This window comes from Hemitrygon akajei, chromosome 16 (assembly GCF_048418815.1).
Source record: "Hemitrygon akajei chromosome 16, sHemAka1.3, whole genome shotgun sequence".
Classification (NCBI taxonomy): domain Eukaryota; kingdom Metazoa; phylum Chordata; class Chondrichthyes; order Myliobatiformes; family Dasyatidae; genus Hemitrygon; species Hemitrygon akajei.
Genome location: NC_133139.1, coordinates 87,200,257 through 87,272,345, shown reverse-complemented (window position 1 = coordinate 87,272,345; position 72,089 = coordinate 87,200,257). Strand labels below are relative to the sequence as shown.

The 72,089-nt window shown below is 41.6% G+C and overlaps 1 protein-coding gene across 1 annotated transcript; it reads left to right on the top strand.

Annotated features, from left to right (window-relative positions):
• The first annotated feature begins 23,792 nt into the window (after positions 1-23,792).
• Positions 23,793-47,702, top strand: LOC140740261 (vascular cell adhesion protein 1-like). Its single transcript, XM_073069378.1, has 5 exons — positions 23,793-24,171; positions 30,274-30,552; positions 31,085-31,396; positions 38,869-39,159; positions 44,130-47,702. The coding sequence occupies exons 1-5, from the start codon at positions 24,123-24,125 to the stop codon at positions 44,273-44,275; spliced, it is 1,077 nt and encodes a 358-aa protein (XP_072925479.1). The 5' UTR covers positions 23,793-24,122; the 3' UTR covers positions 44,276-47,702.
• Positions 47,703-72,089: the final 24,387 nt, after the last annotated feature.

Sequence of the window (72,089 nt, the reverse complement as noted above, 5' to 3'; positions counted from 1 at the left end):
CAAACACCTCCTCTACTGTGACCTGTATAAGATCCATGAAGTTGATGATGCTTTGCCTCACTTCTATAAACTCTGTGTCCGTCTCATGAATAAATATAGATTTAAAAAAATGTATTTAGGACCTTCCCCATTACTTTTGGCAGTATTAGATTTGTAGGCCTCTGTTAGTCTTGATAGACCATGGATTTGCACCTTGGAAGAGGAAGCAACACCTTATATTCCATCTGGGTAGCCTCCAACCTGATGGCATGGACATCGATGTCTCGAACTTCAGGTAATTGCATACCCTCCTCTCTTTCCTTCAACATTCCCCATGCCCATTTCCCTCTCTCACCTTACCTGCCCACCACCTCCCTCTGGTGCTCCTCCCTCTTCCCCTTCTTCCATGACCTTCAGTCCTTTCCCATCAGATTCCCCCTTCTCCAGCCCTTTATCTCTTTCACCAATCAGCTCTTCAATTCACCCCTCCCCACCTCCCGGTTTCACCTATCACCTACCACCATATACTTCTTTCTCCCCTCCCTCCATCTTCTTACATTGACTTTTCATCTTTATTTTTCCACCCCACGCCCCTCTGCCTACCTGCCTGTCTTTTCAAAACAATGTGTATCCATGGATGTTAAGCTCCCAACTATAATCTTTCAGTCATGACTCAGTGATCCCCACAACGTCATAGCTGCCAATCTCTAGGTGTGCTACAAGATCATCCAGCTTGTTCCATATACTGTATGCATTCAAATGTAATACCTTCTGTCCTGTATTCGTCACCCTTTTTGATTTTGTCCTCCTACATGTTGGAATGGTGAGCAGTGCCACCATTCCAACGTGCTTCAAGGCCGCCACCATTGTCCCCATGCCGAAGAAGTCTTCAGTGTCCTGCCTAAATGACTACCGTCCCGTTGCACTTACATCCATCATCATGAAGTGTTTCGAGAGGCTCGTCATGAGGCATATCAAGACCCTGCTGCCCCCCCCCCACTGGACCCCCTGCAGTTTGCGTACCATCCCAACCACTCAACAGATGACGCCAATGCCTCCACCCTCCACCTGGCCCTAACCCACCTGGACAAAAAAGACACATACGTTCGGATGCTGTTCATAGACTTCAGTTCAGCATTCAACACAATCATCCCTCAGAAACTGATTGGAAAGCTGAGCCTACTGGGCCTGAACACCTCCCTCTGCAACTGGATCCTAGACTTCCTGACTGGGAGATCTCAGTCAGTCCGGATCGGGAGCAGCATCTCCAACACCATCACCCTGAGCACAGCCCCTCTCCCCAGGGTTGTGTGCTTAGTCCACCTCTGTTCACTCTGCTGACCCACGACCGTGCTGCAACACACAGCTCGAACTACATCATCAAGTTCGCCGATGACATGACCATGGTGGGTCTCATCAGCAAGAACGACGTGTCAGTTTACAGAGAGGAGGTGCAGCGGCTAACAGACTGGTGCAGAGCCAACAACCTGTCTCTTAATGTGAACAAAACAAAAGAGATGGTTGTTGACTTCAGGAGGGCACACAGCAACCACGCCCCGCTGAATATTGACAGCTCCTCGGTAGAGATCGTAAGGAGCACCAAATTTCTTGGTGTTCACCTGATGGAGAATCTCACCTTGTGTCTCAACACCAGCTCCATAGCAAAGAATGCCCAGCAGCGTCTCTACTTTCTGCGAAGGCTGAGGAAAGTCCATCTCCCACCCCCCCCATCCTCATCACATTCTACAGGGGTTGTATTGAGAGCATCCTGAGCAGCTGCGTCACTGCCTGGTTCGGAAATTGCACCATCTCGGATCGCAAGACCCTGCAGAGGATAGTAAGGTCAGCTGAGAAGATCATCGGGGTCTCTCTTCCTGCCATCATGGACATTTACACTACACGCTGCATCCGCAAAGGAGACAGCATTATGAAGGACCCCATGCACCCCTCATACAATCTCTTCTCCCTCCTGCCATCTGGGAAAAGGCTCCGAAGCATTTGGGCTCTCACGACCAGACTATGTAACAGTTTCTTCCCCCAAGCTATCAGACTCCTCAATACCCGAAGCCTGGACTGACACCTTGCCCTACTGTCCTGTTTATTATTTATTGTAATGCCTGCACTGTTTTTGTGCACTTTATGCAGTCCAGTGTGGGTCTGTAGTCTAGTGTAGCTGTGTTTTTTTATTACATAGTTCAGTCTAGTTTTTGTACTGTGTCATGTAACACCATGGTCCTGAAAAATGTTGTCTCATTTTTACTATGCAGTAAATATGTACCAGCAGTTATGGTCGAAATGACAATAAAAGTTGACTTGACTTGACTTGACTTTACATTGCAACTCATCTGACTGACTGCAATTTTGCCCTATCATCTGTCTGTCCTTTCCAACAGTCTCACTACCTACTGCCTCTGCTCGTAAACCAACAGCCCTGTCCATAGCCCATTCAGTCTGGTTCCCATCCCCCTGCCAAATTAGTTTAAACCCTCCCCAGCAACTCTAGAAAACCTGCCTGAAAGGCTATTGGTCCCCCTCAGGTTCAGGTGTAACGTCTCCCTTTTATACAGAGATCATACTTTCCCCAGAAGAGATCCCAATGATCCAGAAATCTGAAGTCCTTCTCCACAACCAGTTTCTCAGCCACTGAGAAACTGCCATATCATCCTATTCTTACCCTCACTGGTGCATGGCATGGAGAGCAATCTAGAGATTACTACCCTGGCAATCCTGCTTTTCAGCTGTCTACATAGCTCCCTAAACTCTCTCAGGACCTCCTGACTATGGTATTGGTGCCACTATGAACCAAGACTTCTCTCTGCTCATTCTCCCCCTTTAGAATGTGAACCTGATCTGAAATACCCCTGACCCTGGCACTTGGGAGGCAACATACCATCCGGGTGTCTCGATCATACCCACAAAATCTCCTGTCTCCTCCTCTAATGATGGAATCCCCATTCACTACTACAAAATACCAACAGCAAAATGAGTCCCATTCCTTCCTCCCAGCCACACACACACACACACATACAGTCCTTTAAGATCCACCTACTTGAAGGACCTCTTAAATGACCTCCTGTTTCATCTCTCACCTAATGTTCCTTTGTGTAAATAATTTCATTCAAATGCTGTGTGTGTTTGGTGTCCTGTCAGTCTTTGTGTTGGTTCTTAGCACGAATGGAAATGCTGGCAACAATTTTGTTATGCGGCTTCTCACTCCGACCAGAAACTAGCTCTCCACGCTTGGAGTTGGGCAAACCCGGACAAAAAGGATGAAAGTCTGAGGTGTAAAGGAATGACTGATGCACAAATAAACAAGCTGGGTCACGAGGTGTAAAGACAAAACACTGGAATGATGGTCCAAAATTATTCAATTCTTATTCCAGATTGCTGTATGTGCCTTATTAAAATGTGAGTTGCTACTCCCCAACTTTACGTTGCATTATGTAGGAACAAATTAAAAAATTGCTTCAGAGAGGGACTATGCTGAGGAATTGAAGGGGAATGTTACTGGAAGCTCAGGCCTGTATTGTTAAACTAAATCTATCTTTGGTTTTGAAAGGACAAATAATTATGAATAAGTGTTTTCGATATCTCCAGGAGTGGCCTGGAAGACGTGCGCCCAAAGGGTGTGGTCCTGCGGAGGACCTGAATCCTCGCCGGTGTCACCAGCTGAAGCATCATGGGAGTTCAGAATATTGAGATATCAGTGTACGCTGCTGTTGAAATAGGCGACACTGCAGCCTGTAACATCGAGACATCGAGTTGCTGGTCTCCTCTCTCGCTGTGGCAGGAGCGATATCTCTCTCCATTGTTAGTGAGAAAGAGAGCCTGTGGACGTTGAAGGGTTGGGATGAACAGTGTTTTTTTTGTTGATGGACGTCAGGTCATGGTCTCTACAGGGCTTTGCTGTTGCTTGCATGGAGGGGGTGGGGGGACTGATGTTTTTGTGACACCTGGGGACACACTTAATGTGACACACTAAATCATCACTGTGCAGCCAATTGGCTTTAGAAGTCACGTAATTAGTTAAATGGAGATCACCTGTGTGCAGTCAAGGTGTGTCAATTGATTGTAGTAAAAATACACCTGTATGGGGAAGGTCCAACTGCTAAGTGTCTATATGGGTATTCTTGGGATGCTGCATGAAAATCTCTGTTGGCCATTTATATTTGTTTAATTACATCTGTGCTTGATTCTGGCTATGTGGCTTATGTTCAAAGGTTCAAAGCTTCATCTTCAAATTTTAAAAGTTTGGATGCGATACAAGCACAGACGTTAAGACTGTGTTGGGGTGCAGGGGTGCTGTCCCCTGTTTCAGCTTTACTTGTTGAAATGGGACAATTACCCTTACAGTTGTTGACATACCGGATTAATCTGAGGGGGCAGAGAAATGATCACCCTGTTTGAAAAGCATATTGGAAGACTGTTGGGAACATCACAAGAAGAATGTTTTAGTTTTGGGTAGCTGGGTTCTTATCACACTAGGAATATGGGTTTGTTGGATTCTGCAATATGTCCCACTGTAGCTTTTTTGGTAACCCCACCTTGTTTTTTTTCCAATGACTTTAGTTGATTTTAGGTTGCGTGATTTAATGAAGTCCAATGATCCTGAAATGCCTGAGAGTCTGTTGGTTCATCAATCTGTCAAGGAAAATTATTGTGATATGCTAACCATTTTTACTGATGGATCAAAAGATAATTTAACAGGGAATGTCGGTGTGGGTGTTCTTGTGCCTGAATTACAGGTAACAATAAAGAACGTCTTGCTAACCATTTATCAGTATATACTGTAGTGCTAGCTACCTTCATTTTGGGCTTACAATGGGTGGAGGAAATCTGTCCCTGCAAAGGAAACGCTTCAGACTTTATTTCATATTCACATTATTGGTCTACATGTCTACATCTTATGGGTTTCTACATATAGAGGTGTTGAGGGGAATGAGCATTGATTATTTGGCCAAAAATGCTGTTAAAAGTTCGTCTGTGGATATAGACCTTCCACTTAGCAAATCAGAAGCTGAGGGTTGGTGGGGCTAAGAATTGGGGGATTATGGCAAGACCTGTGGGCATAAGAGGAGACACCTTTACAAAGTACATAAAATTGTTGTTATAAGGGGGTAAAACAAGAAGGGAAGGAATTATATTGACTTGACTTCTAATCAGCTATACTATGGTTAATTACTACTTTTACCTTGGAAAACATCACTCTGGAGTGTGTAGGTTTTGTCATCATTATGAAACAGTGGAACAATGTAAGGTTGAAAGAAAGCAAACGCAGGCTGCACTACAATCTTTGGGGTTGATAGTTTTCATTTTAAAACTTAAGTTATGGAAGTGACTTTAATTCACAATATTATTTTTCTTTATTTACTATCTACAGGGCTTTCTGGAGTAATTTAGTTTTCATTTGATAAAGAATTAGTAGGGGTTTTATTTCCCAACTCTCTACGCCACACTCCAGTCCAGTTGATGGTGTTAATGCACCTTTAAATTGGGAAGAAGAGGAAGAGGAAGAAGAATAATCGACTGCTGGAGATTTAGCATCCTGACAAAATCTACACTATGAGACAAAAGAACACTCCGAGCAAATCTGTGAAAAAGTTATAGAAAAGCACAAGTCAGAAGATGGATACAAGAAAATTTCCAAGTCACTGAATATCCCTTAGAGTACAGTTGTCAATCATCAAGAAATGGCAAGAATATAGCCAAATGTAAATCTGCCTAGAGCAGGTCATCCTCAAAAACTGAGTGACCATGCAAGGAAGAGACTAGTGGGGGAGGCCACCAAGAGCCCTCTGACAACTCTGCATAAGTTACAAGCTTCAGTGGCTGAGGTGGGAGAGACTGCATACAACAGTGGTCCGTGTGCTTCACCAATCCAATTGAGAATTTGAGGCTGGATGTGAAAAGGGCTGTTCACTCACGATCCCCATGCAATCTGACAGAGCTTGAGCAGTTTTGTAAAGAAGATTGGGGAAAAATTGCAGTGTCTTGATGTGCAAAGCTGGTAGAGACCTATCCACACAGACTCAAGGCTGTAATTGCTGCCAAAGGTGCATCTACTAAATCCTGACTTGAAGGGGGTGAATAATTAGCAAGCAATTATTTTCTGTTTAATAATTGTAATAAATTTATACCAGTTTGTAGAAATTAGTTTTCACTTTGACAAGAAGGAGTCTTTTTCTGTTGATGTGTCAAAAAGCCAAATTAACTCCACTGTGATTCAACGTTTATAGAATAAAAGATGCCGAATGAGGATGAATCCTTTTTATAGGCAGAGTACATTCACTGATATCAAATGGAACCATTGAGCAATGCAAAAGTACACAGCTGTAAGAACATGCACTTTATTAGTTACACATCTACACTTGCTCATTAATGCAGGTGTCTAGTCAGCCAATCATAAAAGCATGCAGACACAGTCAAGAGGTTCAGTTGTTGTTCAGACCAAACATCAAAATGCGGAAGAAATGTGACCTAAGTAACTTTGACCATGAAATGATTTTGGTGCTAGACAGGGTGGTGTGAGTATCTCAGAAACTGCTGATCTCTTGGGATTTACACACACAAGTCTTTAGAGTTTACAGAGAATGGTGTGGAAAAACAGAAAAAAAACAACACTAAGTGGTGTTTCTGTGGGTGAAAACATCTTATTAATGAGAGAACTCAGAGGAGAATGGTCAGACTGGTTCAAGCTGACAGGAAGGAGAGAGTAACTTAAAAAACCACAGGTTACAGCAGCGGTGTGCAGAAGGACATTGAACCTTGTAGCAGATGGGCTACAGCAGCAGCAGTCCATGACCATACAGTCATTAGGTACAGGAGGTACGTAATAACGTGGCCATCGAGTGCAGCCTGAACGGCTGAAGGCAAAGCCAGCAATAGATTAAAATTAGGGAAGTTCAAAAGGCAATGAATGGGAAGGGTTATTGTGGTATTGCAAGGCTGGAAAGAGTTACACATTTGGGCAAGAAATGCATCATTCAGAAAATTGGAGATTTTACACGCTGCTTCTGAACATGTACAAATCCCCTGTCAATTGCTGACAAGTGAGGGAAAATTATAGTGTTGTCAATGAGGATACTTATTCCAGTAACTTTTGAATTATAAAATGAGTCTCCAAGTGAACCAAGATCAAAGTTCTCTCCCAGGCTGTTGTTCCCTGGTATTGGGTACCTGGTCACATTCATTTGGCAATATTGACCTGACAGTCTCATCTGATTGGCCAACATTCTGTAACAGTCACTTTCTTACTCTGACACATGAAGTGTTTACCAGCTGGACAGAGAGAAAACTCAAAATCCCCTTGAAGTGCATAATCGCGGAGACTCCTTGATGCCTCTTGATTTGCTTGTGTCTCAAATTGGAAGAGTATTTGAGACAGACTGCAAATCTGGAATCAGCTGCACATGATGTACAGGCCTACGTACTGTAAGCGCAGAAAGTCCCAAACCGCCCACCCCATCAGTGGAAAAGTTGACACTTCCCACATTTGTGTCATTAGCCATAACCATATGCACAAAATGGAAGTAACCTTTAATTCCCATATGACGAAGAACATCTTCAGAAGTAGATGCATAGCTGATAACACTTCCAGTGACTGTAAGCGACCTCTTTCCCATTCCAATTGTTAGCAAGCTCCCAAAATGCCGTATGCCAGAATTAGGTCCACAGGACCCGTTACTTATTAACATGTTCCTATAGCTGAAAACAATTCTTTAAAAATTACTTGCTCCAATCATCTTTTAACACACACCAATAATGACTGAGGGGAGGCAACAAAGCAACAGGCTCCAAAACATATTAAACTGCAGAAGAAATAGTTCATGTGTCTCTATGGATGATAACTCAGACCACAACTTTGCCGTGAGGTTTGGGAGTTTGTGTGCCTCAATGACGTGGAGAGCTATGTCGGCTGGAGTCAGGGCTTTATGCTTTGGGCCTTGGTAGGGTCACTCACGCCAAACAGGTCAAAGTGTAGAGGACAGACTAAGAGTGGTCCACCAGTCCTCCAGGTTCCGGGTTTCAGCTCAGGGCTAACAACCCTGACTGGTCAAACCAAATTGTAATGGAAACAGCAATGAAGAATCCTTCTACATCTGAGTGTGATGGTATTCCTGAGTCTCCTTGCAGGATTTGTGTGCCTGACAGTAGTGAAAACCGAGAGGAAGCCACTGACACGATGAAGGAAGTCCTGAACATCGCCAGAGATGGAGGACCTTCACTGCTGCCCTAAACACCAGCGGCGTAACAGGCATCAGGTGGGGGGGTGGACGTCTCGCAGGGAAAAGAATTACTGGGTAAATCCATCATTTTTTTTCCCGCAGGATCAGCAATGACTGTTTTTAAGTTGATGCAAAATAGTTTCCTTTATTGCTCTTTTGTTTGGTTCTGATTTTTGATCATTTTCTGATTTTACTATCCACTCGGCACTTGCGGATTATGGTCAGGCCTTGCCTCCTGTAATTTGTATTTTTGTATTTTCTGAGCTTTTTGGTAGAAGTAATAAATAACAGCACCTGTTGCAAGGGTTGCTATGGCCACTGCTGATATACTTGCTGCCATTATTACTGAAGTTTTACTTGTGGAGAAAGTTGGAACAAAATTAATGGTAATGTATAATAGTCCATTTCAACAATAATGTGATTTTCATTACAAAAATGTTAATTTCATAGTGGATGAATGTTCTCTTCAATGCACTGCTAACAGAACAACACTTTGAAAGTTTAACTCCCTCCCTCCCTCTTTGTTCCCTCCATGATTCCCTTCTCCATTCATCCCTCCCCATTAATCTCCCTTCAGGCACCTATCCTTGCAAGTGGCTTAAGTCTGACACCTGCCCACACACCTTCTCGCTCACCTCCATTCAGGACCTCAAACAGTCCTTCTAGGTGAGGCAACACTTCACCTGCAAATCTGCTGGGTTGTCTATTGTGTCCGATGGTCCCTATGTGGCCTTTACAATGGTGAGACCCATCATAAATTTAGGGACCATTCTATCGAGAACCTCCGCTCCATCTGCCACAAACGGGGCTTCCTGGTGGCCAAACATTTCAATTCCAATTCTGATATATTGACCCATGGCCCCCTCTTGTTCCAAGATGAGACCACCCTCAAGGTGGAGGAGCAACAGCTTGTATTCCGTCTGGGTACCCGTCAATCTGATGGCATGAACATTGATTCCTCCTTCTGTTGAACAATTCCCCCCCTCCCTTTTATTCCCCACTCTAACCTTCTACTTCTCACCTGCCTATTACTTCCCCCTGGGTCTCTTTCTCCTATTGTCTGCTCTCCTCTGCTATCAGATTCTTTCTTCTCCAGCCCTTGACCTTTCAAACCTATCTCCTCCTTCTTTCTCAATCCTGAAGAAGGGTCTCAGCCCAAAGCATTGACTGTTAACTCTTTTCCATAGATGCTGTGTGACCTGCTGAGTTCCTCCAGGTCTGGGTAAAAGCTAAGCTTATGGATTGACCCTCACTAAGTGCGTGTTCTTGGTCTTCTGCTGTTGTAGCCCATCCTCCTTAAGGTACAGCGTGTTGTGCATTCAGAGATGCCGTTCTACACACCACTGTTGTAATGAGTGATTATTTGAGATACTGTCACATTCCTGTCAGCTTGAACCAATCATTCTCCTCTGACCTCTCTCATTAACAAAGCTTGGGGCCTCAAAATGTGGCATTGATAATTAAGGACCTTCACCACCCAGGGCATTACCACCATAATTTATCTATATATCTATATCTATCTATAAATAGATATATATATATATATACATATACACACACACACACACACACACACACACACACACACACACACACACACACACTTACTAGAGTTCATAGTTTTCTTTTTCTCTCGATTTTCATACATTGCATTGTACTGCTGCCACAAAATTAAAAATGTCACGACGTATGCCGGTGATATTAATTCAATTCAGATTCACTGCCTCTACAGTAAAGACTGATTGACTCTGAAAATGTGCAACACTTCCTTGATCTTAGGGGCCATCTTTTAAGGCAGAAGTCAATAACTGAACTTATTGTCTTCAATATGCCTCTCTGCTTTTGGTTAATTGAAGAAAAGTGTGTTTGAAGATGGAGGTCCAATTTAATATCAGAGAAATGTATACAGTATATATTCTGAAATTATTTTTTCTTTGCAAACATCCACAAAAACAGAGAAGTGTGCCAAAGAATGAATGACAGTTAAACGTGAGAACCCCGAAGTCCTCCCTCCTGCACGTAATCAGCAGCGAGCAACTATCTCCCCTCCCCTCACCAGCAAAAAAAGTGCAACAGTACCATCACCGAGTCCAAGCGTGAGCTAAGCAATAGCAAAGACACAGGCCAAAGTTACCCCAAAGGCTTTGCATTTCATCTGAAATTCAACAAACCACAGGTTCTCTCTCTCCCTGGCAAGGGAGAGGGAGGTGTCCCCCATTTTCACAGCGAGTGGGAGACATAACAACAACCCGCTGGTTTACGATGTTAAAAGTCGGTTTCATCGCTTTTTTCAAGCTCTGTGTCGGAAAATTGCAAAACCTTAGGTCTTCGGACCCACAGCGAAAGATTTTCTGGCCTCCCTGACGACACACGAGTCTCCTGCTGTGACACCGCCCCTCGATCCACCCATCTCCAGAGCCCCAAGATCTTAGGCTTCCGAACACAATCAAAATTCTCAGGCCAAACCCTTGGCATGTCGAATAACCGCCAGTCGTGGAACCCCAAGAACGGGTCCCATTCCTGCAAAGAACTGAAGTCAGCGTGTAACTCCAGGTCAGGGTCTTCAAAAGAACCTTGAAAGGGAAAAATAAAGATATTAAAGTTGGAAATAGAGCTGTTTCCAAAGATGCAAGCACAGGAGTTGTCTCTTGCAAATTTCTACAGAAGTACCCCGAGAGCATTCCAACTGGATTTATCACCATGTGGTATGGAGGGGTTACTGCGTGGAATTGGGGGAAGCTGCAGAAAGTTGCCATCTCCATCATGGGGACTAGTCTCACCACCATCAAGGGCATCTTTATTAGCGATCTCGCAAAAAAGTGGCATCCATTATTAAGGACCTGCATCACCCAGGACGTGCCCTCTTCTCATTGCTGCCATCAACGAGGAGGTTCAGGAGCCTGAAAACACGCACTCAACATTTCAGGAACAGCTTCTTCACGTCTGCCACTGGGTTTCTGAATGGCCAATGAATCCATGTACACTACCACACTCTTTTTGCACTATTTTAATTGATATATATTTCTTATTGTAATTTATAGTGTTTTGGTTATGTTGCAGGCATTGTTGTTGGAGAGTAACTACATAGCTGGCCATGAACGCCAAAAGGATGACTGGGGAAGTGAGGGTGTGAAGTGTAGCGAGATGTCATTGTCAGTAAAATTATTTTTGATCTGTAGTTTGCTATGTGTCAAATTCTGAGTCATCTTGTCTGAACTAGTTTGGTATTTGTTACTCATCAGGAACAGGTCCCATTATAAGAAATGATGGCATGTTTAGGAAATCCAGTAAAGCTGTGAACCAGGGCATTATGCACAAATAATGCAATATCTAGGTATTTTCATTTCCTGAAGTTTATAAGAATCAAAATTAGAATCAGAGGGAGATAAGTAAAGTAACTTAATCCAATGAATAAAATTGGGCCCAAAATTAAATTTTTCTAAGGTTTTAAATAGGTAATTCCATTCAACCCGATCAAAAGCCTTCTCCGCATCCAGAGAAATCGCACATTCCGATATTTCCTTGGATGGAGAATGCAGAACATTTAACAGTTGCTGTATATTAAAATGGGAATATCGATTGTAATAAATCCTGTCTGATCATCAGATATTATAGAAGGTATAATATTTTTGAGTCTACAGGCCAAAACTTTAAATAGGATCTAAGCATCAATGTTAAGTAAAGAGATTGGTCTATATGAAGAGCATTCAGTGGGATTTTTATTCTTTTTAAGAATAAGCAAAATGGAAGCTTCATAAAAACACTGTGGCAACCTACCCACCTTGAAGGAATCAGCAAGGGTAGAACATAAATAAGGTATAAGCAATGAAGAAAAAGCCTTATAAAATTCTCCTGGTTTTTATAGGTCCTGGAGATTTCCCAGAATGCAATGAACGTACAGCCTCAGTGATTTCCTCCTGAGAAATAGGTTGATCCAATTGCTTTCAATTATCAACCGAAAGTCCAGTAATATTTAATTGGTCTAAAAATTGCTCATTGCAGTATTATCTTTAACAAAATCAGAACTATACAATTTAGAATAAAATTCTCTAAAAGTGTCATTTATTTCAAAATGGTCAGTTGTCATATCACCATTGGTTTTGCAAATTTCTTTAATTTGCCATTTAACTATAGAGTTCTCCAACTGATTAACCAATAGTTTACCAGTTTTTTCTCCATGTATATAGAATTGGCTTCTATCTTAAAAGTTGGCTTTCAATTGGATACATTATAAGAAGATCATATTTAGTTTTATTTTCAACACGTCTTTTGTATAGTTCAGGGTCTGGTGCCAAAGCTAATTGTTTTAATTGATGGTCTAATGGTCTAATTGTTTTAATTGATTAACTAAATCAGTTCTCTCTTTATTAGCTTTTTTTCTTAATATATGCAATATAGGAGATCATTTGTCCTCTAATATATGCCTTAAAAGCATCCCAAATTATAAGATTAGAAGTCTCTTCCAACATATTTTCTTCAAAAAAAGAGTAATTTGATTCTCTAGAAATTTTAGAAAGTCCTTATCAGATAACAAAGTTAAATTAAAATGCCAGTATCTGTTCATTTGAGTGAAACCAGGAAGATTTAAAGATAGCAATACAGGAGAATGGTCAGATACAGCTAATTCTTTATATTCAATGGATCAAACTAATGGAATCATTTGACTAACAATAAAAAAATCAATCCTGATATAGGAATGATGGACATGAGAGAAGAATAAATACCTCCTTTCTGCTGGGTGAAAAAAATGCCAGACATCAACAATATCACATTTTGTTAAAAAGAATTGAATAAATAAAGCTGATTTATTAGGTGTGGCTGATTTAAGAGTGTCACATACCCGTGACCAGGTTACCAAACCAGCAGAAATGGAATGATACATTGAAGTCTGGTGGTACTGTAACTAAAGGTGTTTATTAGTAAACTAAGTAATACAGTATCAAAAATGCAAATATACATATAAAACAGGTTAGCAATGATAAATACAGAAGTGTAGGAACAAGAATCAAAACCAAGCTCTATCGTAGTCTAGGGGTAAATGAATAGTCTTAAGATAATGCAGAGTTCAATTCAGTTCAGTTTGGGTTGAGGTAGTTGCTGTTGTGACGTTGGAGAGAGAGAGAGAGAGAGTGAGCGAGAGATGGCAAACCTTCCATTGTCTTCTTGTTCCGTTGTACCATTGTGGTCACCAATTATGACCCCTCCATTCCAAGCCAGACCGTTCTTCAGTGGTAGACGCATCACCCAGGCGTGGGTGGACACACACACACAAGCCCCCACCAGCCTGGTTTCACACACTGTGAGCCTCTGACCAATTCCCCCGAATCGATCCTCCAAGCCCCCACCTTCCTGTGAGTGCACAACGCTCTTTCAGTGTCCAGTGGCGTGTCTGCCTGTGTCTCAGCAGACTCGTCTTTTATCTCCCCTGCCGGGGTACCAGCCATCCATCAACTGATCATGTCCACGTCCATCAAACTGGGCCACTCCCTGATGTCTCAGCAGGCACCTGGCACCACTCTGCTGTGTCAGCAGGGATTCACACAAGCAGGCAAAGTCCTTGGAAGTAAAGTCAACAATCAGTGAAGAAGCCATAATTTTAAATCCTTGTGTCTCTCTCATTATCAGCTTGTACAGCATGGCGCCTCTCCCCCTCTTTATCTCTCTCTCTCTCTCGTTAGCAGCATAGTTCACTGGGGGGTCAACTCTGGACCCCATCTCCCCATGTTTTTCTTATCACACATAACAAAAGAAGAACAATCTAATACTGGGTCTAGACAACATTTAAAATTACCTCCCATCAATAAAGAATAAGAACTTGAATCTGGCAGGAGTGAAAAGTAATGCTCAAAAAATCCTGGGTCATCAATTAATGTATTATCTAGTTTCACTGACTCTATGACAAATCGCCCATTAGGGTCAGAGACAACTTAATGTTGAACAAAAGAAATTGTATTATCTATAAAAATTGAGACCCCTTGAGATTTTGCTCTGAATGAAGAATGAAATTGTAGATCCCTCCACCGAATACAAAGGCATGCATTGTCACAACTACGTACATGCATTTCTAGTAGAAAAAATAATGAGGGCCCTTAACTTTTTAATATAAGCAAAAATCTTATTCCATTTCACAGGATGATTTAATCCTTTCACATTAAAACTAAGTAAAGTAATATTTCGATCCATTATAAATTCTAATTAATAGAAGAGTTAAAAGACCTGACCATAAATTATTAGAACCAGAGACCAAACCATAAAATAAGGTACTCAAATAGAAAAGTTGGATGGTAGCCCAACCCAGCTTCCAGAGAAAAAAGAAAAAAGAGACCCCATCCCCACCCCTTCTCAAAGCCAAAAAGGCTGCCAAAGAACAGTCAGCATGCTAAACCCTATAGACAACCCTCCCAAAGAAATCCTACTGGCAAAACTCCAATCATCCAAGGTTATTATGTTCCTACCAAGAAAAAACAGAAAAAAACATAGATCAAAAATCCAAAACATAGGAGGATTCATTTTAACAATTTCAAAAAATATAGATATAGAAAAACCTCAAAAAAAAATAAAGTAGTAAAAAATATCAAAGAAAATATCAAAAAACAAGATATATAAATGGTCAAAACATAGGTTTATTAAAACCCTATTCCATCCAATATTACAAAGATAATTGCTCTTGTAAGAGATTTAATGCACTTAATCTTCTGCTTTCAAAAACTTCTGTGCGTGTTCAACCAATCCTAGCCATTTCTGCACACCAGTTTTCAGAACGATTCTAAGACATGCGGGGAAACAAAGAGAGGGTTTAAACCCTTTATTATAAAGCAGCAACTCAATTTCTTCATACTTAGCACGTTCAGCCATAACCTCCGGTGTATAAGATTTTTGCCTATATTAAAAAACTTAATGTCCCAATTTTTTTTTTACAAGAAACTCACATACGCCTTTTTAGCCAATGGGGGGAATTACACTTTCACTCTTGTTTTCAGGCCAAGTCCAGGGGAGTTTCAATTTTTATAGATAATACAGTTCCCTTTGTTCAACACAAGGTAGTCTCTGATACTAATGGGCATTTTGTTATAGTCTCAGGGAAATTAGAAAATAAATTAATGGTATTTGCTAATGAAAATGCCCCAAATATAGATTACCCAGGATTCTTTGCACTTTTTTTTTGTTTCTGCCTGATTTGAATTTGTACTCATTGGTGATGGCAGGAGACTTTAATTGCTGATTAGATCCAGTTTTAGATAGGTCATCTTCTAAACCACTGACACTTAATAAATCAATTTTGTTTATTCATTCATTTCTAATGAAATGTGGTATTGTTGATATATGGTGCTTTCTACATCCAGCGAATAGAGAATATTCATTTTTCTCTCATATTCATCATACGTATTCCAGAATTGACTATTTTGTTATTGACAACCATATGATTCCACTAGTTTGATCTTGTGAATATAAAGAGTTTGCTATCTCTGATCATGCCCCTGTGCTTTTATCTTTAAATCTTCCTGGTTTTCCTCAAACAAACAGATTCTGGCATTTTAATCTAACTTTGTTATCAGACAAGGATTTTTTAAAATTCTTGGAGAGGCAAAATATTCTCTTTCTTAAAGAGAATACGGTGGAGGAGACTTCTAGCCTTGTTATATGGGGTGCCTTTAAGGCATATATTAGAGGACAAATTATTTCTTATACTGCAAGTGTTAAGAAAAAAGCTAATAAAGGGAGAATTAATTTCGCCAATCAACTGAAACAATTAGACCAAGAATATGCTTTGGCTTCAGATCCTGTTCTATATAAATGACGGGTTGAAATTAAAACTAAATATGATCTTTTATTAACATATCCTATTGAAACTCAACCCCTAAAGAATAAAAGTCAATTTTATGTTCATGGAGATAAAACAGGTAAATTATTGGCTAACCAAATTAAAACTTCTATTGCTAAATGACAGATTAAAGAAATTTGTAAAGCTAATGGTGTCGGGACAACTGATCATTTAGAAATAAATGATACCTTTAGAGAATTTTCTTCTAAACTTTATAGTTCTGACCCTCCTAAAGATAATACTGTAATGAATAATTTTTTGGACCAATTAAATATTCCTACACTTTCTGTGGATAACTGAAAACAGTTGGATCAACCTATTTCTCATGAAGAAATTGCCGAGGCTGTATGTTCACTGGACTCAAGGAAGGCTCCAGATCCTGATGCATTTTCTGGAGAATTTTATAAGGCTTTTTCTTCACTGCTCATACCTCATTTATGTTCAGTCTTTTCGGATTCTTTTAAGTTGGGTAGGTTGCCGCAATCTTTTAATGAAGCTTCTATTTCGCTTATCCTTAAAAAGAATAAGAACCCAATTGAATGTTCTTCACATAGACCAATTTCCTTACTTAATGTTGATACTAAAATCCTATCTAAAGTTCTGGCTCATAGGATTGAAAATATCTTACCATCTATCATTTCTGATGATCAGACTGGATTTATTAAAAATTTATATTCCCATTTTAATATTCACCAGTTATTAAATGTTATCTATTCTCCTTCTAAGGAGATATCAGAATGTGTGATACCCTTAGACACTGAGAAGGCTTTTGATAGGTTTGAATCTCACTATTTATTTAAAATTTTAGAAAAATTTAATTTTGGCCCCAATTTTACTCAATGGATTAAATTACTTTATTTATCTCTTGTTCGGGCTCTTACTAATTCTCAGAATTCTAAACCATTTAAACTTCAATGTGGAACCAGGCAGGGTTGTCCTTTGAGCCCTTTACTCTTTGACCTGGCCTTAGAACCCATAGCTATTGCCTTTTGAGAATCTAGTGATATAACTGGTATTTTGTGGAAGGGTACTACCCACAAAGTTTCACTTTATGCAGATGACTCATTGCTTTTTATTTCCAATGTCGAGACTTCATTGCCTTCTGTACTTTCTCCACTCTCTCATTTTAGCCAGTTTTCTGAATATAAATTGAACCTACATAAGAGTGAACTTTTTCCTTTGAATACTTTAGTATCAACTAATACTAATCTTCCTTTTAAAATTGTAAGAAACCAATTTACTTATTTGGGTGTAACAATTACTAAGAATTATAAATACCTATTTTTTAAAGAAAATGTTCTTACTTTATTAAATTATATAAAAAGAACATCATCAAATTAGTTGCCTCTTTCATTACCATTCATTGGCTGAATTAGTTCTATTAAAATGAATATCTTACCTAAATTTATATACCTCTTCCAGGCCTTACCTGTCTTTATTCCTAAATCTGTTTATGATTCTCTTGACTCTATTTTATCCTCTTATATATAGAAAAATAAATGTCCTCGACTGAATAAAGTTCATCTCCAGAAAGTTAAAAACAATGGAGGTTTAGTTTTACCAAATTTTAGGTTTTATTATTGGGCAGTTAATATATGGAATCTTACATTTTGGTTATATTATATTACTCATGAGGACTGTCCAGGGTGGGTTTCTTTAGAAGCTAACTCTGTTAATAAATTTTATATCATCACTCTTTTGGGATCTTCACTTCCTTTATCTTTAAGTAAAATAACTGAAAATGTGGTAGTTGAAAATACCTTGATGATCTGCATACAATTTATAAAACACTTTGGTTTATTGAGATTTTCCCTTTCTAGTCCCATTTTTCTTAATTAATTTTTAAGCCCTCTATGACTGATATAGTTTTTAAACAATGGGATAGTTTGGGTCTTAAATGTTTCCAGAATGTATTCGTTGGAGGAAGTCTTTCTTTGTTCGAACAACTGTCATCTAAATATAGTTTACCAAAAACCCACTTTTTACGATATTTACAAATTAGAGACTTTCTGCGATCTCAATTATATACATTTCCTAAAAGTCCTGATAAGAACTTATTAGATGAAATTCTTAATTTGAAACATTTTATGATGGTTAAATATCCAATATTTATGATATTTTGATTGGAATGAGAAATGATTCTTTAGACAAAATCAAAAATCTTTGGGAACAAGATTTACAGACTTCAATTTCTGAAGAAACTTGGAATGACATTTTTAAACAGGTTAATACTTCATTATTATGTGCCCGTCATTCCTTCCTACAATTTAAAGTGATCCATAGGGCTTATATGACCAAGGATAAGCTATCCCGTTTTTATATGGATATATCTCCCTACTGTGATAGGTGTAACAATGGAGAAACTTCATTCATTCATATGTTTTGGACATGTCCAAGTCTTGAAAAATATTGGAAGGAAATATTCCAAACTTTTTCTGTACTTTTTAAAGTAAATTTTAAGCCTAGTCCTTTGACTAGGAGAGTTTAAAAAAGAATGGGACTTCCAACGGCCGTTTTTTTTTTATCGGTGTGAAGGGCGATGAAGGGTGGTGTGAGAGTACAAGAAGGGTGAGACTGTGCAGGCGTGTGTGACATGGACAGGACAGTGCAAAGAGTTTAAAAAGAAGGCCACCCTATACAGCAGGCAGCAGTCGGAGTGGGCAGTGGAGAAGGTGGCAGCAGAGTGTAGGGCTTTGGCTCAATGGGCTTAGGCAGTAATGGGAAGAGGCGAGAGCGAGGCACCAACTCTTTTTCTCCCCTTGGTGAATCGGCCCGGACAGACAGAGGAACAGCAGGGCTCACACGGCTAACGGTACAAGCTAATGGTTTAAAAAGTTTGTGTGTTTGGCGAGGTAAGTGGGTGAGTAGACTTATTTTTCCTTATTTCATTCCTGTAGAATTAGGTAGCATGTCTGCAGGGTTAGTGCTTTGTTCAGGGTGTCAGATGTGGGAATCCTGGGAGACCTCCAGCCTCCCTGATGGCCACGTCTGCGCCAGGTGCACCGAGATGCAGCTCCTCGGAGACCGTGTTAGGGATCTGGAGCTGCAGCTTGATGACCTACTGCTTATTAGGAAAAGTGAAGAGGTGATAGACAGGAGCTACAGTGCGGTAGTCATCCCTAGGCTACAGGGGTCAGAAAACTGGGTGACTGTCAGGAGAGGGAAGGGAAATGCCCGGATAGTGGAGAGCATCTATAGTGGCTGCCCCCCCTCAGCAACAAGTATATCATTTTGGATGCTGTTGAGGGGGATGACCTGACAGGGGACAGCCATGGTGACCGGGTCTCTGGCACTGAGCCTGGCGCTGTTGTGCAGGAGGGAAGGAGGGAGAAGAGGAATGCAGTAGTCATAGGAGATTCCATAGTCAGGGGAACAGACAGGAGATTCTGTGAGCCTGACAGAGATACCGCATGATGTGTTGCCTCCCAGGTGCCAGGGTATGGGATTTCTTGGATCAGATCCAGAATATTCTGAAGGGAGAGGGCGAGCAGCCAGCTGTCTTGGTACACGTTGGTACCAATGACATAGATAGGAAAAGGGAGGAGGTCCTGAAGAGAGATTTCCAGAAGTTAGGAAGGAAGCTGAGAAGCAGGACCTCCAGGGTAGTAATCTCAGGATTGCTATTTGTGCCACGTGCTAGCGAGGGCAAGAATAGTAGGATCAGGCAGATGAACGCGTGGCTGACAGACTGGTGCAGGGGGCAGGGCTTCAGATTCTTGGATCATTGGGATCTCTTCAGGGGGAAGTATTACCTGTTCAAAAAGGACGGGTTACACCTGAACCCAAAGGGGACCAATATCCTGGTGGGAAGTTTTACTAGAGCTGTTAGGGAGGATTTAAACTAATTTGGCAGGGGGATGGGAACTGGAATGATAGAGTGGAGGAGAGGGAAAACAGAAATAGATCTAAGATAGTGAGCAGTAAGGATGTCAGGAAGGACAGGCAGGTGATGGGGCAAATTTGCAGCCATTGGGATGAGTTGCAGTGCAATCAATGCAAAAAGTACCAAATACCTGACTTAAGATGTTATACTTAAATGCACGCAGCATAAGGAATATGGTGGATGATCTTGTTGTACAGTTACAGATTGGCAGGTATGATATTGTGGCCATCACTGAGACGTGGCTAAAGGATGCATGTCTCTGGGAGCTGAACGTCCAAGGATACACGGTGTATCGGAAGGATAGGCAGTTAGATAGAGGGGGTGGCGTGGCTTTAGTGGTAAGAAATGATATTAAATCATTAGAAAGAGTTGACATAGGATTGGAAGGTACAGAATCTTTATGGGTTGAGCTAAGAAATTGCAGGGGTAAAAGGACCCTAATGGCAGTTATCTACAGGCCTCCAAACAGCTGCAGTGATGTGGACTACAAATTACAACAGGAAATAGAAAAGGCTTGCCAGAGGGGCAGAGTTATGATAATTGTGGGGGATTTTAACATGCGAGTGGATTGGGAAAATTAGGTCGGCACTGGATCTCAAGAGAGAGAATTTGTAGAATGTCCACGAGATGGCTTTTTAGAACAGCTTGTTGTTGAGCCCACTAGGGGATTGGCTGTACTGGATTGGGTATTGTGTAATGAACCAGAGGTGATTAGAGAGATGGAAGTGAAGGAACCCTTAGGAGGCAGTGATCATAACATGATTGAGATCACTGTGAAATTTGAGAAAGAGAAGCCGAAATCTGGTGCATCGGTATTTCAGTGGAGTAAAGGAAATTACAGTGGCATGAGAGAGGAACTGGCCAAGGTTGACTGGAAAGGGACACTAGCAGGAAGGACAGCAGAGCAGTAGTGGTTGGAGTTTATGCGAGAAGTGAGGAAGGTGCAAGACAGATATATTCCAAAAAAGAAGAAATTTTCAAACGGAAAAAGGATGCAACCGTAGCTGACAAGAGAAGTCAAAGCCAAAGTAAAAGCAAAGAAGAGGGCATACAAGAAACCAAAAATTAGTGGGAAGACAGAGGATTGGGAAGTTTTTAAAAGCTTACAAAAGGAAACTAAGAAGGTCATTAAGAGGGAAAAGATTAACTATGAAAGGAAGCTAGAAAATAATATCAAAGAGGATACTAAAAGCTTTTTCAAGTATATAAAGAGTAAAAGACAGGTGAGAGTAGATATAGGATTGATAGAAAATGATGCTGGAGAAATTGTAATGGGAAATAAGGAGATGGCGGAGGAACTGAACGAGTATTTTGCATCAGTCTTCACTGAGGAAGACATCAGCAGTATACCGGACATTCAAGGTTGTCAGGGAAGAGAAATATGCGCAGTCACAATTATGACAGAGAAAGTACTCAGGAAGCTGAATAGTCTAAGGGTAGATAAATCTCCTGGATCAGATGGAATGCACCCTGGTTTTCTGAAGGAAGTAGCTGTGGAGATTGCGGAGGCATTGGCATTGATCTTTCAAAGTCGATAGATTCTGGCCTGGTTCCAGAGGACTGGAAGATTGCAAATGCCACTCCACTATTTAAGAAGGGGACAAGGAAGCAAAAAGGAAATTATAGACCTGTTAGCTTGACATCGGTGGTTGGGAAGTTGTTGGAGTCAATTGTCAAGGATGAGGTTACGGAGTACCTGGAGGCATATGACAAGATAGGCAGAACTCAGCATGGTTTCCTTAAAGGAAAATCCTGCCTGACAAACCTAGTGTAATTTTTTGAGGAAATTACAAGTAGGCTAGACAAGGGAGATGTAGTGGATGTTGTGTATTTGGATTTTCAGAAGGCTTTTGACAAGGTGCCACACATGAGGCTGCTAAACAAGATAAGAGCCCATGGAATTACAGGAAAGTTACATACATGGATAGAGTGTTGGTTGATTGGCAGGAAACAGAGAGTGGGAATAAAGGGATCCCATTCTGGTTGGCTGCCGGTTACCAGTGGTGTCCCACAGGGGTCTGTGTTGGGGCCGCTTCTTTTTACATTGTATATCAATGATTTGGATTATGAAATAGATGGTTTTGTACCTAAGTTTGCTGATGATACAAAGATAGGTGGAGGGGCCAGTAGTGCTGAGGAAACAGAGTGTCTGCAGAGAGACTTGGATAGATTGGGGAATGGGCAAAGAAGTGGCAAATGAATTACAATGTCGGAAAGTGTATGGTCATGCACTTTGGTAGAAGAAATAAATGGGCAGACTATTATTTAAATGGGGAGAAATTCAAAGTTCTGAGATACAACGGGACTTGGGAGTTCTTGTGCAGGATATCCTTAAGGTTAACCTCCAGGCTGAGTCGGTGGTGAAGAAGGCGAATGCAATGTTGGCATTCATTTCTAGAGGAATAGAGTATAGGAGCAGGGATGTGATGTTGAGGCTCTATAAGGCACTGGTAAGACCTCACTTGGAATATTGTGTGCAGTTTTGGGCTCCTTATTTAAGAAACGATGTGCTGACGTTGGAGAGGTTTCAGAGAGATTAACTAGAATGATTCTAGGAATGAGAGGGTTAACATATGAGGAACGTTTGACCGCTCTTGGACTGTACTCCTTGGAGTTTAGAAGAATGAGGGGGGACCTTATAGAAACATTTTGAATGTTGAAAGGCAAGGACAGAGTGGATTTGGCAAAGTTGTTTCCCATGGTGGGGGAGTCTAGTACAAGAGGGCATGAATTAAGGATTGAAGGGCACCCATTCAGAACAGAGATGTGAAGAAATTTTTTAGCCAGAGGGTGGTGAATCTGTGGAATTCGTTCCCACGGGCGGCAGTGGAGGCCAAGTCATTGGGTGTATTTAAGGCAGAGATTGATAGGTATCTGAGTAGCCAGGGCATCAAAGATTATGGTGAGAAGGCAAGGGAGTGGGACTAAAGGGGAGATTGGATCAGCTCATGATAGAATGGCGGAGCAGCGTCGATGGGCCGAATGGCCGACTTCTGCTCCTTTGTCTTATGGTCTAAAACAGAGTGAAGATAGCCAATAAACAGATACAAGAGGGGAAAGTAAAGTATGCATGGTTGAAACTTAAAGCCCACACCGACAAGAAGTCTGAGAAAGAGCGGCACACAGTCTTCACATGCCAAACACAGAGTGACGGCATTATAGTTATAACCAACTACAGTTTGAGTACCCCCCATCCGAAATTGCACAAGGTGCTGGAAAGATCCCCGGGCAAGGTGCAGGTCTCTGAGCACCACAGACGGGTTTGAAAACTTAAGGTAATGAAAACTAGAAAAGTACGGCATAAAGCGAACAATGAAGAATGGATTCGTCAGCGTCAGAGTGAACATTCGCCACTTAACGGTAAGCTGATCATGAAACAAGCAAAACTCTGAAAATTGAAGATAATTGTGAATACTTGCAGAAATTTAAGAAAAGACACGGCATTAAATGTTTGAAGATTTGTGGTGATAAAGTGACTGCTGATCATGAAGCAGCAGAGAAATTCATTGATGAGTTTGTCAAGATCATCCTGATGAACATCTAACGCACTGAATGGCTACATCAGTACTTACGTGAGATGGGCAAGCGTCGGACAAAGTCTGCTTAAGGTAACAAATAAACGCGGAATCGGAAATGATGGCTTTCCCAAGCTACTTCATTATATTATTCCAAATTCCAGAAAACTCCAAACACTTCCGGCCCCATGCATTCCAGATAACTCCCACCCCCCAAATGTTCCCGTTGAGGCACCTACACAAACTCTAATATTTTCTTCTGACTCTCCCGCAATGTCAGAGAGAAAATCTCCACTCATGTTGAAAATAAATTCTACAGTGGAGGTAGGTTAGTTTTAGTGACGGTCTTGGGGATGCAATACCAGGACGAAGTTGACGCTGCACCGGAGAATTATGAGATTCGGAACTGATACTGAGAGTTGAACTGTATAACAAACTGCGCATTTTACACAAGGCACAACTTGTGATGTTCCAGAAGAACAAGGTGTTCATGAACCAAAGTTTTACTAGTCGATCGGTAGTTATGCAACTACTGTAGGTGTACGAATACGCGAGTCACGAAGGGGGCGGTCCGCGCTGTCACCTCTTAAACTGCTCGAAGCGCCAAGCTGATTAGTACTGCTTCTTCGTGTTAATTTTGGTACTTTTTAAAAAGTTAATCACATTCAGACCACGTTTTCGTTTGAGATTTGAGTATAATGTATTTCAGGTCGATTTTCCTTGTCGCTTTGCTCTTCGTGGTAACAGGTAGGTAAATTGGTTTTAAATATGATCAATATATTTGCACGGAGTCACGCAGCGTTAGAGAGTAACTGTACATACTAACTGTATATTTCGGATTGTGCGCTACTGAGCGGACATGGACCGGATCTCGTTTCCAATTTCCTCGGCAAAATTTATTTTGGCAAAAACATAAACTTTACGTTAACTTGAATTCCGCTGAAGAATGGCGAGGAAGATAGAAATGAAAACTAGGCACCGAGCAAAATAGTTGCATGATTCAGGAATTAAATTTAAATTTAAGAATATATCTCATTATTTTACTCATTAGGTCAGAAGCATTTTCATTCCGTTTCTCAGTCCCTGGTCTCTGTTCTTTCAGTACTCTCTACACTCGATCACTGTTGTGCGCTGGGATGAGTCTGACCGCGGGTCCGGTTTTGGCTCCGTTTACAACTCCGTATCTTTGCGTAAAACTGCAATAGCCTCCAAAGTGCACACAGCCCGAGTTCCTGTACTTCCTTCCGATATAACAGTCTGACCAGTCACCATAACGCGGCTGATGCAAAGTCTCCTCTGGAAACGCGTCAGTTCCTTTTCCCGACACAATTATCCAAGCTAAACAACAAATGAACCTCTTGGCCATGTCTACATGGTCTTACGTTTTGAGTTGCTGCCACATGATTGTCGGATTAGGTGTTTGTACTAATGAGCAGCTGCAAGGTTAATCTAATAAAGTTATCCACTGAGTGTATTCTGCCATCCCTTCATCATCACTGGGTATAAATCCTGAAATTCCCTGAAGGGCTGAGGCTGTTTCAGAAAATGGCTCAGAGGAAATTGGGCACCGTCTGTAGTTACTTGAAACATCACTGTCCAAAGTAGTGGAAAAACAAACAACTTCCTTCCCCTTTTGATGTGAAAAATTCTGTGCTTCCCGTTGTGGTTGTCCAACAAATCAATATCCCGTCCAATATTTTGATCTGTGGTCTGTTCTAAGACATTATGATTTATTTCAAATAGTTAAGAGCAAATAATTGGCTTCATCATAGAAGATGGATAGTTGTGGTGCTTTTCTGACTGGAGGACTGTGCCCATTGGTGTTCTATCAGTCCAGGGATCTCTTGTTTGTAATATAAATTAATAACTTGGATGAGCATGTGGGTGGTCTGATCAATAAGTTTGCAGAAAAATGGACGGAATACAAAGGGACAATGGCAGGAGTTACAGGAGATCAGCTGGAAATTTAGGCAGATAAGTGTGAGGAGATGCATTTTTGGACGTCAAATACTAGAGAAAAGTATACAATAAATGGCAAGACACTTGAGAGTATTGATGTACAGAGGGATATTGGAGTGGATGACCATTGCTCTGTGAAAGTGGAAAGGGCAGGAAAGACAGTGTGAAGCGTGCTCGCCTTCACTGGTGGGAACACCGAGCATGAACGTTGACAGGTACGTTCCAGCTGTACAAGACATTGGTTTGGCTATATTTGGAATATTTGTGTAGTTCTGGTCACCTCATTGAGAAAGGATGTGGAAGATTTGAATAGGTGCATAAGAGATTCATCAGAATGTTGTCTGGATTGTGGTGTATTATCTACAAGGAGAGGCAAGAGCATCAGATGCTGAGAGGCGACATGATAGAGGGCACGGATAGGGTAGAGAGTCATGTTCCTCCCAGGTTGGAAGTGTCATAGTTTTAAGGTGACAGAAGGTTTGAGTTGCCCTTGCAGAAGATTCATTTGGATTTTGCCAGACCATTCGTGGGCACAAATTTCTAGGCAGTTGTCGATGCAGCTACGAAGTGGCCAGATGTGTTTCCAATGGCCTCCACTGCAGCTTTGCACACTGTTGATGTGCTGAGAAGCCTCTTCTCAAGACTGCTGTTCCAGAATACTTAGTCAGTGACAATGGAGCACAGTTTGTTGTGGATCAGTCATTCCTGAAAATGAATGGAATAAGACGCATTACATCTGCACTATACCACCCAGCTACAAATGGTTTAGTGTAAAGTTTTGTCTAGAATCTCAAGAACGCTCTGTGAGCAATGTCATCAGAACACAGGACACTGAATCAGAACCTCGACAATTGTCTCTTTGCATATCGCAATGCAGCACAGTTCAAAACCAACAACTCACCAGCTCAGCTTTCCTGGGACGTCCCTTGTGCTCACGCTTGGATTTCCTCAATCCCAGTCTCAGAAGGAGTACGCAGGACAAGCAGCTGAGGCAAACTGAGGGCTCCTCAAACAAGGAGGCTCAATGTTTCACTCCTCGACACGCAGTCCTGGTGAGGGCTTCAGTGGTGATCCAAAGTGGGTATTTGGAAAGGTTAAGGATAGAATTGTACCATTCTTACACAATGGAGATTGCATCTAATGTCATCTGAAGATGACACTTTGATCAGTCAAGGAGAGCATCATCAATAATTTGAGAAGAAAGGTGTCCATAGCTGTTAGAACCACTCCGAGAGTCAAGTCTCACAACCATCATCGAGGACGCCCCAGAGCCCAAGATTGATTCACAGCCACAAAACTCACAAGCCAAGTAGAGTGACCCCCTTGTCAGGAAAGACTTTATCCCACAAGAGTATGGGACAAATGTAGTGTACAGTATTTAATATTTCAGTAATACAGGTTTACCACCGATTTTTTCACACCCTTGGGTCCTGAACCTTGTCAGATTAATGTTTTTGCCAGATTAAGAGGTCATGCAATAATAATGGCAAAATGGTCTGCAGAAGCTTAAAAATTATTAGTAATTAAACAAAACTTAAATGTAAATTTATTGATTGCTGTGCTTACAAAGAATGGTGCTTCTCGATTATCTTTTTAAACTCTTCATCCAGGCGAAGTTATTTCATGTGTTTTGATCTCTCACTGTGTGATTTTTCTTGCATCAAATAAAAATTCATTAGCTCTTGTTCTGTCATGAAGGTACATATCTCTAACCCTTTCATTAAATCACCCAACAGCTCAATTAACTTGTCAATAGTAAATCTTTCAGTTTCATCCGTTTCATAATCATCATTGCCATCTTGATCACTGGCAGTGTTTTTATCAGCATTCAGAGCACTGTATAATTCCTGAGTCTGTAAGGTGATGTAGAACAGGTGTTTTGTCATTGACAATCATCCACTCGTAGAGATTTTCTGCATTAAGACTACTTGCTATAGCTTTCAAAGCAGGTCCTGTAACACTTGTTGCATATGTGAGCAAGTCATGAACAACTTTCTCCCTTGGTACATGAAATCCTGAAAAATCATCGACAAACTTTTCTTCAGGCGCATTGTCAAATATCAAGGCAGGCCACAGCTTATACCAGCCATTCTTTAGTGTTGAATGTTTTAACTTCTCCCACCCTCAAGCAATGAACCAAAGAGCATCATTCATGTTAAAGTCTTTAATAAATGTCTGTACAGAATTGCTAGCATTCACATCATCGAACGGATGTTTCATGAAAAGTGAATGATACTTGGCCTTAGAGAGTACAGTATTCCTTAGTCTTGAGGTTGAATAAGCAATGTACAGTTTGGTGGTAAATACTCTGTAAAACCGTTATTCTTACACAGGAGTTCAGCTTTGGGGTGAGCTGAATAGTTATCCAAAATAAGAATTTTGCCTTTTAGATGTACAATGCGCTCTGGCTTCTGGCACAAAATATTTTTCAAGCCATTCTACCATAATATCAGTGGTAGACCAGCCATTTTTATTTGCACAATATGTTACTGGGTAAATTTTAACACCTTCCGGGGCCCTGGGGCATTTATTTTTCCTGCTTACCAGTGGTTTACATCTTGAGTACCTGCTGCGTTGGAGCACCCTAAAATGGTAACTCTGTCCTTAGATTGTTTGAATCCTGTGGGATCTTCTTCTATTGCTAATGTTTTCCGAGGTGTGCATTGCCAGAATAACGCAGTTTCGTCTGCATTATACACCTGTTCAGGACTGAAGCTTTCGGCAGCTATGAGCTTTGCAATTTCATCCATAGCTCCTTCCTGGTTTGCAGATCATTTTTCTCCACACACTTTATGCATGGAAATTCCATGGCACTTCTTAAACCTTTGAAGCCATCCTTCACTATAGTCACACACAAGTTCTAATTTAAGTTCTTTATGGAATAACTTAGCTTGGTTCATTATCATACTGCCGGATAATACGATTCCATCACTCCAATGCTGGCGAAACCATTCAATCAATACTCAATCATACTCAGTGCTCTTACCAAATTGCCCAACCTGCTGAGTTCCTCCAGCTTGCTGCACGTGTTTCATAGTTTTTCTAATGCTCATTTGCTTAGCAAATCACTGTTTGCATTGAATTGTAAAATTTTCTCTTTGGTGCTTTATATCATACACAGTTGATGAACCAGTGCCATACAAGTCACACAGCTTATGCACAGAAACACCTTGGCGCAGTTTTTTCAATTTTTCAACCCCCTTAGATCAATACTGACTGATGTTTACATTTGACACTACCACCAGTATTTGCACTTATCTTAGAAGCCACAGCTAGGGTTAAAGTTATGTAAAGTAAACTCAAAATATTGGGACTAGCACCAAGTGCAATGTAGATAATAAATGGAGTGTGCTTTTGTCAAAATGAGTCTTGCCATAGATGGCACTGCGTGCACTACACACAGTGCCATCTGGTGGCTGCCCAATAAACTACGTCTTGTAATTTCATCCGAATTAAAAGAGGTGCTTCACCATCAGTTTCTGGAAAATCAGTGATCAACCTGTATTTGAATGAAGTTGTAAACATATTATTTGATTAAACATTCTTTGTTTGTTTACATAATTCATTATGGGTTACATGTAAGACATTTGTGAATAGCACAAGTCATTATAGAAAACCTACAGAACAATACAGGCCCTTCGGCCCACAAAGCTGTGCTGAACATGTCCTTACCCTAGAACTACGTAGCTTTACCCATAGCCCCCTATTTTTCTAAGCTCCATGTATCCACCCAGGAGTCTCTTAAAAGACCTTTTCGTTTCCGCCTCCATCATCATCGCCGGCAACCCATTCCATGCACTCACCACTCTCTGCATAAAAAACGTACCCCTGACATCTTCTCTGTACCTACCTCCAAGCACCTTAAAACTATGCCCTCTCGTGCTAGCCATTTCAGCCCTGGGGAAAAGCCTCTGACTATCCACACGATCAATGCCTCTCATCATCTTGTACACCTCTGTCAGGTCACCACTCATCTTCTATTGCTCCAAGGAGAAAAGGCCGAGTTCACTCAACCTATTCTCATTAGGCATGCTCCCCAATCCAGGCAACATCCTTGTAAATCTCCTCTGCACCCTCTCTATGGTTTCCATGTCCATCCTATAGTGAGGCGACCAGAACTGAACACAGTACTCCAAATGGGGTCTGACCAGGGTCCTATATAGCTGCAACATTACCTCCCGCTCTTAAATTCAATCCCACGGTTGATGAAGGACAATGAACCGTGTGCCTTCTTAACCACAGAGTCAACCTGCGCAGCAGCTCTGAGTGTCCTGTGGACTCAGACCCCAAGATCCCTCTGATCCACATATGTCACTACAATATATGTGGGTGCTTGATGAAACAAAAAGGAGAAGAAAAACTAAGTAGACAAATATCCCGGCTCCCGCACACTTCTCTTGATTCATTTCTGGAGTTACAAAGCATAACGTGGCGAATAGGAGAGAGGAAATGAAAAAGTGTCTGTGGTTGATGGGTCTTTGATTATGTTAGCAGCTTTACTGAGGCAGCAAGAAGTATAGTACAGATACAATGGGCTGAAGGGCCTGTTCCTGGGCTGTACTTTTCTGGAGTTCTATGGTCGAATGACATTCACTGAATCTTCAACCCATCTTTTAGAATTACTAGCCAGAGCAAACATCAATCCTGTTTCAACTTGTCAAAATATGTTGACATTTCTGTGCATTTCAGTTCGATATTCTCCAATTCTAGTTTACACTGGTCTGTCAACTTAATCTCTTCTCTTCTGAAAGTGTGCAATATCAGGAATCAGTCTGGTGAATCTCCTTTTCACTGCTTTAGTGGAAAGTACATCCACCGTTAGGTACAGAGATCAAAATTGCACCCAGAACTACACTAAATGTTTTCCATTTCCCTGTCTGTCTCTGGCAGGTAAACTGAATGGATATGAGGTTTCAGTCAAAGCAAACCCCCCAGCAGTGGAATTTGGACACTCTCTGGAGGTGACCTGCAGTACAACATGTAACAACGCAACGATCGTTGTGGAATATAAACCAGGGAAAACTCCCAACAGCACTCGTGGTGATAAGTGGATTACAGACCAATTTCCGAGTGTCCAGCAATGGGATTTCTCAGCGCCTTGTACTGTAATCTGTCGATCTGCAGGAGGACATGTAACAAAGGAGGACAAACTGGTGGTCCCAGTGTACAGTAAGTGAAATCTCTTGTTCTGAACACATCCCATAGCAGAGTATAACATGACAAAAGGCGGCAAAATACAATTATGTGTCATTTGAAAACGTTACACAGAAAGATGCTGTCATGTATCAAGTGAGGTAGAAAACGGCCTGCTGGGAAATGGATTTACACTTCACTCCCCCACAACGAGTTCACAGTCTGAAAGGGGTTTAGATATTGACATTGAACAGAGATAATTCTACAGAAATGGAGAAAGGAACGTTTGAGAGTGAACAAATTTGTTCTCAGGTTAAGAGTGTGCTGATATTTCACTCCAATGCTTTGATACGTAGTACACTGATCTACGGGGAGGTGTGAGGATCCAGTAGGTTAATGGATTTTCATAGCTGGGTTTCACAGTTACTGGGACAGATGAAGATTCTTCATTTGCTGTGGTTTGAAGGGGTTCTTCAAACCGGGAATGTCACAGGGTAGAAAGATTCACATGTAGTTGGGATACAGACTGTTCCAATGATTACTGTAATCCTTGATTCTCCTTTGACAGATCGAAACTTAAGTGTTGTTCAATCTCCTGATTTGATGGAAGTTAACAAACCATATCAGCTGGAGTGCACTGGCCCAAAGGTCTATCCAAAGAACAGACTCGTACTCACCTGGCTCAGAGGGAGGGAGGTTGTTCAACGTAATTACACATGGGACCTAGGTTTCCCGGAAGATGGTCCATTGAAGAATGTCATTAATTTCACTCCAAGTATTTCAGACGATGGACTGGTGTACACCTGCTTGGCAGAGTTGAACTTGGACTCTAACACGACCACACGGATCGCAAGCTCATCTGTAACTCTGCAAGTGCACTGTGAGTTCCACATTAATGATGTTTGCTCCTCCTTCTGAGAATAGATAAAACTTAAATACTTTATCGATAGTTAATACTGAGAAGGAAACCTACGACCATTTTTCATTGCTCCTATTTAATCTATTATATGAAATCTGTCAGGAAAATATCTTGGACACTGTTAAAAATGTTCAGTTTTCCAAAGTGTGGCAATAAATTGCCTGGACATTTTTTAACAGCCAGAGATTCTTAAAAATAGCTTGCCAATGTCTTGGCATCAATTTGTTATTTATGGACATTTGGGTCCAAAGTGGTAGCTCAGGCCCTGGCCTGACTCCTCTGTCACTGCAGAGGGAAGAAGCCTAAAGCAGAGCCTCATGGAGGGAAGACCATCTGACATCATGACCGATGTGAGAAAGCGTGGTAAAGTCAGATAGTTAAGGGTGCTGAAGGCAGCTTTCCATGATTACTGTACGAAACTTGACCGAACTTCTATGGGCCAAGAAATGTGTGCCAGGGCCTCCAGAAAACATATCTTGATTTACTTTGCGAGGCCTCGTTAGTGTGTTATAACTTTGGAGACATTCTGTACGGTGGTGAGTTTATCAGTTGAACAACAGGCAGAGACTTCAGCCACCAAACTTGTGGATTTGCCTTTACTTGTGGAGTGGTAGTTAATAGTGTTGTTCCTCTGCTGCTCAGTCAGCCACTCCCATGTGAGAGGAGTTCACATACTGTACAAGCAGAGTTATCATTTAAGTTCATGTGAGTATCATTCATACTCTACAAGAACACATTCCAATAGGTTGAGCTTCTCCCATGCACTCACACCTAATATTGGCCATACTCACTTTTTAACAATCAGCAGTGGTCCCTTTAGATGCTGTCCCTTGTGCCTGAAAGTCACTATACCATCCCCTTTTACTGGAACATTCTCTCCAGTATAGCCTGTCACTTTTAATTTCACTGGGTAAATCTTGCTCTTTACTTTGAGAGATCCATGGGTAATAGATACACTGGACTCTGGTGTCCAGCTTGAATGGAATTACTGTCTCATTCACAGTCACTGGAACAATCCATTCTGTTATACCAGCACCAGCAGTCTGTAGAGAATCCTCAAAGACTTCCTCCATTTCCTCACCAACAATGTGCACCTTTTTCTTGGTAGACCCAGCTTTGCAGCAGTTTGCGAAATGATTCTTCTTCCTACAATTATCACGGGACCGTCCACAAGTAGGACCTTTCTTTGGGGTATGCCTACCTCCACATTTTCTGTTTGAGCCTACTTCTTTGCTATGCTGCTACTTTGCAAAACACCTTGTGTCCCTCTGTTTTCACAGCGTGCACCTGTGGTTTCTGCTCTGTGTATCTCTTTCGCTTGTGCTCGCGTGGTCTCCGCTGCCCACCACGCGGCCTTTTCTAGCATCAGATCTTTTTCACAGAGCAAGCTTTTTCTGAGAACGTTATCTGGGATTCCACAACTATTTTGTCTCTGACTAGTGAATCTCTCAAATCTCCAAATTCACAGGATTCACTCAATGTGTGAAGCTCAGCTAAGCACTGGTCAAAGGTAGCACCTTGTTCCTGTTCACAGGAGAAGAACGTGACATTTTATTTGGGAAAAAATACTCCTCAAATTTTGTCATTAGAATGTCCAGTATAAAACTGTCTCATCAATTTGAAAGCTGTTATAGACGTCCAAAGCAGCTTTACCAATTATGTGTAGAAAGATAGATGCTTTCAATATTTCCTCCACCCGCCAGCTCTGCTTGGCACTAAAGATGTATTGAATTGCTGTTCGTAGCATTTCCAGTTGTCAGTTAGATTGTCGGTAAACTGTATAGCTGTGGGAGGACTTAGGTTGTCCTTAACAGAATTTTTCAGGCTTCTCTCACCTCAATTTCTTGCTGAACTTTGAAACAGTGTGATCTTTTTCCAGCAGTTTCTCTCTGTCGGACCGTAGCGTCTCTTTCTTAGTCACTCACCATATTCAATTATGCTTTGGATTTAGACCACATGCCAACTACTGACAGCAGGTTATGTTTGTTCTTCAACAAAGACAAACTTGCATGGGAAGAAATGCTAGAACTATTTTAGCTACAGAATACTACAGTCATGGCTTCTGCTCAACCATATTTTACACCATGAATTTGTCTGTTCACCACCAAGACTTCCAGTTCTGGGTGAACCGCCTATATTGCGCACAGGGAAATGAAATTCTTTTTTATGCACAGACATAACAACACATCTTCCCCTTTAAAGAAAACAAGCACAATAGTATGACCTCATAAACTTGCAAGGAACAACGATCCTTTCCAACAAAAATATTTACATTAACTTCAATTGTAATAAGCAAATATAGTCCCTTATTCACTCAGCTTCTTTCAATCCACCTCTGTGGTGGTTTAATGATACTCTGGATGTCCAGCCTGCCACGAGCATGTCTGTTCATCAACATGACTTCTGGCGCCAGGTGAATTGCCCACATTGCACACCAGAACTGCAGTTCGTTATTATGTACATATATAATAACACACCTGAGACATATGATTTCTCTAAACCAGGGGACTTTGAGAGATGGCTCAGATGCTTTGAGAGATTTAGGGTTGTATGTAATCACACCCAGGCTTCAGAGGAGCATCAATTAAGCACACTGATATACTGCAGTGTGTAATATTGAGTTGAAAGATGACAAAATCTGCAGCAGGGTCATGTAATATTGGGAGTGTGGATTCCCAGCTGTTCTAAAAGGAGCTCACAAACTCAGACCTTACTTGCTTGAAAGAGACACACTCGCCATTATTGATGGTTTGCTGCTAAAGGGCACCAGACTCATCATCCCTGCTTGTGTGCACACCAAAATCATCAGTCAAATCCACCAAGGGCATCAGGAGATCAAAAAGTGTTCCCTAAAAGCAAAGCAATCTGTGCTGTGGCTGAGTCTGAGCTCACAGCAGGGAAATTTTGTAAAGCAATTTGAAGCATGCAGAAACCTGCACAAAAATCCTGCTGAACCTCTCCATCCCACAGAATCCCCAAACTTTCCCTGGCACAGACATTTCCGAGCAGAAAAGAGATAAATATCTTCTCACTGTGATTACTGCTCATGTAATGTTGAGGTGTCCAAGCTGTCCTCCACATCCTCAACGGCAGTTATACAGCTCCTGAAGGCTGTATCCACTCACCATGGAATACCGGACACTTGCATCAGACATGGTCCAGAATACAGCTGCTCACAATTCAAAGCTTTTGTGAGGGACTATGAGATCAAACATGAAACAAGCAGTCCACAGTACCAACAGGCAAATAAATTACATACTTGTTACAAAGGTGGAATGAACCCAAGTGCTGAAGACGGGCACGGAGGCCGAGTAGGGAGGCGGTATGATCATAGTGAGTGCAGAATTGGTACCAAGGGTGTCTTTACCCGGAGTCTTGGTCTTAGTAGAGAATTCAGGAGTGATGCTAGACTAGAACTGATAGTCCTAAGAACCATGGAACAAGGTTACTCGTACACGAGTCAACCAATGAACTGGCAGCTCCTTGTTGTGGTCACAGGGTTTTTATACTGCATTTGATGATGGAAAGCAGGTGTTTGTAGTTAGTGGAACCGGGGAATGATTGAGAACTAAATGAGGTGATTGGGGCCCAATTCCTGAGGAAAATAGCTAGGTGGGCAATTGCCAGAGGGACCATGACAATACTATGGGTAAAGCGAACTGAATCGCTCAATTTCAGTGACTACAATTTCAATGCACTTCTACAGACAAGAAGTACATACAAAGTTTCTCTTGCTTTTTCAAGAAGGGGAGATGTAGTGATAGTTTATAGTGTTATTCCTATGCCACTCAGTCAGTCTCTCCCATGTGGAGGAGTTCACATACTGTACAACCAAAGGGTTATCAATAAAATTCAATGAAGCATCCTGCATGCTGGCATCCTGGTGTACCCTGCACTATCCCTCTATAATGAACATAACTTTTACCTGCACGTATCTCAGTCAGGGCAGCACGTGAGCATCCAGCACAGTCAGCACAGACTAGGCTTGTTCTCTTGGGGATCTCACTTTGGTAATGGTGGCCTAAATTTTATAGGATGAAAAGATATCTGCCAATAGTTTGCAACAATTTAGAGAAGTATCTTTGCCTTTGAAGTCAGCATGCAGCACAATCACAGATCCACTAGATTAAGATGTATAACACTGGATTTATTTTTTCAAAAATGTTGCTTCCTCTGCATTTTTTTGTTTATGGTAGACCACTTGAAACTGAACATAAATATAATTTCAGACTACTTGTATCACATAGGAATTTGAGAAACAAGAAAATAACTTTTATGGAATTATGCATCTAATTGACAATGCTTTGCAATAGTTCAACTAAGCTAAAAACATTGTGTTGTTGATTTGCATTTGTACTCAGTGTCTGAGGTTTCTCACTTTAGTGTCCAACAATAATCATCCAGCATTGATGGATTCCAGTTGCCCTGATACCATTTCTCCATGACCACAATGTCCTGGTGAAACCTTTCACCGTGCTCGTTACTGACAGCACCAAGATTTGCAGGGATGAAGTCTAAATGGGAATGCAGGAAATGAATCTTTACTGATGTGTTGCACTTCATGGTTTTGTTTGCTTGAAGCATGTTGTCAACCGGCTGTATGTAGTTTGTTGCTCTGTAGTTGCCAAGTAAAACTTCAACAACATCTTTGAATGCCTTCCATGCAATTTTCTCCAGTCCCACCAGAAGTTCCTCAAATTGCCTATCATTCACGACCTGTTTGATTTATGGACCAACAAAAACGTCTTCCTTAATCTTGGAATCTGTTACTCTGACTTGAATTATGAATTGAAGTAACAAATATAGGCAATTTCAAAAGTACCAGTCCGTGATAAGGAAATTTCATGATAGTTTTCATGATCGGCAGTTCAAAATCCATTAGATTCATGCAAAAGTATTCAGGAAGCAAAGTATTTGTTGTTCAATGTTTCTTAGGGTGTCCAGTGCTAGTCTTTATGTCTGTGAAATATGGTGTCATTACACAGTGAGATCTAATGAAGAAAAAATATTGACCAAGACATCCTGAAGAATTCTATTGCTCTTCTTGAAAATGGTGTTTGCTATTCGCAAAACTAGCCCTTAAATCAACAGCACCTACAATAATGACATACGCACTTAGTTTCAAACAAGGAAGTCAACCCTAGATTTTGCACTCATGGCTTTGGAATGCAGTGTGAACCCAGAACCTTTTGACCCAATACCCGACAATCAAACCATAAGCCACAGATGGACACATAGCCCTTGAAGATTGATAACAAAACGTTTTTTTTTTCAAAGCATAGTATCTAACTAACATTTTCTTCTCAGCAAAGAACACAAATATTCTGTGATGATTCATACCACTCCAACTATTTCCTGAAATAAATCACGTGGGGTGGGTGCACAATGGTGCCATTTCCATCACATTCCAGTTCCGAGTGTTGCTGGGAGCAAGTACCCATTCCAGAGTTCATCACTTGCTGAGGATTGTCAGAAAGGGGATCTGCTTTGTCTGCACCAATATAATTTAAAGGAGGCCTGCCAAAGCCTGGTGCTAGGAACCCTATCTGTATGTCCCATTTAATTTATCTTCCTCTTCAGTCCCTGCACACTTATCAGTTTACACCCCACTACTAACTGCCAATGTCCCATCCCTGATCACATAACCCTGAGTTCTCAATAAAGCGATCTTGGAATCGTTGACCCCCAACCTATCATTCAGCTTTTCAGCAGCACATCCTCGTTCATTATTTGCCAGTGTCCAATCTTTGTCCACACACTCTCCCAATTAAAATCCTTCCCCTTGCACTCCACGTCAGTCCACACGCCAAATCTTACCACATCTGGTTTTGGACTCCAATTCTGTTTTACTTTAGTGCGTAGAGTATGGCGACAATAAGGAATTTCTTGGATTCAAACAATAATGATTTCTTATGGCCATTTGTCCCCCCTGCTACCAAAGTCCAAGTGTGGGTTCTAATCATTTCTGACCATATAAGTAGATATTCCATCTGGGTACCCTCCAACCTAATTGCTTGAATATGAATTTCTCCTTCTGGTGAACAAAAATTCTCCTCCACATCTCATCTATTTCCCACTCTGACTTCTTCTCACCAGTCTGTTACTTCCCCCAGGTCCCCTCCTCTTTCTCTTTCTCCTATGGTTCATTCTCCTCTCCTATCAGATTCTCTCTTCTCCGGCCGTTGATCTTTCCCATCCACCTGACTTCACCTATCACCTTCCAGCTAGCCTCCTTTCCCCTCCCCCCCCCCTCACATTTAAATTCAGGTATCTCACCCCTTACCTCTCAATCCTGATGAAGGGTCTTGGCCTAGAACATCAACAGTTTATTCTTTTCCATAAACAAGAGAAAATTTGCAGATGCTGGATATCTGAGCAACACCCACAAAATGCTGGAGGAACTTATCCTGACAGTGGAGGAGGCCACACTTAGGTTGGAGGAACAACACCTTATATTCTGTTTGGGTAGCCTCCAACCTAATGGCATGAACATCGATTTCTCAAACTTCCAGTAATGCCTCCACCCACCCCTCACTATTTTGCATCCCCTTGTCCATCTCTCATATCATCTCCTTGCTCACCCATCGCCTCCCTCTGGTGCTCCCCCCCTCCCCTTTTTCTTTCTTCCATGACCTTCTGTCTCTTTCACCAATCAACTTCCTAACTCTTTCCTTCATCCTTCCCCCTTCAAGTTTCACCTGTCACCTGGTGGTTCTCTCTCCTCCCCTCACCTTTCAAATCTAATCCTCTACTTCTTTTCTCCAAAGGGTTCGGCCCGAAATGTCCACTGCACTTTTTTCCACCGATGTTGCCTGACCTGCTGAGTTCCTCCAGCACTTTGTATGTATTGTTCTGGATTTCCAGCATCTGCAGAATCTCTTGTGTTTATGATATACACATAAGTATTGTGTTATTTTCACACTAAACAAAACATAGTATTCTATAGAGTGATACAAAATAATTAACTGGAATAAACTTCAAGCAATAATGCACTTCGAACTTCACTGCAGCTGAATAAAATTCAGGTGATCTGAACTGCCCATTCGTAGGTGGGTCAGAGTTTAACGGATCATCACTCTTCAGGTAAGGTCATTTATGTGAAATTATAACTCTGCTTTATTTCTACACAGACGCTGCAAGTGTCTTATTGACTGATTTCCAATCATTCTCTGTAGCTCTGTCAGAGTTGAATATGTGGTTTTCTTTGTGCTTCTAGTCTGTTGATGTGGAGTATCAGCAAGGCCAAGGAGGAGCTTCTTGAGGCCCTGATGAAGGGTCTCGGCCTGAAACGTTGACTGTTTATTCCTCTCCATAGATGCTGCCTGGCCTGCTGTTCCTCCGGCATTTTGTGTGTGTTGCTCTGGATTTCCAGCATCTGCAGAGTCTCTTGAGTTTCTAATGAGCGGCTTAATTTTCCGTTTTTGCTCTTCCAGATAAACCTCAAAACACAATCATGTCAGTGAATAATAAAACCACATCCGAGTCTCTAATATTCCTGAGAAAAGGTGATGAAGCCGTAATGACCTGCAGTTCAAGTGGAAACCCCGCAGTCACGATACAGTGGAAATACCCCCATCAGGGCAGCAAGTTTGGGTCTCATTCTTCTGAGGTTCTCCGCATTTCCAAAATAACATCAGAACATGGAGGAGTTTACACATGCACAGCTACAAATCAACTTGGAAATGATAGTAGGACAGTGATCATCAGCATCAAGGGTGTCAAAGGTTTGTTTTCCATCTTTCTAACAATTCATATATGAGAATAAAAAACAATTTGAAGACAGGAGTTCAGCCACAGAAGAACCGCTGTTTAAAAATACATTCAAGGTGATTTTGTTTGTTTCTCTATCTACCTGCCTAGCTCTAGATAGATGGATAGAGTGGCGCAGTGGTGTAGTGGTTAGCACAATGCTTTCAAGTATAGGTGACCCGGGTTCAATTCACACCGCTGCCTGTAAGGAGTCGGTACATTCTCCCTGTGACTGTGTGGGTTTCCTCCGGGTGCTCGGGTTTCCTCCCACAGTCCAAAGGTGTGCCAGTTGGTAGGTGAATTGGTCATTGTAAATCGTTCCATGATTACGGTAGGATTAAATTGGGGGATTGCTGGGCAGCATGATTTGAAGCTCCAGAAGGGCCTATTCAGACAGACACACAGACAGGCATACTTTATTGATCCCGAGGGAAATTGGGTTTCATTACAGCCGCACCAAGAGTAGTGTAGAAATATAGCAATATAAAACCATAAATAATTAAATAATAATAAGTTAATCATGCCAAGTGGAAATAAGTCCAGGACCAGCCTATTGGCTCAGGGTGTCTGACACTCCGAGGGAGGAGTTGTAAAGTTTGATGGCCACAGGAAGGAATGACTTCCTATGCCGCTCAGTGTTACATGCTGTATCTCAATAAATAATTAAAATAAATCTACCTATCCAGCTATCTACTATCTAATACAGTGGTGCTCTGGCAGGATAGATTAGAGGGCTCGTCTAGGGAGACTATTTGGGTGGAATTGAGGAATGGGAAAGGTGTAGTAACACTTATAGGGATGTATTATAGACCACCTAATGGGGAGCGAGAATTGGAGGAGCAAATTTTTAAGGAGATAGCAGATATTTGTAGTAAGCACAGGGTTGTGATTGTGGGAGATTTTAATTTTCCACACATAGACTGGGAAGCCCATACTGTAAAAGGGATGGATGGTTTGGAATTTGTAAAATGTGTGCAGGATAGTTTTTTGCAGCAATACATAGAGGTACCAACTAGAGAAGGGGCAGTGTTGGATCTCCTGTTAGGGAATGAGATAGGTCAGGTGATGGAGGTATGTGTTGGGGAGCACTTCGGGTCCAGTGATCACAATGCCATTAATTTCAATATAATTATGGAGAAGGATAAGACTGGACCAGGGTTGAGATTTTTGATTGGAGAAAGGTTAACTTTGAGGAGATGCAAAAGGATTTAGAAGGAGTGGATTGGGACAATTTGTTTTATGGGAAGGATGTAATAGAGAAATGGAGGTCAACTAAAGGTGAAATTTTGAGGGCACAGAATCTTTATGTTCCTGTTAGGTTGAAAGGAAAGGTTAAAAGTTTGAGAGAGCCATGGTTTTCAAGGGATATTGGAAACTTGGTTTGGAAAAAGAGAGATATCTACAATTAATATAGGCAGAATGGATTAAATGAGGTGCTTGAGGAATATAAAGAATGTAAAAAGAATCTTAAGAAAGAAATTAGAAAAGCTAAAAGAAGAAACGAGGTTGCTTTGGCAAGTAAAGTGAAAATAAATCCAAAGGGTTTCTACAGTTATATTAATAGCAAAAGGATAGTGAGGGATAAAATTGGTCCCTTAGAGAATCAGAATGGACAGCTATGTATGGAGCCAAAAGAGATGGGGGAGATTTTGAACAATTTCTTTTCTTTGGTATTCACTAAGGAGAAGGATATTGAATTGTGTAAGGTAAGGGAAACAAGTAAGGAAGTTATGGAAACTATAACATTTAAAGAGGAGGAAGTACTGGCGCTTTTAAGGAATGTAAAGGTGGATAAACCTCCGGGTCCTGACAGGATATTCCCTAGGACCTTGAGGGAAGTTAGTGTAGAAATAACAGGGGCTCGGACAGAAATATTTCAAATGTCATTAGAAACGGGGATGGTGCCGGAGGATTGGCATATTGTTCATGTTGTTCCATTGTTTGAAAAGGGTTCTAAGAATAAACCTAGCAATTATAGGCCTGTAAGTTTGACGTCAGTGGTGAGTACATAAATGGAAAGTATTCTTAGAGATGGTATATATAATTATCTGGATAGACAGGGTCTGATTAGGAACAGTCAACGTGGATTTGTGCGTGGAAGGTCATGTTTGACAAATGTTATTGAATTTTTTGAAGAGGTTACTAGGAAAGCTGATGAGGGTAAAGCAGTGGATGTTGTCTATATGGACTTCAGTAAGGCCTTTGACAAGGTTCCACACGGAAGGTTAGTTAGGAAGGTTCAATCATTAGGTATTAATATTGAAGTAGTAAAATGGATTCAACAGTGGTTGGATGGGAGATGCCAGAGAGTAGTGGTGGATAACTGTCTGTCAGGTTGGAGGCTGGTGACGAGTGGTGTGCCTCAGGGATCTGTACTGGGTCCAATGTTGTTTGTCATATATATTAATGATCTGGATGATGGGGTGGTAAATTGGATTAGTAAGTATGCAGATGATACTAAGATAGGTGGCGTTGTAGATAATGAAGTAGGTTTTCAAAGCTTGCAGAGGGATCTAGGAATAATGGTGCATAGACCCCTGAAGGTGGAATCTGATGTGGATAGGGTGGTGAAGAAAGCTTTTGGTATGCTGGCCTTTATAAAGCAGAGCATTGAGTATAGGAATTGGGATGTAATGTTAAAATTGTACAAGGCATTGGTAAGGCCAGATTTGGAGTATTGTGTACAGTTCTGGTCACCGAATTATAGGAAAGATGTTAACAAAATAGAGAGAGTACAGAGAAGATTTACTAGAATGTTACCTGGGTTTCAGCACCTAAGTTACAGAGAAAGGTTGAACAAGTTAGATCTTTATTCTTTGGAGCGTAGAAGGTTGAGGGGGGACGATAGAGGTATTTAAAATTATGAGGGGGATAGATAGAGTTGACGTGGATAGGCTTTTTCCATTGAGAGTAGGGGAGATTCAAACAAGAGGACATGAGTTGAGAATTAGGGGGCAAAAGTTTAAGGGTAACACAAGGGGGAATTTCTTTACTCAGAGAGTGGTAGCTGTGTGGAACGAGCTTCCAGTAGAAGTGGTAGAGGCGGGTTCAGTATTGTCATTTAAAGTAAAATTGGATAGGTATATGGACAGGAAAGGAATGGAGGGTTATGGGCTGAGTGCAGGCCAGTGGGACTAGGTGAAAGTAAGTGTTCAGCACGGACTAGAAGGGCCAAGATGGCCTGTTTCCGTGCTGTAATTGTTATATGGTTATTATTACCTATCTACTATCTCTTTATTATTATTATATGTATACACAGTTTGTATTCTTTTTCACATTGTAAGTCTTTGTGTGTAGTTCTACATTGATTCCATCATGTTTCTTTGTTCCACTGTGAATGCCTGCAAAGAAATTAATCTCAGGGTAGTATGTGGTGACATAAAGGTACTTTGATAATTCACCTGCTTTGAACTTTGAGGTGTACTAACTCGCTCTTGAATGCTGCCTCATCACAACCTGTGATTCATTCAGCAATAATTGTGTCATCAGCAAATTTGTAAAAAGGTAGGTTTTATTGAGGCAATATTGCAAAGATGGAAGTGAGGAGCCATGTTATGCAGAGAATAAGACTGCTGGAAGATCAGCCTAGAATCAATATACCAAGTTCCCAGTCATTTCAGTACAGACCTGTACAGGCTGGAATAGCAATGGAGATAGAAAGTTTGTGATCAGAACTGAGAGCAATGGCTTTCCTCTTCCCAGGAAATTTCTGCCTTTTCAGCAGTGAAAATCTCCCATGCAATCCTGACAAATCGACGATGGAGGCAGAAAATGAAAAGAAATAATAAGCGAACTGAAGTATAGGAGAAGCAATTAGCAAATTGATAGATATCCCAAAGAATGATCTGTGGTTTGGGGAGAATGAAACAAAATAAAGAACAGTGGGAACAGGTGAACTGGATTGATTAATATACAGGGCTGCACAAACCCTTAGGCACACACTGTATATATAGCTAGGCTGCCTAAGACGGTATTTGTTAAAGTGGAGCAGAGAGCAAGTATGCAAATCTGGCAGGTGCAAAGAACATTGGGAATGGTGAGGGCGGACGGGTGTGGAACAGGTGACGGGGGGTGGTAGAATGGGTGTAGACACACCCAGTCTGATTCACCAGGGCAGGTCAATTGATTACAAACCATTGGCTTATTGATTATTACAGAATGTCTCAATGGTGCTTCCCACTCACTTCCCTCTCCCATCCCCTTTTCCCAATCATGAGTCCCCTCCCCAACCTCAGTTCACAACTGAGACTCATATCAGAATCAGGTCTATCATCACTCACAAAGGTCATGAAATTTGATTTTCTTTTTGTGGCAGCAGTGCAGTTCAATACATAAAATTACTACAATACTGTGCAGAAGTCCCAGGCACTATCTATCTATCTAACTATCTATATATATATATATATATATATATATATATGTGTGTGTGTGTGTGTGTGTGTGTGTGTGTGTGTGTGTGTGTGTGTGTGTGTGTGTGTGTGTGCGCGTGCGTGCGTGCGTTATTTATTTACCTATTTATTTTAATTTAATTTATCTAGCTGTTTATTTATTTATTTAGAGATACAGGGTGGAATAAGCCTTTCCAGCCATTCTAGCCGCCCTGCCCAGTAAACCCCAATTTAACCCTAGCCTAACCACAGGACAATTTACAACAACCAATTAACCTACAAACGGGTACGCCTTTGCATTGTGGGAGGAAACTGGAGCACCCGGAGGAAACCCACACATTCTATGGGGACAGCACAGAAACTTCTTACAGAAGCTGCCAGGGTTGAACTCTGAACTTCAACATCCCAAGCTGTAGCAATGTAACACTAACCACTACAATAGTGTGATACACACCCTATTGAAGATATGGATTTTTGGATGTTATTTGAAGTTGAATAAAAATGGATTGCCCAGGAAAAAAAATCAATAATATGTACTTTTATTACTATTTTCACAGATGAAAAATGGAAGATGGCGCTGATTATTACAGAAATTGCATTTTTTCTCTTTGTTATATTGGTTCTTGTCTGCTGCTGCATGTTATGCGAGGCCTCAAGAAGTGGAAGCTATGAAGTTCAGGAAAGTCTATCGGACTTTAATTAAATACAAGATGAGGAAAAGAAATCCCTTTGTATGAATTCAGTGAATAAACTCCAGAGATGACAGCTATTCCAAACAAGTTTAGCGAATATCAAGATTCAAGGCTCAAGACTGTTTATTATCATTCTTCAGTACTCGAGTGTAAAGGAGAACAAAATGATTGTTACGCCAGACCCGATGCAGCATAAAAAAGCATAATGAACACAAAAAGCATAAAGAGCATGCAAAATCACAATAATTATAAATACGACTTGCCATCTCTCTTGCTATTGCAAGGCCCTGTTGGACATTGATAACGTAAGATAGCAGGCCTATTTCCCTTGTCTGGTGGTGCAAAAGGTGGTGAGGAAGCTGAATAGTCTTGGTTGTAGTGAGGACTAGGCCTCAAACCGTAGGTTTGCCTATTGCTGTAGTGCAGAAGAGGGGACAGCAGAGTCCATGCTTGGTTGGGGGCTGGCCTCTCCTGTGCCCGCCAGTATTGGATTGGTGGAATGCTTGCATGCTATACGCACAATTGCTGAGAACTGTACCGTTAATTTGCAGGACATGTTGCTCAGGGTCTTGGGCTATATACAGTATGTGGTTTTTTTGCATGACGATGGTTTTTTTGCTCACTGTTTTGTATGTGCTGTGTAAGTTTTGCATCTTGGTCCCAGAGGAATGCTGTTTCATTTGGCTGTTTCCATGTATAATTAAGCGATAATTATACTTGATTTGAGTTGATTTGAAGAATAAAAGCAAGCTGATAAAACACAGTGTACAAGTAACTGTTGCATACATGGATTGATTGCATGTATATAAAGTGACATTAGGTTATGTGGATGTAGTGGACATTGGGGGTTAATGGGTGGAGGAGTTGACTGTTCTGATGGCTTGGAGAAGTACCTAATTTTGTGTCTCATGGTCCTGGGGTGGATGAAAAGAAATAAACATTAGTCCAAAATAATCTATTACTCTATATCAGTATCTGTATCATGTTTGTTATTCAAAATGATAATTGAATGTGGCATAAAGACTCACAGTACCAATTATTCTAACCAAAGTTCAAAATAACTTTTATTACCAAAGTACACATATGTCACTACATACAACCCTGAGATTCATTTTCCTGCAGGCATACTCAGTAAATCTATAGATTAGTAATTATAACAGGATCAATGAAATATCAACTAGAGTGCAGAAGACGACAAACTGTGCAAATCCAAACATAAATAAACAACAATAAATAATGAAACATGAGATAATGAGATAAAGAGTCCTTAGAGTGAAATCATTGGTTGTAGGAACATTTCTATGATGGGGCAAGAAGGTGGAGTTACCCCTTTTATTCAAGAGCTTGATGGTTGAGGGGTAGTAGCTGTTCTTGAACCTGGTGGTGTGAGTCCTGAGGCTCCTGTACCTTTGACCTGATGGCAGCAGCAAGAAAAGAGCATGTCCTGGGTAGTGGAGATCTCTGATGATAGATGCTGCTTTCGTGCAACAGTGTTTCAGGCAGATGTGCTCAATGGTTGGGAGGGCTTCACCTGTGACATACTGAACCAAATCTACTGCCTTTTGTATGATTTGCCATTCAAAGACATTAATGTTTCCATACCAGGCCATGATGCAGCCAGTCAGTACATTCTCCACTGCACATCTGTAGGAGTTTGTCAAATGCTTTGTCAAATTAACGAGCAGGTGTACAGGTGTGTCTAACAGAGTGGCCACTGAGTGTATGGGTCTCAACTCTGTTTTTATCATTTGCTGTTTATTGATGGTCCCGGTGCTGAAATGTTCAAATAAATTGCACCAGTATCACTGACATAATGTGTGCTGATGGTCTGAGAATTCTATTCCCATTTATGGGAAAAGGTTACAGGAACATTTCTTCCAATTAAATAAAATAATAAGGAAAAGACATGGTCATTGATAGGCGGCAGTGGGGCTCCAGTTCTTCACTTGGAGGATTGTCAATAGTTTCAGGTCCCTTATCTAGGAAAGGACATGCTGACACTGGAGGTGGTTCAAAGGAGGTTCACAAAAATGATTCTGGTCTGGAAAGACTTGTCATATGAGGAGCATTTGATGGATCTGGGCTTCTACTCTCTGGAATTCAGAAGAATGAGGAGGTGACCTCATTGAAACCTATCAAATAGTGAAAGGCCTTGATAGATTGGAGGTGGAGAGGATGTTCCTAACGTGAGAGAGTCTAAGACCAGAGGACACTGCCTCAGAACAGAGGAGGGTCCTTTTAGAACGGAGGAGAGAAGGAATTTGCTTAGCCAGAGAGTGGTGAATCTGTGGAATTCATTGCCACAGGCAGCTGTGAAGGCCAAGTCATTGGGTATATTTAAGGCGAAGGTTGAAAGATTCTTGTTTGGTCGGGGCATGTAGGGTTATGGGGTGAAGACAGGAGATTGAGTCTGAGAGGGAAAATGGATCAGCTATGAGGAAATGGCGAAGCAGACTCAATGGGCCAAATGGCCTAAATTTATTCCTATATCTTAAGGCCTTATGGTCTTATACATTCCTATAACTTATAACTTGGCTAGGCCAAATTTACTTTCCAATACTAATTGCTTGAAATGAATGGCTTGCTGGGTCATTTCCAAAGGCTATTAAACATCACGGTGCTGCTCAGTTTAATAGTTTTGTGCAAGTAAACAGATTAATATTTTGATTTTGTTTTTTCTCTCAAAACATTACCAGATTATATTGTGTTTTGATGTTAGAGATAAATCAATGGAAATATTAAAAATAATTTCTCAAAATGTCACCTTCAAAATAATGTCAAATATAAATTTAACAATTTTAGCTTCTTGGTTTTGGTTTACCAACACATCACTGTATACTCAGACCTGTCAGTTATAATGGTAAAGAGGACATTGGGCTACTGAATTTGTCCAGTGGGCCTGAGAACAAAGCAAGACCTGAGGTTTGATTGATGTAAGGGCTGGGCCGATTTGGAAAGGTCAGGTGTGGGCTGAATCAAGGCAACAGGGCCCAGGCCTAAGGACATATCGAAGCAGCCAAGCCCGAGTCCGAGAGTGAGGAATGTCCTGAGATTAGGACAATTTAAAGTGCCGGACCAGATTGAAAAGGTCAATGTGTCAGGGCTGGAGATGAGGAACAGACCAGTCCAGCTCAATGCTCACGAGGTTCACTCATATCTGCACTGAACTGAGGCTACAGCCTGCAACTAACGGGCTCCTGAATTGACTGCAATGATGACTGGCTTCGTGATTATGGACTCACTTTCGTGAGGTTTAGTTGTTTACTTGATTTTGTAGTTTGCACCATTTGTTTTTATTTTCTGCACAGTGGGTGTTTGGTGGTCCTTTTTTAAATAATTCGATTGGGTTTCTTTGTTTTGTGACTGTCTGTAAGGAGATAGATCTCAAGGTTGTATAAAGTAAACATACTTAGATAATAAACGCACTTTGAACTTTGAGACGTTTTTTCTTGCTTTTCTTTCTAGTTTTCTAGACATGCATCTGAGAATATAAAAAAGAATTTGCATATGAAGCAAAGATTTTGCTTGAATATTAGTCTAAACTCAAAAATGTCATATTCATTCCTAACTTCTACAGTTGGCTTTTGAGATCTTGCATGTACATAAGGGCCTGTGGATGATAGAGATAAGTTAAAGCAATTCTTATCAGCTATAAAATATGCAACAGGCAAACACTTTCCCAGAATGGTGAATGTTTTGAAATCTGCGAATATTATCACATGGTTAAGTTTGTAAATGCCTTAGCCATTTGTGTAGACTCTGTAAAATATTGCACCCAGACCAAAAATAAACCTGTTTCTTATTCTTTTACAATAGCTAAGAAAATGGTGTTCAGGCATGTTATCACTGTGGTGTTGGCTTTCTGGGTCTAAATTAATTATCTGTATGGAGGTTCCATTCTCCAAAGAACTCCTTTGCAATTTCAAAGAATTTAAAAGAATATAAGAGATGAAACAGAAATGAGCTGGTAACACTCCTCATAAAAAGCCTTTCAATCCCGGAATCATTTTTATACACCTCCTTTGTCAACACATTCTTTCTTAGAGAAAGGGCCCAGAACTGCTCACAATACTCTAAGTGAGGTCTCATGAGAGCTTTATAAAGCCTTAGCATTACATCCTTCCTTTTAAATTCTAGTACTTTCGAAATGAATGTTGACATCACACTTCCCCCCCTCACCACCAACTCAACCTGCAAACTAACCTTTAGGGAATCCTATACGAGAACTCCCCGGTCCAACTACACCTCGGATTTTTTAATTTTCCCTCCATTTAGAAAATAGTGCATGCTTTTATTTCTACCAAAATGCATGACCACACCCTTCCTAACACTATATTTTATCTTTCACTTCTTTGCCCATTCTCCTAATCTATTTAAGTCCTTCTGTAGCTTCTCTACTTCCTTAACACTATCTGCGCCTCCACCTACCTTCATATCATCCACAAACTTGGCCACAAAGCTATTAATTCCATCATCCACATCATTGGCGTATAACGTAAAAAGAAACCGTTCCAACACAGAGCCTGGTGGAACATCACTAGTTACTGGCAATCAAGGGAAAATCTGCAGACGCTGGACATCCAAGCAACACACACAGAATGCTGGAGGAACTCAGCAGGCCATGCAGCATCTGTGGAAAAGAGCAAATAGTCAACATTTCAGGAAGCGATCAGAACTACTTACCGGCAACTGACCAGAAAAAGCTCCGTTTATTCCCATTCTTTGCCTTTTGCTAATCAGCCAATGATCTGTCCGTGCTAATACCTTTCGTGTAATACCATGGGCTCTTAACTTGTTAATCACAAGATCACAAGACAAAGGAGCACAAGTAGGCCATTCAGCCCATCGAGTCAGCTCCACCACTCCACCATGAGCTAAACTATTCTCCCATCTAGTTCCAATCTTCAGCTTTTTTCCCCCATATCCCTTGATACCCTGACTAATTAGATACCTATCAATCTCCTCCTTAAACACCCTCATTGATCGGGCCTCCACAGCTGTATGTGGCAATGAATTCCATAAATCCACAACCCTCTGGCTAAAAAAAATTCCCCTCACCTCTGTTTTAAATGGGTACCCTCTAATTCTAAGACTGTGGCCTCTTGTCCTGGATTCACCCACCAAGGGAAACAGCCTTTCCACATCTACTCTGTCCTGCCCTTTCAACATTCGAAATGTTTCTATGAGATCCCCTCTCAATTGTCTATACTCTAATGAATACAGTCGAAGAGCCGACAAACGCTCCTCATATGTTAGCCCCTGCATTCCAGAAATCATTCTCGTAAATCTTCTCTGAACTCTCCCCAACATCAGTACATCCCTTCTAAGATAGGGGGCCCAAAACTGTACACAGTATTCCAAATGAGGTCTCACCAGTGACCCATAGAGCCTCATCAACACCTCCTTACTCTTATACACTATTCCTCTTGAAATGAATGCCAACATAGCATTTGTTTTCCTTACTGCTGATCCAACCTAGTGGTTAGCCTTTAAGGTATCCTGCACGAGGACCCCCAAATCCCTTTGCACTTCTGATTTTTGAAAATTTCTCCCCATCTAAATAATAAACTGCCCGATTATTTCTTCTTCCAAAATGTATAACCGTACATTTCTCAACATTGTACCTCATCTACCATTTCTTTAACCACTCTCCTAAACTGACCAAGTCTCTCTGCAACCTTTTCATTTCTTCAGCGCTTCCTGCTCCTCCACCTATTTTGGTGTCATCTGCAAACTTAGCCACAAAGCCATTTAATCCATAATCTAAATCATCTTGTTAAGCAGCCTCATGTGTGGCACCCTTCTGAAAATCCAACTACATCTACCAATTCTCCTTGTCTAGCCTGCTTGTTATTTCTGCAAAGAATTCCAAAAGATTGGTCAAGCAAGATCTTTCATTAAGGAAATCATACTGACTACAGTCTATTTTATCATCTGCCTCCAAGTACCCCAAAACCACAACCTTAACCATCATCTCCAACACCTTCCTAACCACTGAAGTCAGGATAACTAGCCTATAATTTCCTTTCTTCTGCCTCTCTTCTTTCTTAATGAGTGGAGTGACATTTACAATTATCAATTCCTCTGAAACCATTCCAGAATCTATTGATTCTTGCAAGATCACTACTAATGCCTCTACAATCTCTTCAGCTACCTCTTTCAGAACCCTGGGATATAGTCCATCTGGTCAGTTGACTTAGCTACCTTCAGTCCTGTCAGTTTCCCAAGAACTTTCTACGCAGTAACGGCCACTTCAAACACTTCGACCTGTATTATTATGTGTGCAAAACAAAGAACTTCAGATCCCGGTGGCAATGCGAGGGGCTCACCCAGAACCGGAAGCGATGATGGTTACCTGCACACAGGGTTTGAGCAGCGGTTCAGTAATAAAATGTTCTAATGCAAACCCACATTCTTTTATTAAGAACAAACATAACATGATGTCTGAAGATGGTGTGAGGTCTGAGCACGAAGAGTAAATGAATACTGTGCATGACTGAGAACGAGACTGCATGAGTACGAAAGGTGAGTGAGCAGTTCCCGAAGTTCAGCAGTCACTGGATTCACCAAGAGAGATTCAGGTGAGAGGCCGAGAGTTCCCATCATGAATAAGCCAAGTCCTCGCACACCTATGTAGTTTACTGGCGATCTAACTGATAACTGGGAACCACTTCAAACGGTGATTCAATATAATTAGCTGGTAGCAGAATGGGAGAGACCAATGAAAAACTGAAAGCGAGGCTTTTACTGAATGTATTTGGACACCTACAACAGCTTTCAAATTGACTCTGCTTTTACATTGGACATTCAGATGACAAAATTTAAGGAGTATTTTGTCCCAAGTAAAAACATCACATTTGAGAGATACAAGTCTTTTCCTGGGACCAGAAACAGGTGTTAGCTTTGGCCAATTCTTAGCTGAGCTTCACACACTGAGTAATTCCTGTGAATTTGGAAATTTGAGGAACTCACTAGTTAGAGAAAGAATAATTTGTGGAGTTCCAGATAATGGACTCCGAGATAACTTCACGCCCACATCACCCAAGACCAAATGGCTTAACAGAGAGTTCAGTCACGGTAGTGAAGTACCTCATAAAGATAGCGCAAGATGGACAAGAGGATTTCGACAGAAGTCTAATGATTTACAGAGGTGCACCACTGCAGCATGGCCTTTCACCAGCCCAAATGCTAATGGGTCAATGCATATGCACCGACCTTCCAATACATGAAAACCTGCTGGCACCTAAAGGAATATACAAGGTCAAACTGGCTAAAGGAAAAAAGAAGGAAAAGCAGAACCTGTATCACAACAAGACTGTGAATAGCCTACCCGTCCTGAAACCTGTAGATAAAGTGAGAATCCGAGATCATGATTCTGGCACATAGTCCATGCAAGGATATGAGCAAGGGGAAGCAGCTCCACATTGCTACCAGATCCAGATGGAGTGAAGGACTCCTCTGAGAAAGAATTGCATGGATCAATGGCCAAGAGCTTTGACATGAAGCTGTGATGCATCACCTGTCAGTACACCAACGGGGCCAGCATATGTAAAAAGTAAACATGTTGATCAGAGTAATCAGAAAGCCACAAATATCAAAGCAGCAAATGCAAGCAATATACCCTGTGGAAGCAAATTACAGACCTCAAGGACAATTAAACCACCTCAGAAACTGATTGAAAGTTGTAGAATGGATCAGGGACAGGAGTAGCTCATTACAATTGAAATCGAAATGTTGAACAGAAAAGAGACTGACTACAGAACACAGCTATCTTTGTTGGAAAGGATTATTGTTCCTTGCAGATTTATGAGGATATTTATTTTATTTTAAAGGGGTAAGATGTCTTATTATGTGTGCATAATAAAGAACTTCTGTTCACAGTGGGCATTGGGAGGCATTCACTTCAAACCGTAAGTTATGATGGTGATCTAGCTGTGTGAGCAAAGGGTTGAATGGCAGTTCAGTAATAAAATGTTCTAACATAAACCCACACCAAGCTTCTCTTTATTAATAACAAAAATAACACTGCCCCCTGACACTCTCAAACTTCCGACATACTCCTAGTGTCTTACGTAGTGAAGATTGATGTAGAATACTTATTCCATTCATCTGCTATTTCTTTCTGCCTCATTGCTACCTCTTCAGCATCCTTTTCCAATGGCCCAAGATCTACTCTCGTCTCTCTTTACAATTTATATATCTGAAGAAATGTTTTGCAGAAACTTTTGATATCCTTTTTTATATTATTGGCTAGCTTACCTCTGTAATCCATCTTTTCCTTCTTTATGACTTTTTTTATTTGCCTTCTGTTGGTTTTTAAAACTTTCCCAATCCTCCAACTTCCCACTAATTTCTGTTTTATTATATGCACTCTCTTTGACTTTTACATTGGCTTTGACTTCTCTTGTCAGCCACCTTTGTGTTATCCTGCCTTAGAATATGTCTTCCTCTTTAGGCTGTATCTATCCTGCACCTTCCAAATTGTTCCCAGAAATTCCAGCCATTACTACTCTACCATCATCCCTGCAAGTGTATCTTTCCAATCAATTTTAGCCAGCCCCTCTCTCATGCTCTGTAATTCCCTTTATTCCATTGTAATACTGATACAACTAACTTTAATTTCTTCTTCTCAAGTTGCAGGATGAATGCTATCATATCATAACTGTTAGAACATATTCTGGAGTTATAGTATACAGCAAATATTAATTTCAACAGAAACCTGTCTTCAGATTTGAAAGTGGACTGTACGTTGTATTAAAAATGCAGCTCAGAACAATGGCCTTCTTGGCGCTGCAGATTGGGTTCGATTGTAAAACAGAAAACACCCATTGACCTGAGATGTCTGCATATGCATGAATGCAATGAAGAGACAGTGGTGTGAAGATTCAATCTAGGATGCCTGGACTGTCGGTGTGAAGATTTAGGTGTTCAAAAATTATATGTAACTCAAATGAAGCATTGTCAACCCGAAGTATTGAAATAAACATTATCATTGTAACTATTGAAACTGTTACCATTGATCTTAAGGATATAAAAATGTGATGTACTTTATGCTTAGGAGGCCTCTTCTTCCAAGAGTGTCTCCAGTATGTTTTGCTGAATAAAGATTTCTATATCCACTGACTTCAGTGTCTCTCTGGTGACTTCATTCACCAATACAATATTTGGGGGCTTGTCCGGGATATGTTCATGACCCTTTGTGTGGCCAATGAACCTGGCAGTCTAAGTGGGCGAATATTTTTAAGATTAGCACTCACATTTGGATCTGTTTACGTCTGTGATCATGGGATCACAAAGTACCATGAAGACTGTGGAAGGCTAAACTGGTAGATATAAAAGTCATGTGAAATGTGTATGTGAATGTGTGCTTATGAAAGAGACCAGAAATTTTTGTGTAATTTGGTGAGAAAGTGCCACCAGTTGCGATGGGTGGTTACCAAACATTCGGGACGCCAGTGGAGTGCATGTATACACATTTGGGGAGCTGTATAGTAGTAGAATCATTTGTGAGTGTGTTTGTGTGTTTAAGAGTAAGAGTACCTTGACGTAACAGTTTTAAAATGCAGAATAATGCAACAGGCATTATGAGTTCAAATGCATGTACTGTAAGTGGCAGATTGCAGAGTGCTCTGAAAGTTTAAATATCTATTGTTTAGGTGGATAAGATGATGAGAGGCATTGATCATGTGGATAGTCAGAGGCTTTTTCCCAGGGCTGAAATGGCTAGCACAAGAGGCCGCAGTTTTAAGGTGCTTAGAAGTAGACACAGAGGAGAAGTTGGGGTAAGTTTTTTTTTATGCAAAGAGTGGTGAGTGTATGGAATGGGCTGCCAGCGATGATTATGGCGGTGGATACGATAGGGTTTTTTAGGAGATTCCTGGACAGGTACATGGAGCTCAGGAAAATAGAGGGCTATGGGTAACCCTAGGTAATTTCTAAGGTAAGGACATGTTCAGCACAGCTTTGTGAGCTGAAGGGCCTAAATTGCACTGTAGGTTTTCTGTGTTTCTAATTTTGATCCATCAATTATATTTTGTGTAGTGTGGGGGTATTTGAGGGAGAGGTTATACCCAGATATATCCATTGGGATGGAGCCTTTTGAAGTCAGGCCACATCTGGAAAGACCCTGACAACACATACGAGCCCTTGGCCTTGATTATGACCATCCATAAGCCCTTCAACCCGGGGAGAAGCAGAGCATTTTGTCAGAACTTCCCTCACTTGAAATCATCTGTGGGAATGAAACATTCTGGGCCCAGTTCAAGGAAATGACTGAAGTTCATCAGATGTACCCCAAAGGTCAGGGAAATGTATACATTATACATCCTGAAATGCTTCTACTTCACAGCCATCGACAAAAACAGTGCCCCAAATGAATGACAGTTAAATGTTAGAACCCCAAAGTCCACCCCAGCTCCCCTCCCTCCCACACATAAGCAGCAGCAAGCAACGATTCCCCCCTCCCCTCACCAGCAAAAAAAAAGCATCAGCACCAGCCACCGAGCGCTCAGGCGTGAGCAAAGCAACACAAAGACACGGATTTGCTGAACCCCAAAGACTACTCGTTCATCTGGTATTGAACACACCACAGGCTCTCTCTCGCCCTAATAAGGGAGAAAGAGATGTCTCCATTTCACAGCGAGAGGGGAGACATAACAAACAACTCACTGATGTACGATGTTAAAAGTCCGTTGCATTGCTTTTACTGAGCTCTGTGCCCAAAGATCTCAGGTCTCTGGGCACACAGCCTTAGATCTTCCATCTCTCATGACACACCGATCTCTGATCCCCTGTCTCCAGAGCCCCAAAATCTGGGTCCTCCGAAGGTGAGGGAAGCTCTTAAGCCAAGCCTTTGGCATGCCAAATAACAGCTATTCATGAAACCCCAAGTGCAGGTCCCATTCCCGCAAAGAACCGTAGTCAGCATGTAACTCCTGGTTCAAAAGAACTCTGAAAGGAGAAAATAGAGATAGTAAAGATGGAAATAGAGCTGTTTCCAAAGATGCAAGCAAAGGAGTCGTCGTTAGGCGCCATTAATCCTCTTAAGCTGTTTTGGTAAAAGCAAGGTGCCCGAGGAAGATGTTAATCAATCAGCATGGCCTTGGGAGTTCAAGGTGGTACATGGGTGACTATCGGGAATGCCAGCAATGAAGAGAAATATCGCTTCTTTAAAGTGGAAGTGAGGCAGCGTCTGGGGGGAGGTGCGAGTAACTGGGAAACGATACTGTCAGTAGTTCAGAGAGCTAAGGAGCCTGCTTGGAATATGCAGAACGTAAATCAAGCATACGAGGAGTATTCCGGGTTGGATAATCCGGGGAGGGATGACCCAGTCCTCCTGAAAATGCTGAAGGAAGGACTGAGCTCAGCCCAGCAGGAAGTTCTAAGTTTGGGGAAAGCAGCAGGAATGGCCTACTCTGTTTTAGGATCGTGGGCCGGCGAGAAAGACCAGAGAATGGAGAAGAGAAGTTGAACGGTGGCTGCAGTGGATGGATTAATGCCCCTCTTAGCATCATTTCACCGTTCTTTATTTAGTTTGCTTAGTAGTTGTGTGTTGCTTTGTACTCTAAAATAAACTGAAACCTTGGAATTAGATTGCTTGGCATTTTTGACTCCTGGAAGAACCCTGAGGATCGGAAATCAAACAGAGATCCAACACCGGCCTTTTGTAAACCTCCGTGGGTGACCATTACTAGCAATGGAGGCTGCTGGCTTTAACATATTAAACTAATTCAAAAGAGGAGGCAGGAGCCTAACTATGACTTTACTTTAAGCGAGGCACGTGTGGTAGCGTAATAGCACACGTAATTTATTACTGAAATACTAAATACACAACACTGACGGACCTGGATGCTGTTCTCACCAGATCTATGATCTGGTCAGCAGTCAGATCGGACAGGGAGGACACTGACTGCTGTCATTTCTGCCCATCTTGGTGGTTGCTTCTCACACATTCCTCCCTTTGTGGGATTCAGCTTCCAACGATGGCCTGGCAGACCACAGCAGTAACATATCATCTCCTTTCTATGACCACTCTAATCGTTCCTTGCTTGGTGTCCCAGTTGCTGGCGCACAAAGCAAGTTCTCTGTGTTTTCACAGCAGCTATATTCACTACAGCCACTTATGACTTACCTTCACCCATCTATCGTCTATCTGCCCAGCCCATGATGCAATCGCAGGGTAAATCGATCCCACTGCAATCCACAAATCTAAAACTTCCTGCTGGGCTGAGCTCAGACCTTCCTTCAGCAGTTTCAGGAAGAGTGGATTGCCTGACCTTGAGAATTTCTCATAAGATCAATACTTATATTTTACATAATCCATACCAGGCCCACGGGCTCTCTGAACTACTGACAATATCATTCCCCAGTTACCCTCACCTTCTCCCAATCACTGCTTTCTTCTCCCTTAAAAAAAGCTATCTCTCTCTTTGTTACTGGCATTCCCACTAGTTCCCCATGACTCCCTGGACCACATTGCCCTACGTGTTCCTCAGGAATTTAGCTTTTACCAACACATCTATCCCTTTTGGATGCATCTGCTGAATTTCAATCATTTCATTGAACTTGCACCAGAATCCTGCATTCGCACAAACAAGTTTAAGTAAAGGCGGCTCTGACAAAATGCTCTGCTTTTCCCTTGGGGTGAAGGGCTTATGGATGGTATTAATCGAGGTCAAGGGTCATCAGGGTTCTCGACCTGACATTATCTCACCTCAATCAGTGCTACCCTGACAGATATATCTGGGTATAACATCTCTCTCAAATATTTACACACTGACCTCCATATTAAGCAAGATATAAGGGATAAATAAAAATTAAACAGCATGTACTTAAAACCACAGAGGATGTACCCTGCAGTCCTCCAGTTCGGTGCTGCTGAACTCGTGATGCCTGTTGTATTCCCTTTCATATAAAAGTGTTACCCCAAAGTTGCAAACCTATTCTGAAACACAGACTCTAAACAAGTGTTTCTTGGCATTCTTGCTCACTTACAGAGTGGTAACATAATGGGTTAGCACGATGCTTTACAGTACCAGCGACCCGGGTTCAAATCCCACCGCTGCCTGTAAGGAGTTTGTATGTTCTCCCCGTGGCCATGTGGGTTTCCACCCACAGTCCACAGACGTACCAGTTGGTACTTTCTCCACTAGTACCTGGTACTGAAAAGCTGATTTGTGAGGAAAGGGTGTCAGACTAGTTTGCATGAACTGTGGTGACAGAGAAGTTAATGAAGCGTTAAGATCCTCAGCGTTCTTGACAGGGCAGATGTGTTAAGGAATTTTCTTAACTTCATTAAAGTAAGGCATTCAGCTCAATAGAGTGTAGAGATGAATTTTGCGGGAAACTACTATGTGATAACTTGATGTAAACCTCATTATTTTGCTTACCATATGATTTAGAGTAGTATGCAACCAATTTTATGAGTGTGCTACCAATCTAAACTAAGGGCACTGATTAAAAATAAGGAGTCACCCATTTTAGTCAAAGATGAATCAAAATTATTTTCTCAGTGGGTAGTGAATCTTTCAAATTCTCTTTCTTAATGGACGGTGAAAGAAGAGTCTTTAAGTATTTTTAAGATGGAGGTAAAGGCCTCAATAGAGTGGATCTGGAGAGGATGATGCAGGAGTCTAGGACCAGAGGACACAGCCTCAAAATAGAAGGGGCATCCTTAAGAATGGAGATAAGGAGGAATTTCTTGAGTCAGAGAGTGGTGACTCTGTGCAATTCATTGCCACAAGCGCTGTGGAGGCCACGTCATTGGGTATATTTAAACAGAGGATGATAGATTCTTGATTAATTGGGGCATGAAATGATATGGGGAGAAGGCAGGAGATTAGGGCTGAGGGGTAAATGGATTTGGGATGATGAAATGGTGGAACAGACTCAATGGGCCAAACAGCCTAATTCTGTTCCTATATCTTATGATCTTATGGTACATAGGTCCTTGACAAACAAGAAGTGGAAAGAGCATCACATGTAGATGGGTATGTGGAGATTGATTTAGAATTAGATCAGTCAAGATATTATTAATTAACAAGGGGATTAAAATGTCAAGCGCCTATTCCTGCTTCTAACTAATGTCTTTGTGAACTATCATCTATGAAGTCAAGGTGAAGACTCATAAACCAATCCCCAAGAGTCAATGTAAACCTTTCATCACTCTTGGCAACATCAACATCAACACCAAGCCATTCAGTCAAAAGGGGTGTTGGTCAAACCTAACTTCAGACAGTAATTAATAAGGTTAGTGATTTGAGTCTGTGTAACACTGGAATGCCATCACTCTTTCATAAGCTGCCTGTTGATACCACCAAGGAAAGAACTTCCTGAAGTTACAGGAGGAAGACATTCCTTGCTTGACAATAGAGCTCCAAGACTTACTCTAACAACTTAATCAGAAACAAAACAAAGCAGGTTGTAAGAATCTTCCAGACATCAGCAGTGACCAACAGAAGTCTGCGATAACCAATGAAATTGCAATCTTTGAGCCAGCTTCTGACCATTGTGGTTAACTTCATCCAGGAGCTGATTATCTGACCTACAGAACCTGTTTCATGTTTCCAGTATTATTTGTATTTGCACAGCTTATCTTCTTTTCCACATTGGCTGTTTGTCAGTCTCTTTTTATTTTTTTTTTGGTAAAATATTGCTGTATATTTTTCCTGTAAATGTAACTGTAGTTTCTCCAGAATGCCTTTTTTGTTATACTGAAAAAAGACTTCTTACAATTACACCTCCACTTTCTGTATGGCTTGTTCACAGTCACAGCAACTGGGGGCTTGTCTGACATGTGCCCCATTTTGTGGCCAGCATCCTCAGCAGCCTGGTGCAGTGACTGTGTGTATGTGATGGCACTGGGTATATTGGTGTGACAGGGCCACTCGTTACTTGCCATTGCGGTTGTAGGGGGCGGAGGCAGTGTGTGTACTTGCTCAGAGGGCATCGTGGCATTGTGGTAAACACAACGCTTTACAGTACAGGCGCCCAGGTTCAATTCCCACCGCTGCCTGTAAGCAGTTTGTACTTTCTCCCTGTTACTGCATGGGTTTCCTCTGGGTGCTCCGGTTTCCTCCCACAGTCCAAAGACGTACCAGTTGGTAGGTCAATTGGTCATTGTAAATTGTCATATGATTAGGATAGAGTTAAATCAGGTGATGACTGGGCAGTGTGGCTCAAAGGGCCAGAAAGGCCTATTCTGTGTTATATCTCAATGAATAAAAGAGGGAGGATATCCATGTTAAAGAGAAATACTGCATGGCATGGGACTCTAAAGGAGTTCATAAATGTACTCACTTGGAGCACTTATACAAGAGAGAGAGGGAGAGGGAGAGAGGGAGAGAAAGGAAGAGGGAAAGGGAGAGAGGGGGAGAGGGAGAGGGAGAGGGGGGGAGGGGGAGAGGGAGAGGGAGAGGGAGAGAGAGAGAGAGAGAGAGAGAGAGAGGGAGAGAGAGAGAGAGAGAGAGAGAGAGAGAGAGAGAGTGAGTGAGTGAGAGTGAGAGTGAGAGTGAGAGAGAGAGAGAGAAAGAGAGAGAGAGAGAGAGACTGAAGTTATATCCAGCAGCACCACACATCAAGATGGCACCTATTAGGATCAGGCAATGGCAGGCACAGAACCCTGAGCATCACAGTCAGGCTCTCAGAATCATACACCATCCATAAACCCTGCTCCTGGGAGAGAAACAAAGCTTTCTCACTGAGCTACTTTCACCGTGCGTGGTAATGGAACAGTCTGGCGTTAAGTTAAGGGAAATGATTGAAATTCACCAAATGCGTCCCAGTGATGTACATGTTCAAGGTACAAAGGACAAAGTACATTTTTTTACCAAAATATGCATTCATCAGACAGCCGTGAGATTCATCTCCTAACAGGCAGCCACACAACAAAGAAACTCAAACTAACCCATTTTTAAAAAGACCGTTGGACATCCAATGTGCAGAGAGAAAGAAAAACAAATCACACAAACAATAAACGCAAGCAAATAGCATTCTTTTTTTTTAACTTTTTTTATTGTTTTCAAATAGTTACAGAATAAATGTGTATAAAAAAAATGTGTTACCCAGCCCCCCTCCCCTTAACCCCTCCCCCCTAACATCCCTATTAAAAAAATAAGAAAGAAAGAAAAAAAAGAAAAAAAAAAGGAATGCCTGGATATTGGAAGATTCCCCACATGCTCCATGGAGTTCATAATAACTTTAGTATATATATTTATTTCTTTCCCCAAGTAACCAATTATTTCATCTTCGGAGCACCTATATATTTAATCCTGTCTTTTGTAAATAAGGGCGCCAAATTTTCAAAAATGTTTCATATTTATCTCTTAAATTATAAGTAATTTTTTCAAGTGGAATACAGCCATAAATTTTGTTCTTCCAACGATCTATACTTAGATATGTATCCGATTTCCAAGTCACTGCAATAGCTTTTTTGGCTACTGCCAATGCAATTTTTATAAATTCTTTCTGATATTTATTCAATTTGGATATCGGTTTTATCCCTTCAATATCACCTAGTAAAAGTAATATTGGGTTGTGTGGAAGTTGTATTCCAATAATTTGTTCCAGTAAAACTCTTAAATTTGTCCAAAAAGGTTGAATTTTAGAACAAGACCAAGTAGAATGTAAAAAAGTACCAATTTCTTGGTTACATTGGAAAAGAGACTCCGAGACCCATAGATCAGCGCAGAGCCAAGGAAACTTCACAGAACAGCGAGCGGCAAAGTTATAGGCAAATCCCTGAGAAATCTGTGGGACATTATGGCCTGGGGTCTATGGACGGTACATGGACAAATCGTGGTAATGCAGGAATGAGGAGAGGTTTCACAATTTTAAGGGGGAGGTGGAACAATGGCTGGGGAGAGGTGAGAGAGAGAGGAGTGATAATTCCCTCATTCAGAAGACCAATGTGCTTGCTATACACTATGCCGAGTGGAAATAGCAAGACTACAAGAAATTCTCATGGTTGGACAATCTGGGGAGGTGGGTGGAATTAGTTTTCATGAAAATGCTTAAATAAGACACGAGTTGGGCTCACCAGGATGCCTTGAATTTGGGGGATAGCAGTAGGATCCACCTACTCCACAATAGGTGGTGGCCTAGAGAGATTCACTAGAGGAAAAGAGTCTCTAGTTGGCTGCACTGGATAGATCGTCTATAAAGAGACAGGGGGTTTCCTTTGTGTACCAGTAACTGGGTGCTTAATGATAGATTGCCACTAAAGACATAGGAATGCGAAGGAGATGATATATTACCAGCTGTGGCTTCCTGTGTGCCGTGGATAGAGGCAGTGTTCTCACAGGGGAGGAAAATGTGAGAGCCACCCACCAAAATAGGCAGAAGTCACAGTGCAACCCTCTCTGCCTACGCTAACCGTGAGGACAGCATTCAGCCCGTTTTCTCTAAGTTGGACGATCTGCAGTTTCTCTGAGTTGAGGAGTGACAAATCAGCAAGAGGCATTCATAGAAAGAGCCAATAAAAAGACCTCAAGTGCAGCGGAACGGCCATTCATTTGGAGTGTGCCAATCTTTAGAATGACTTTGGTTCATCAGGCTTGGCTGAGGTAGATTGTCTTGTAAGTTACTCTCTCTCCATTCTTATTTGTTCATTCCTCAACAGTTAGTACCTAGTATAGTGAGGCTATCTCCAGGGCCAGTATCCAGTCTCCCAGATAAACACAACTGCAGCAGGTGCATCGAGCTGCAGCTTCTGAGAGAATGTATTAAGGAACTGGAGCTGCAGTTCGATGAGCTTCTACACACACAGAGAAATGAGGAGGTGACAGGCAGGAGCTACAGGGAGGTAGCTACCCCTAAGTTGCAGGAGACAAGTAACTGGGAGACTGTCAGGAGAAGGAAGGGAAATGCACAGAGTGCAGAGTACATTTGTGACCATTCCCCTCAATAATAAGTATATAACTGATGCTGTAGGCATCATTGAATCATGGCTGAAAGAAGGCCATAGCTGGGAGCTTAATGTCTAAGGAAACACATTGTATCAGAAGGATGGGTAGGAAGGTTGGGGGAGGGCATGGCTCTGTTGGTACAAAATGAAATTAAATCATAAGGAAGAGGTGACATAAGGTCGGAAGGTGTTGAATTGTTGTGGACAGAACTAAGGAAGGGTAAAAAGACCCTGATGGGAGTTATACACAGGCCCTTAAACAGTAGTAAGGATGTGCTCTACAAGTTACAATGGGAGTTAGAAAACGATAGACAAAAGGAGATAGTGTCTTTACAATGAAAGAGATTAGCAGTACAGTGGATGTTCCAGGCATCAGGGGTCAAGAAGTGTGTGAGGTTGCCATACTAGGAGAAGGTTCTTAGGAAACCGAAAGATCTGAAGGTAGATGAGTCACCTGGACTAGGTGGCATGCATCCCAGGGTTCTGAAAGAGGTAGCTGAAGAGATGGTGGAGACATTAGCAATGATCTGTCAAGAAACTCTAGATTCTGGAATGGTTCCGGAAGACTGGAATATTGCAAATGTCACTCCACTCTTCAAGAAGGGAGAGAGGCAGAAGAGAGGAAATTTAGGCCAGTTAATTTGACCTCTGTGGTTGGGAAGATATTGAAGTTGATTGTTAAGGATGTAGTTTCGGGTTACTTGGAGGCACAAGATAAAATATGTTGTAGTCAGCATGGTTTCCTTAAGAGAAAATCTTGCCTGACAAATCTGATGGAATTCTTTAAAGAAATAACAAGCAGGATAGACAAAGGAGAATTGCTTGATGTTGTGTACTTGAATTTTCAGAAAGCCTTTGACAAGGTGCCACATATGAGGCTGCTTAACAAGCTACAAGCCCATGGTATTGCAAGAAAGATTCTAGCACGGATAAAGCAGTGGCTGATTGAGAGGCAAAGAGTGGGAATGAATGGAGCCTTTTCTGATTGGCTGACAGTAGCTAATGGTGTTCCACAGGAGTCTGTGTTGGGACCAATTCTTTTTACACTATATGTCAATTATTTGGATGATGGAATTGATGGCTTCATTGCAAATTTTGCAGACAATACAAAAATTGGTGGAGTAGCAAGTATTTTTGAGGAAACAGAGATGCTACAGAAGGACTTGGACAGTTTAGGAGAATGGGCAAAGAAGTGGCAGATGGAATACAGTGTTGGGGAATGTATGGCCATGCACTTTAGTAGAAGAAATGAGAGGGTTGAATATTTTCTAAATGGAGAGAAAATATAAAAATCTGAGGCCAAGGTGATTGGGAGTCCTTGCGCAGGATTCCCTAAAGGTTAATTTGCAGGTTAAGAGTGTGGTGAGGAAAGCAAATGTGATGTTAGCATTTGTTTCAAGAAGACTAGAATTCCATATAACCATATAAACCATATAACAATCACAGCACGGAAACAGGCCATTCTGGCCCTCCTAGTCCGTGCCGAACTCTTAATCTCACCTAGTCCCACCTACCCGCACTCAGCCCATAACCCTCCACTCCTTTCCTGTCCATATACCTATCCAATTTTACCTTAAATGACACAACTGAACTGGCCTCTACTACTTCTACAGGAAGCTCATTCCACACAGCTATCACTCTCTGAGTAAAGAAATACCCCCTCGTGTTTCCCTTAAACTTTTGCCCCCTAACTCTCAAATCATGTCCTCTCGTTTGAATCTCCCCTACTCTCAATGGAAACAGCCTATTCACGTCAACTCTATCTATCCCTCTCAACATTTTAAATACCTCGATCAAATCCCCCCTCAACCTTCTACGCTCCAATGAATAGAGACCTAACTTGTTCAACCTTTCTCTGTAACTTAAGTGCTGAAACCCAGGTAACATCCTAGTAAATCGTCTCTGCACTCTCTCTAATTTATTGATATCTTTCCTATAATTCGGTGACCAGAACTGTACACAATATTCCAAATTTGGCCTTACCAATGCCTTGTACAATTTTAACATTACATCCCAACTTCTGTACTCAATGCTCTGATTTATAAAGGCCAGCGTTCCAAAAGCCTTCTTCACCACCCTATCTACATGAGACTCCACCTTCAGGGAACTATGCACTGTTATTCCTAGATCTCTCTGTTCCACTGCATTCCTCAATGCCCTACCATTTACCCTGTATGTTCTATTTGGATTATTCCTGCCAAAATGTAGAACCTCACACTTCTCAGCATTAAACTCCATCTGCCAACGTTCAGCCCATTCTTCTAACTGGCATAAATCTCCCTGCAAGCTTTGAAAACCCACCTCATTATCCACAACACCTCCTACCTTAGTATCATCATCATACTTACTAATCCAATTTACCACCCCATCATCCAGATCATTTATGTATATTACAAACAACATTGGGCCCAAAACAGATCCCTGAGGCACCCCGCTAGTCACCGGCCTCCATCCCGATAAACAATTATCCACCACTACTCTCTGGCATCTCCCATCTAGCCACTGTTGAATCCATTTTATTACTCCAGCATTAATACCTAACGACTGAACCTTCTTAACTAACCTTCCATGTGGAACTTTGTCAAAGGCCTTGCTGAAGTCCAGATAGACTACATCCACTGCCTTACCCTCGTCAACATTCCTCGTAACTACTTCAAAAAATTCAATAAGGTTTGTCAAACATGACCTTCCACGCACAAATCCATGCTGGCTACTCCTAATCAGATCCTGTCTATCCAGATAATTATAAATACTATCTCTAAGAATACTTTCCATTAATTTACCCACCACTGATGTCAAACTGACAGGTCTATAATTGCCAGGCTTACTTCTAGAACCCTTTTTAAACAATGGAACCACATGAGCAATACGCCAATCCTCCGGCACAATCCCCGTTTCTAATGACATCTGAAAGATCTCTGTCAGAGCTCCTGCTATCTCTACACAAACTTCCCTCAAGGTCCTGCTTGAAATTCAAAAGCAAGGATGTAATATTGAGACTTTATAAAGCACTGACGAGGCCTCACTTAGAGAATTGTGAGCAGGTTTGGGCCCTTTATCTTCGAAAGGATGTGCTGAAACTGGAGAGGATACAAGGACCACCTGGAAAAGAAAAGAAAGACATAAGAGAAGAATAAGAAGCTGTTTCATGGACAAACTGGAAGAAGTCACCTGGGTCTGCAAAATCCGCTGGCAGTATCTTCCCTCACTCCTCCTCTTAGTAATGGGAGAATGAAGAACATGTCAGGTTACAAGTTGGGGTGGTGTATCTCAAGGAAACCCAGTTTTGAAATGGCTTATTGGTTCAGTCTAACACATTTCTAGCACTACACAACACATGAACAGTGTGAAGACCATGTTTTATTTCCACAAGGACAGTGATTGTCATTCATTAAAATGTTATCATGGATATCTGTGCCTGCCACAGTTAGATTAGTGAGAATGAAGTCATCACCATCAAGCAGCCAACGGAAAGCAGCATTTATAGGCAAGGACCTTGACCTCTCTTCTCACAACTTCCATTGGGTGGGAGGTAGAGCCTTAGGTTCCACACCACCACTCTGATTTGCACAGTTTGTCTTCTTCTGCACATTGGTTGTTTGTCAGTATTTATTTATGTATAGTTTTCCACAATAGAAATTCTATTGCATTTCTTTATTTTATATAGTGAAATATACGTACTTTGATCATAAATTTACTTTGATTTTTGACTTTTGAGGTAGGATTATCCCTTGGGTCAGATAGTATGAACGTCTCGCCAAGCTCTTTGTGTTACTGCCCAAGCAGGTCTCTGGGCCCCCTCGGCAGATATCACCCCTTGGCAGAGGTCACCCCTCGGCAGAGGTCACCCCTTGAGGCATGTATCCCACTGAGCAGAACCTGCTGGCAGCAGAATGGATTTCAGTTTTCCCATCAAGACACAAACAAGTCCTGACTTAGTGCATATTTTGTGGTCCAAGTCATTTTAAACAGTGTATTCTAGCTAACGCTGTAATCTTTTTAGAGAAACATAATTTGACATGGGTATTGAACACAATAAATTAACAAACTAATTTCCAATTGTATAACTTTTAAACTGTCAGCCTTCTATCTTGTGCACTGGATGGTTTCACTTTAAACGTTGTCCTGAATATTGGTCGCAGGATCACAAGCATTATCTATTACTCATTAGATTTTTTGTGGGCTAGTGATATGAACTTCACTTGAATGGACTGCTCAAACGTATTGTGCAGTATTTTCTCTTCTTCTGGTGATTGGATTCATGGTTTAATAATAGAACCAGAGTCAGGTTTATTCTGACTGACATATATGGCATGAAATGTCTTGTTTAGCAGTAGCAGTACAGTGCAAAGAAAAAACTATATTAAAAAAATAAATAACACAAAAACAAAGGAGTAATGAGGGGCTGTTCTTGGGTTCATTGTCCGTTCAGAAATCTAATGGCAGAGGGAAAGAAGCTGTTCCTAAATCACTGAGTGTGGACCTTCACACTCCTGTACCTCCTCCCTGAAGGTAGTAATGAGAAGAGGGTGTGTTCAGGTCAATGAGGACCTTTAGTGCTGGATGCGCCTTCTGGAGGCACAGCCACTTGATGTCCTCAGTGGTGGAGGACATATTTATTTTATTTATTTAAAGATGCAGCACAGAACAGACCCTTCCAGAATTTCAAGCTGCTCTCCCCTTGCAACCACCAATTCAACCCTAGACTAATCAATTTACAGTGACCAACTAACCTGGACTGTGGGATGAAAATGGAGCAGCCAGAGGAAACCGATGCATTCCATGGGGAGGATGTACAGACTCCTTATAGGTGACATTGGAACTGAACTCTGAATACAGACGCTCCAAGCTGCAACAGCATTGCGGTAACTGTTTCGCTACCAGGACACCCGCGTTGTGCCCATGTGCTGGCTGAGTCTACAACTCTCTGCAGCTTCCTCCAATCCTGCGCATTGGAACTTCTGCACCGGTCTGCGATGCAACCAGTGAGAATGCTCCCCGGCGGACACCCATTTAAATTTGCAGAGGTCTTTGGCGACATAGCAAATCTCCTCCAACTCCTAACGAAGGAGAACCATTGCATCTAAGGATGGGCCCAGGATAGATTCCCCAAGATGTTGATGCTTGGCGTTGAATGAATCTTTTGATACTTGGCACTGCTTTAAGTGTTTCAGACACAAAACTAGAACTCTTTACCCTGAGGCAGGAACACATATAACACGACTGAAAGTAATTCAGAAGATGTGTAACCAGGAAGGCAGATGGTTGGGTTGAGTTGTTATCCAATGATGACCAATTAAAATATGCTGGCCGTGAAATGCTTATGTGATCACATAATAAATGCTGGGTGGCTTCCAAAGTACTCTGCCTTCCTTCGGGCTAAGATGTGTAACGTGTAGAGATGTCTAAATAAAGGGCTATTCACCAGCGTGAAGAGCTGTAGGAACTGACTTCAATAGGTGGCCTTTAAATAAATGCTTCCTCTCCTAGCAACTCTCCCTCAAACCCCTCCAACAGCTAATCGCAAAGCCACCCACTTCCAGCAACAACGTGCAAACCTTATCTTCCTTCCCCAGTAGCAAAGTGTGACTCCACCCCCAAAGGCTGATTACAGCGCACCACCCTTACCCTGACCGCTGCCCTCTACATTTGCCCTGATCTGACCTTCAGAGTCCCAATCCAACCATTGCTGCAACGCCTCATTCAGAATAGAATTTTTCAACAATGGGCCATGACAAAATAAAACATCGATCATCCAGCCATACGTACACAACGCTGGAAGAACTCAGCAGGTCAGGCAGCATCTGTGAGAAAAGAGTAGCCAAAGTTTCGGGCCGTATTCTTTGATCCACAGTATCTGCAGTTGTATTTTTGTGTTTTGATCATTCAGCCATGCAGCTCTCTCAAATGGTGTCACAATTGTTTAGTTTTTTAACATCGCTGTTTTTATTGCTGCCACACCATACAACAGTCACAAAGCCTTCATTGCAACCACGCTGCCATTGAACATACTGGCTGTTACACCGCTGGTGTTTAGGGCAACAATGACGGCCCTCCATCTCTGGTGATGTTCAGGGCTTTCTTAATCATGTCAGCAGCTTCCTCTTGGTTTCAACTACTGTCAGTCATGCAAGTCCCGGGTGGAGACTCAGGAATACCATTGCACTCGGATGCAGAAGGATTCTTCATTGCTGTTTCCATAACAATTTTGTTCGACAAGTCAAGGTTGCTAGCCCTAAGCTGAACTACGAAGCCTGGAGGACCAGTGGACAACTCTTAGTCTGGCTTCTACCCTTTGACCTGTTTGGCACAGGTAACCCTGCCAGGAATCAAAGCATAAGGCCCTGACTCCAGACAACATAGCCCTCCAGTTCATCGAGGCATGCAAGCCTCCAAACCCTATGATAAAGTTGTGGTCCATTGTAGAAACTGTAGGCCAAGGTCAAGAAGATCAACCTGAGTTAAAGCCCGGTGCATGTAACAAAGCATCTGAGGTTGTGGACAAGGCATTGGATGTGGGCTTTTGGAGAGATGAGTAATAGGACATAATTGGCAGGAAGGAAGGTGTTGGGAAACTAGACACACACATGAGAATCAACAGCAGTATGCTGGGGCTTTAGAGTCAGTGCAGTGGATAACGGACATCCCAAGGATTGTGTATCTGTATATCTCCCAGGATTACTCAAGGCAAGGTTCTTCAATTCTTCTCTACAATGCACCAAGTATTGCATGACAAGTAAAATCACAACATTCAATCCCCCATGTTACAATTGTGTCAAGGATTAAACCAGATCATATAAACCATCCTTTCTTTCCTCCCCACATCTACAAGGACAGAAACAATGGGAAGTCTCCGGTCAAACTTCAAGATTTGACTTCAGAATGGTTGCAAATGTAATCTACTCAGATTAAAACAACTTTCAATTGAATACTGGCAGAAGAAATATAGTACAATGTGGGCTAAATTCGACGTACTGATTCCCCTCCATCCAGGCTGTGCTCTTCTCACTGCTGCCATCAGGTAGAAGGTACAAGAGCCTCAGGACTCACACCACCAGGTTCAAGAACAGTTATTGCCCCTCAATCATTAGACTCTTGAATAAAAAAAGGGGATAACTACACTCACTTAGCCCATCATTGAAATGTTCCCACAACCAGTGGTCTCACTTTAAGGACTTCTTACCTGATCATCTCATGTTCTCGTTATTCATTGCTATTTATCTCTATTTGCATTTGCACAGTTTGTTATCTTCTGCACTCTGGTTGATTTTGCATTGATCCTGTTGTAGTTACTATTCTATAAAAGTTGCTGAGAATGCCCTCAGGACAATGAACCTCAGTTTTGGATATGGTGACAGATATGTACTCTAATAACAATAAATTTACTTTACTTTGATCTTATGCTATTTCTGGGAATTGGGTGACACTGAATAAAGTAGTTATTGCCACGTTTATTGTCCTGGCAACTCATGTGGTAGGACAGGATTCCTTCCCTGAAATAACCAGTTGAGCTCTAAAAACACTGCAAGATTTCTTACGAAAGATTTGCATGTTCTGGTACCAGCACCTGTCGGATTCAATTCTGCGTGTGCCACCGCTGGATTAAAAAAGCATACGCGTAGGCAGGTCATCAAAATCACTAAAGCAGAGGCTAAACCTTACCCTCAGTGTGAGGAACACCAAGTTTATCAGTTTCTTAGAGAAGGTCATGCAGGTTAAAGATGAGATCATGAGTACAGATTCAGAAACAGACAGTCAATAGGCGAAATTGCCTTTGGGGCATGTGTCTTCCTAGCCAACATACCGTTGAAATTCAGTGACTCGAATATTTAAGTATATTTTTAAATCTGTCAAAGTTCTTGGAGGATCACTTCACTTTGCTCAACCAAAACTAGTCAAGCAGCTTTGCCATGCTTTTTAGACTTAACAGCGAATAAGCCCTCAATACAGATTAGAGAAGTGAAGTTTGTGGAAGATAAAACAGCACACCTAAGTACATATTAATCCTGCCCAATTCAACAACAGATCTTAGGGTCACAAAGTTATATAGCACAGAAACTGGTCCTCTGGCAAAGGCTGTCCATGCCAACGAAGGTGTCTTCCTAAGTTTGTCCCATTTGCCTGCATTTGACCCATATCCAACTTAACCATTTCTATCCATGAAACTGTCAAAATGTATTTTCAACATGTAGTTACTCTCACCTCTAACACTTCTTGTTATAGCTAATTCCATATACCCACAATCCCCTGTGTAAAAAAAGTAGCACCTTGGGCCACATTTAAATCTTCTCATCTCATCTTATACCTTTGCATCCTAGATGAGACTCCCAATGTCAAGAAAAAGTCAGTGATCATTCAGTGATTTTATAAGCTTCTGTAAAATTATCACTCAACCTTCTTTGCTCCAGGAAATCAGCCCTAGACTATCTGGTCTCTCCTCAGACTTCAGGCCTCGCAACCTTGTTTACATCCCTGTAAAACTCCTCTGAGCCCTCATCTTTCCCATAGTACACTGGCCAAAACTGCACACAATCTTCCAGCTGCAGTCTTACCAATGTCTTATACAGCCGAAACATGTTGGCCCAATGCTTGTACTCAACAATCTGTCACCAGTTTGACAACCTGTGTTGCTACTTCCAAGAAACCATGAACTTGTACCCCTGGGGTATCTCTGTTCTCCAACAATCCCAAGGGCCCCATCATTAACTGTGTAAACCTCCTGCTCCTCAGTCTGACTTCACAAAATGTATCATTTTGCACTTGTCAGCATTAAATTCCATTTGACATTCCTTTTCCCACTTTTTCAGTTGATCTAGATTCTGATGTAGTCTTGGTGGCCCTTCTGCACTGTCCATCACACCTCCAATCCTACTGTCATTCACAAATTTACTTATCAGGCCATTCACATTCCCATATAAGTCATTAACATATATAACAAACAGCAGGGGACCCAGCACTGACTCCGGCAGCACACCACTGGTCACATATCTTCAGTCTGGAAAAAACACTTTGGACAAAGTTATTTCCCATGATAGGGGGTCCAGGACAAGAGGGTACAACTTCAAGTTTGAAGGACTTCTATTTAGAACAGAGATGCGGAGAAATTACTTTAGTCAGAGAGTGGTAAATCTGTGGAATTTGTTGCCAAGAGCAGTGATGGAGCCCAAGTCATTGGGTGCATTCAAGGCAGAGATAGATAGGTTCTTGATTAGCCAAGGCACCAAAGGGTATGGAGAGAAGGCAGGGGAGTAGGGATGACTGCAAGATTTGGATCAGCCCATGATTGAATGGTGGAACAGACTCTATGGGCTGAATGGCCTAATTCTGCTCCTCTATCTTATAGTCTTATGGACTCCTTCCAGCAACATTATATGCATTTGGCTGCTTCACCTGGGATCCCATAATCTCACTCCCTTGGACCAGCCTACCATGTTGGAGCAGATTTGATGGGCTGAATGGCCTAATTATGATCCTACATCTTATGGTTTTATGGTCAAAAAGCCTTGCTAAAGTCTATGGAATCTACTACACTGCCCTCATTAATTATCTTGGTCACCTCTTCAAAAATCTCAATTAGATCCTACCTCTCAGAATCACCTAGTACGCTGCAGATGCTGTGGTCAAATCAACACGTACAAACAAGCTGGATGAACTCAGCAGGTCGGGCAGCATCCGTTGAAACAAGCAGTCACCGTTTCGGGCCGAAACCCTTCATCAGGACCGAAGAAGAAGGGGACAGGGGCCCTATAAAGCAATCTCAGAATCACCTCCTCTCCAGCAATCTACCCACCATTACTCTCTGGCCTGTAGTTCCCTGGTTTGACCTTGCAGCCCTTCTTAAACTAAGGCACAATATTGGCCTCCTTCCAGTCTTCCAGTACCTCACCTGTGGCTAAAGAAGGCACAAAAATCTCTGCCAAGCA

Bases quoted from the DNA above. Each gene is read 5' to 3' on its own strand.
- LOC140740261 (XM_073069378.1), top strand. From the start codon at position 24,123: ATGTATTTCAGGTCGATTTTCCTTGTCGCTTTGCTCTTCGTGGTAACA. The intron at 24,172-30,273 runs GTAGGTAAATTG...TGTCTCTGGCAG, and splicing joins TTTGCTCTTCGTGGTAACAG to GTAAACTGAATGGATATGAG. The intron at 39,160-44,129 runs GTTTGTTTTCCA...CTATTTTCACAG, and splicing joins CAGCATCAAGGGTGTCAAAG to ATGAAAAATGGAAGATGGCG.